The 64,701-nt window shown below is 38.3% G+C and overlaps 1 protein-coding gene across 4 annotated transcripts; it reads left to right on the top strand.

Moving 5' to 3' along the window:
- Positions 1–26,283: 26,283 nt before the first annotated feature.
- On the top strand, positions 26,284–62,683 carry pspc1 (paraspeckle component 1). Of its 4 annotated transcripts, none has more exons than XM_027156195.2 (9): positions 26,284–26,788; positions 29,549–29,850; positions 29,956–30,051; positions 30,168–30,364; positions 30,453–30,537; positions 30,718–30,823; positions 43,825–43,882; positions 44,584–44,729; positions 46,209–49,120. In XM_027156195.2, exons 1-9 carry the CDS (start codon positions 26,420–26,422, stop codon positions 46,416–46,418), a joined length of 1,569 nt encoding a protein of 522 aa, XP_027011996.1. In that variant the 5' UTR covers positions 26,284–26,419; the 3' UTR covers positions 46,419–49,120. The 4 variants fall into 4 exon arrangements, 3 of the variants coding, with proteins under 3 accessions (XP_027011996.1, XP_027011995.1, XP_027011997.1); XM_027156194.2 differs by having other exon boundaries at positions 43,825–43,924; XR_007138452.1 differs by lacking the exon at positions 43,825–43,882 and having other exon boundaries at positions 26,285–26,788; positions 46,209–46,347.
- Positions 62,684–64,701: the final 2,018 nt, after the last annotated feature.

The raw sequence follows: 64,701 nt of genomic DNA, 5'->3' as shown, positions 1-64,701 counted from the left end.
GACCTAGTGGTTAGCATGTTGGCCTTGTACCTCTGGGGATGGGGGTTTATTTCCTGCTTATCTTTTTTTAAGCTTTCATGTACTGGCTGTCTCAAGAAGTTTCACTGAATAAGGCCTATATTCATAGAGAATAATATTATAGTAAGTTATTCTCCCAAAACTGAAGCCGGTGTTAGATCTTTATGAAAAAATCATATTTTTTTTCCAATTGTTCAAGACTTTGTGAAAGTACTTTGTATATACAGTCTTATGCAAAAGTTTAGGAACCCCTGACAATTTCCATGATACTCATTTCTAAATATTTGGTTGTTTGGATCAGCAATTTCATTTTAATGTATCAAACTTCTGAAGGACACTAAAGTAATATTTCAGTAGTGAAATGAGGTTTATTGGATTAACAGAAAATGCGCAATATGCTTCAAAATTAAATTAGACAGGTGCATAAATTTGGGCACCCCAACAGAAAAATCACATCAATATTTAGTAGAGCCTCCTTTAGCAGAAATAACAGCCTCTAGACGATTCCTATAGCCTGTAATGAGTGTCTGGATTCTGGATGAATGTATTTTGGACCATTCCTCCATACAAAACATCTCCAGTTCAGTTAGGTTTGATGGTTGCCGAGCACGGACAGCCCGCTTCAAATCACCCCACAGATGTACAATGATATTCAGGTCTGGGGACTGGGATGGCCGTTCCAGCACATTGTACTTGTTCCTCTGCATAAATGCCCAAGTCGATTTTGAGCAGTGTTTTGGGTCGTTCTCTTGTTGAAGCCCCAGTGTAACTTCAACTTTGTGACTGATTCCTCAACATCATTCTTAAGAATCTGCTGATATTGAGTGGAATCCATGCGACCCTCATCTTTAACCAGATTCCCAGTACTGGCACTGGCCACACAGCCCCACAGCATAATGGAACCCCTAAGTACTGTAGTTACAGGTATACTGTAAGTGCTAAGTAGTTACAGGTATTCAAATCAACAAAATGGCAAGTGTGCCCAAATTTATGCACCTGTTTAATTTTGTTTTGAAGCATATTGTGCATTTTCTGTTAATGCAATAAACCTCATTTCACTACTGAAATATTACTTTAGTGTCCTTCAGTTCTTTCATAGATCAAAATGAAATTGCTGATCCAAACACCCAAATATTTATAAATGAATATCATGGAAATTGTCAGGGGTTCCTAAACTCCAATATTTTGAAATATTTTTGTTCCCTATTCTGACATTCTCTGTTGTGGAGGACAGACCTTTTGTATCTCTAAATGGCTGTGAATTTATTCCTCCATCATTCTAAGAAGCTTTTGGCTGCCATGGTGATTCAGCATAATGTAGGAAAGCAAATCACAGGCAGTTATAAAGATCCAAGGCAGGCTACTGTAGCAGCATACAACCTAATGTTCAGGCAGGATGGCCAATGGGAAGGCATTGGTCCTGTGAACCAAAGCTCGCAGATTCAATCACACCAGAAGGGTGGGGGTTCAATCACCAGATCTGCCAAGCAGTTCTTGTTAAATGGTTACATTTTGAAGGCTCCCTTAACTTTTTTCTTTCAGGGCTGCCATATCTGTCTCTAGCATTCTATCAAGCTGGGATTCATTCTTTCATTCATTTCCTACTGCTTATCCGAACTAGGGGAGCCTGTGCCTATCTCAGGTGTCTTTGGGCATCAAGGCAAGATACACCCTGGACGGAGTCCCAACCCATCGCAGGGCACACACACGCTCTCATTCACTCACACACTACGGACAATTTTCCAGAGATGCAAATAAACCTACCATGCATGTCTTTTGAGCGGGGGAGGAAACCGGAGTACCCGGAGGAAACCCCCGAGGCACGGGGAGAACATGCAAACTCCACACACACAAGGCGGAGGTGGGAATCGAACCCCCAACCCTGGAGGTGTGAGGCAAACGTGCTAACTACTAAGCCACCGTGCTCCCCCTCAAGCTGGGATATGCAAAATTAATATGACAAACAAATGTTTTAACTTCTTATGCTCTATATAATCAATGATAAGGCAGCTGACATCATACCAAAGCCTATTGTAAGATACTAACCACTGCATACCAGGAACACAACCATAAGACCTGCCGTTTTGGAGATACTTTAATCCAGTCATCTAGCCATCACAATTTGGCCCTTGACCGTTGTTCCTGCTTTCACCACATTGACTTCTAAAACTGAATGCTTCCATCCTTCTTAACATAACTCACTCTTTGACATGCACCAGAGTAACGAGATAATCAAAATTATTCAGCGCACAAATCAGATGTTTATTGGTTTATCAGTGTATAGATTAATACTGATAATACTATCGTTCCTATCTAGAAAATGTCAGATGGTATATTATTTATAGATTTGTTTCAAACAACTTCTAAAACAGTCTTTGTGAGTCTTTGTGTTTAATTTGGTGGCAGAAAATATTTATAGTATACACAGACATGATTGAAAAATTGCCAGTAATTTGGAACAAAGGGTAATTGTGCAATTAAGTTGGACATAAACATTGTCGCACTGAGTAGCACTGAGTTGTTTCCCAGACAGCATTAATTACATACCCTCAAGTAATAAACACCCAGCAGCACTTGTCCTTGTTTGGCCTTGTGATGCCTGAACATTATAATAAGAACTGTGTTTCCCCAATGCCAGTTATAATTTTCACACAAGGACAGCAATACAATGTTATCAGTGGAGTCACATTGTGTTTTGCTTCTAAGTAGTTGCATTCATATGGTAATCGGCACTCCTTTGGCATAATCTACTGCACTCTTGCCATTTCAGAAAGTTAGAGACATTAGTCTATCTTTTAGCAACTGGAGCTTGAGTTTTCAATTAGCATCAATAGAAATGCAGGACTACTGTACCAGCATGCGGAAGAGCTTCTAAAATGAATCCTGTATAGATGAGAACATCTTTTTTTTTTTAATTGAATGGCCTTAGTATTTTCCCCAACCCCCTCAAATCATATTTGATAAGTACAACAGAGACTTTGTAGAATAATCTATGTTAGACATTTTTTTGTTGGCAAATTATTATTATTGAAGTCGTAGATTTAAACACCCATATTTAAACAGCAGGTTTTTGTGGCAGTAAAAGATGAAAGATAAATGATTCCAGAACTTTTCCAACGTGTTCCTTATCTTATCATACAACTGTTATCAATGAATTTATACTATTCATTCATTATCTTCCGCTTATCCGAACTTCTCGGGTCATGGGGAGCCTGTGCCTATCTCAGGCGTCATCGGGCAGGATACACCCTGGACGGAGTGCCAACCCATCCCAAGGCACATACACACTCTCATTCACTCACACACACACACACACACACACTACGGACAATTTTCCAGAGATGCCAATCAACCTACCATGCATGTCTTTGGACCGGGGGAGGAAACTGGAGTACCCGGAGGAAACCCCCGAGGCACGGGGAGAACATGCAAACTCCACACACACAAGGTGGAGGCGGGAATCGAACCCCCAACTCTGGAGGTGTGAGGCAAACGTGCTAACCACTAAGCCACCGTGCCCCCCTTTATAAGACATTATTTTGATGCCAAATTATTATTACTGAAGTCGTAGATTTAAACACCCCTACTTTGACACCCCTATGTTCCTTATGTTATTATACAACTGTTATTAATGAATTTATCCTAATTAACCCAAAATAAAGATCGGCAGTTTCTCTAAGATTTTCATCAAATCCATTGGGTTTGGTCCAGAATTGAATAGCACCCCAATCTTTTCTTAAATGTGCAGTGTTTTATTAAATGGATATCTATGGAATATCTATTTACATTTAGATTACTCTTTTTAATGGTAGTCTATGGTCAGTAATTACATCAAATCAGGGACATAATCATATACATTTCAATTTAATGAAGCTTAAGTGAAGACCATTATATAAAACCATAGTGGTATCTTATGGTAAGACTAATCCTCCAGTTGCTTTGCATTTTTCCGATGTTCTGTCAGATGACTATAAAAAGCACATGGACCAAGATTTCAATGCAAATCCTTACAGTTTGTATTCGTTTCTCACTGCATTCTTTTAAACTCTGAGCTGTAACCTATATGGATAAACTTTATGTGAATGACCTTGCCTTGTTTTTTTTCCCTAGCAAAAGACTCACCATGTTTATTGATAAAGTTTTAATCACTTCGATTTATCTGCCCTTGAAGTAATTTTGTTAAAATTCTGGACTATTAAAGAATTTGTATTAGTTCTTTAATAAGGCTTGTGTCTTGGATCCATTTTCTTTCTTTCTTTTTTTTGTTACAGAAGGTTTCCCCTAACACCAGTGGAAATGCATGACCCATTCACATCTCAGAGTCAGCTACTGTGCAACCATGAAAAACGTCTGTTCCTCTCGCTTTAACTAAAAAAATGTGATGCTTGTCCAAGAAAATGTGAGGAATTTCTTATGCATTTTACAATACTTTAATACAGTTCTACCCAAACTCTGCAAAAGATTTTTGAGACTTATTTGACTTTCTGGAATCTGTGCAGAGATGTGTGTGATCAACTAATTCAATGAACTTAGCAATAGCATAGGCAACCTGCTTGGGACTCGTTAAACCAGTGCTAGTCACCAGCCGATGCCCATTTGTTTCCATACAGAAACTGAACCACTGGAAATTGCTTATGGCAGGAAATTATATGGATGAGACTGTGGCACAGGTTTTTATTGCCCACCAACTGTACCAACTATGATCCACCTGTGGATGTACAGGCTACAGAGAAAGAGGTCAGCCTCATTGTGGTGGTCCTGAATCCCAAGCGAAATCTCAGACTGTGTAACTTTTTCAGTCTCAAGGGTATTGCAGGAAGCCCAGGTCCCAGAAACCAAAATCAAAACAGACATCAACACCTCAAATGGCCACTAACAGTACCAGGTTCTACCTTTTACCAATTCCACTTCCACTCATAGACATTGTCCTACAGCTCCGCCGGCAGTTTGCTTACCTGCGTAATGTTTCGATACTCACCAACACCTAGTAAGAAAACATCCACCACCTCGGTGAGGTTCTGAGCAAGATCCAGAAAGCCAGGTTGATGGCTATCCCATGGAAGTGTCTCCTGGGTATGACCAAGACACAACAACTGGGGTACCACAGGCGGTAAGGACTGCTAAAATGACAAAAAAGACAAGTGAACGTGTACCCATGCCCCAATACAGGCAATAACTTCCAACATGTGAAATAATATGAGCTCAATAAGTCTAATCATTCTGAATCATTATGGGCCACATTCTAAAAAGGATCCCATTTTAAAAGTACATCTGCATTACTATCTTTTTATGTACAGAACACGAATATTTCTTCCCTCATCTTCTCGAGGACAAATAGTCCCAGTTCCCTTTTCACCCATAATAGTGTGAGGTTAATCTCTTCATCTTGGCCTAAATTTCATGCAAATTGGGTTGCGAACCTTTGATGATTGCAGTGTCTGCTCAGATAGGTACTGTAAGCTTGGAAAACACACACACACCTCCACCTAAACTCAGTCAGTGTTAGAAACTGAGGCTTAGATAACTCAATAAAGGCCTTGCTATAGCACATAGACTGTATTACCCTGCTAAAGGTTAATCTAGGTCATCCAACACAGCTATCCATTTAATACTTTGCTTTCATCCATTTATCTTTGCTCTTCTCATAAAACATAAACGATATATAATTCTAAGACAATGCAATGGAATATATATCCCAATAGCAATCTTGATTTTTCCAGCCTAGAATCTTGAATCTCTTTTGTATGTGTTCTGGTAAAGAGTTTTTTAATATGCATCTATTAAACTAAAATGATTGGCTTTCTACCGTGGTGTAGTCTAGATTTTTGTAGTGAGTATACTGTGGAACACACCCCTACATGTAATTTAGAGCATTATTAAAGACTGCTTATGTGTTATCAACATTCCAATTTATTATAAGCAACAAAAGACAGTCAGCTGATAAAACCTGTGCTCCAGGTCCCATATTCACATAATATATAAGGCTAAATGTAGCTCTTAAAGGTATAAAGTTCACCCAAAAATTTAAATTTGTGTTATTTCCTCACCCTCAATTTGTTCCAAAACTGTATGAGTTTCTTTCTTCTGTTTAACACAAAAGATGATATTTTGAAAAATGACACAATTTTCATTTTTGGGTGAACTTTATACCTTTAAGAGCTACATTTAGCCTTAACTGTTATATGAATATGGGACCTGGAGCACAGGTTTTATGAGCTGTCAATTTTCAATGTACATTTAAGAGTGAACAATAAACATTTGTTCGGTTCTATAACCAACACTCTTTCATTGCAGAATATTATGAACTGAATGAACTGGTAGTTTACAAAGCTTTCCAAATGCATTTGTACTCGGGCTGTGGGTGAAATGTCACCCGACGCTGCTGTAGCTTTAGGCGCAAGCTTCCGAAAACACAAAGAGTTTAGTTTGAGTCTGCTTTCGTTTCATATCTTCTTTTACATTAGTTAGTTAATTTCAAATTTGTGCCAAAAAACACCGCCAAGCAACTGATTTTCCTCCTTGGTAGGTGACATCAGATCAGGTCACAGGCCACGGAAGCCCCAATTGTCCAAAAACGTTAGTGATTCGCAATCACAACCACAGTCTGTGTTCACAACACAGATGGGGTGAATTTATGAATGAAAGTTCTGTCACAAAACGATATTGTTACGTATCCTCACGCTTTTTAAGTGGGTATACGGAAATCCTTGGCCTTTCCTAGTGGGTATATGGCGTATACCTGCGTATCACGTAGACTACACCACTGGCATTCTATCTTAAGTGGAATACAGCGACATTTCATGGCAACTGTTTCAACCGTCATAACCTAATATTTGGAGAGAACAAAAAAAAGTTGCAATATTTCAATAATAAAGATAAAGAAATACTTCTGGTGTATCAACAAATGATTATTATTAGCAGTAGTTCATTGAAACAACTCTGCAGGAAGTTATGTTCATTTAGAAGAAAGTACCACACCAAGTTAGAGAAAATTGTTTCCTTTGATAAAGGAAAAATCACAGACAGTGGTTAGGTGAACTGAATTCCTAATGTGTTGTGATATACGGACTCTCCATTGGACATAATTTTATCAGACCATAAGTCGATATGTTATAATGCATTGGAGCTTAAACTCAATTGAAATAATTTTGATAATAATATAATATAATTTTGTCTCATGTGTAACTACATACACTCAATCAATGATCCACAGACTTTGATATGAACCATTCTGACATTCTTTGACATTTGCCTTAATATATTATGATTTTTTTTTTTAATCTTTTTAAAACACTTTTAATAAACTCTTGTAACCTCCTGCAAGGAACAAAACTTAAGCATGAATATGTGAATTGTGAAATAGATTGTAAATCACGCGCAAAGGCACATTAACGCCACAATATAAACACTTGACCATGCATTAGCAAGCGGATACGAATGGAACAGGTGCCACTTAGCTGTCTCTCTACTGATTAGTCTCTAATTACAGATCTCTCTCTCTCTCTCTCTCTCTCTCTCTCTCTCAGTCTCTCTCTCAGTCTCTCTCTCTCTCTCTCTCTCTCTCTCTCTCTCTCTCTCTCTCTATTTAAAAGACTTTTCTGTCTCACCACTCATGCTTTGCTTCATTATGAGGACTTTACTGATACCCTGCTTTGATTTTTTTTGGATATAGGAATCCCTCTTGCTTTTATTTCCTAACATTAATATACTGTAAATATGATAAAGCCAATAATAATGGTGCAAATATCCATACTATAATATGCAAATATTCATGCAATTATTCAATATTCAAAACAGCAGTTGGTAGTTTTCAGCAAACTTTACTCTTTTTTCTTACTTGATGAGATTAGAGCACTTGAAAGTCTCCCCAGTACATCTTGTATCATCACTTATGGGCTCCTTGACTCACTTACAGTACACAGATGTAACCACAGCAGGAGACACACTGGACTAAAAGGATTTTAGTGGTCTTCATTCCATTCTGTTAGTAGACACTTTGTGCCTTTTGCAATTCACTGTTTCACAACACACATGGCCAGAAAAGGTGAGTTCTGTATTTCAAAAGAATGGAAACATTTATTATCAGCACACATACATTAGAGCATAGTGGAAATATTTTCTTTGTGTATCTGAAATGAGATGTTTGGGGTCAGAATGCAGAGGCACCTATGATACAGCGCCTCTGGAGCAGGGGCAACTAGGGCTTGAACCCCAATCTTCCGATCAACAACCCAGAGCCTTAAGCACTTGAGCCACCACTGCCCTATGTATATGTACAGTATAGGTCAGTATAGGTGATATATATATATATATGAAATCTACTGTGGTATTAGGACTATAGCATGTGTATATCTGTATATATATATGTATGCTTAGGCATATACACATGCTATAGTCCTAATACCACTCTAGATTTCATATATGTATCACCACCCCATCTGGCAAGTGTGGCAGCGGTTGCCTTGGCAACAGTCCTCTTTGCTGAAACCAGACAAGGGTTTTAAACTCAGTGAAAGGTCTAGCATTTTGATTGCACTACTCTGTCTGTTCATGCATGTGCCGTTTCGCACTGCACATGCCAGTCATCTTCTTTCTCCTCATCCCTCGCATTATGTTGAAGGTTACTGTCGAATTATTGTTTTTTATCTTTCATATTAGATTAGGATTCGTTCCCAGTCAACAGTCAATCCATTCCCTTTACGAACAACATAATTATTCTGATTTCTTTTTCTTTTGACTCATGACAAACTCACATGTTTTTAAATGAATTCACAGGCTTCATTATATTTAACTTAATTGAAGGGGAGGATTTGGCAGGCACTGAATGCCTACAGAGAGCAACGAACACTCTGGTTGTCTCACACCTTTTGGAAAATGGAATGACATTTGGGTCATCATGATTACATAGCTAATTAAAAATATATTTGGTCAATGTAAAAAAACAACAGTTTCTATAGCGGTGGTACTGTTCATTGTGGCTCAATCAGTTCAAGTAACAGTGGCGGATATTTCTAGTCTTGCTTATGCAATGCCAACTATTATATAAATGTTGGCACATTTTAAATAAAATTGAAAACAAATTTTCACACAATTTGTTCTATTTAAAGAGTTTACATGGTCCAAATCATGGCGATACTGCTGAACATTTGTACTGTTTATGTTTTAAGGTTTGATGAACATTTCTAACTCAACATATAATAGGCTAATTATATCATTTTAGAAGAAACAACAGAAAAAAATATGCACGCACATAAAGTTTCCTAAGGTTCACACGCCCGATATTCCAACTTGTGATTTATTCAGTTGTATTAAGTTGTCAGCTTTCCATGTCAGTGTGTGGGGGAGTGTTGTTGGTTTGTGTCTCTGTGTGTTTCTGTGTCTGTGTAGGTGGTTTTATCCCTAATTCGAGAATGGCAGTGTATTTAGCAGTACCCCCTACGTGCCTCCCACATGTCAATCTTTTCAGCCTAATTCATTGAGGTAATTTGACAGCCATCTCTAGCGTGTTCAGCTTTTAATGAGCATGCTCAGAATAACAGCATAAAAAGGCATTTTAGTGGCTACCCAAAAAAAATGTTATATGCAAGTTTTTTGTAGAATTCATGCTTATCCCAGTATCTAAATTATATGGTCTACCAACAAGGGTATCATATTCCATATTTTGGTATATATTCATCTTTGTATCTCAAATTCAGATGCAGATGTATTTCTATACTTTCAAAAGAGTATGTAAGACTTCTCTTGTCACTTATATTTTCACCAAAACGCAAAATTTTTAGCAGTAACATATTCAAACCATTCAAGTCTAAGAATTATTGGAACATAACCATGTAATAAAATATCTAATCACTTGTTTCATACTGTCATGACAATGTATGCAATATAACTTCATGTACATGACTTTAAGCATGACATCACTTATTGTTAATAGCAACAACACACTTCACTCTTCTGAGAGTTTGGCAGCATATAATCAGCTAAGACATGTTTTTGCATTGGTTCCTAAATCCATAAGTAAATCATGATGTAGTTTATACAATCACGTTAAAATGTATTTTAAACATATGTACATGGATTAAAAAAATTGCACTGAAGGTACAGGATTCCATTTTGTGCCCTAAACTCTTATGACAGCTTATAAGCCTGTGCCCCACTTTAAGTCAAAGCAAGTGGAATTGAGTCATGTTCCACCAAATCTGCTGCCAGATTTCAGCTGTCCAGCAGGTTTAAGGTGTGGAAATGCAAACATAAGACCCCAGGGAAACTGGTTCTGGCTTTCCATTCATCTGACTGAGGCACATAGGCCACATTCTGTTTCCTAACCATCATATTATGTAATCCAGCATTAATACCTGTGTTAAAATCAAATATCCGAATCGGAAAATCCACTGTCGCAACCCCGGACAGCAGAAGGACAACAACAACATCGTCTTTACTTAATAGAAAGTTTATTAGCTAGTGGTTTTCTGTTTTTAATTTTTTTTAATGACTATAGTTAACAAATAAGTACTGTAAGTAAAAGTTAAAGGGTTCAACTTTTTCTAATAAAACTAAACAAAATTCTAATCAAGTGCTATATTGAAGTACAGTGGTACCCCGCTTATCGACCGGCTTGGACATCGACCCTTTCGCTTAGCGAACAGTTTTTCGATCGCATTTTGCGCACACTGAACGGCCAAATCCTCGCTTATCGACCTCGACCCATGTAGCACGAGGGGAAGGATCTTCCCAGTCTTGCCTCAGCCTTCGTGGAGAGAGCATCTATCGTAAATTAAACTTCGGTTTGTGAACAATATTAGTGTTATTTAGTGGTCAATATAACAATTTAGTGTGTGTATATTGTACATACAATACTTTGTTTAAAGTGTAAAGTCTCCTGGCCGTGAGGGCTCATCCTCCTCCAACTAACACCACCACTCAGCCTCCTCCCTCCCACTCCATCAAGCCATCATGAGACTTAACGAGTAAGTACAGTACAGTACAATCATTTTTATTGGTTGCTTTTGTAAAGTTTTTAATTTATACTTTTTACTGTATTATATACAATATTATTTATGTACCTGTATTATTTTTATTTTTTATTATTTAGTATTAATACTGCTAAAAACAGGGCAAAAATTGTTAATTATTCGGTATCGGTGGAGGTCGGGAACGGATTCATTGGGTATCCATTATTCCTTATGGGGTAATTACATTCACTCTTCGACCTTTTCGCATTTCGAATTGGTTTTAAGGAACGGATTAAGGTCGATAAGCGGGGTACCGCTGTAATACAATCAATTGCAATTTGAAAAGTTAATTTTTTCTCCAAAGTGATGAAAAAAGAGACAACATTCTGTTCACATTTGTTACATCTAAAGTTTGACACTAGTACTTTGCTTCTGGGTTTTATTCTTGACCTTTTGGTACAAAACCTTACTTACCTTAAAGGTATGAGCTCTGCGACCGTAATTGTTTTGACTAACACACATTTTGACAATTTCTACGGAAGCAAAGAATGTAAAACCTTTGGGCTACTGTCAGAGAAAAAGGCCTGATGCATGTGCAGGAAAAAGCAGTTTATTAAAACAGGTAAACAGCTCCAAATCTTTCAGCAAAAGTCAGAGTCCAAACACAGGCAAAGGTCAGGTGATCAACAAACAGTGGCAACAGGGCTAGGCAACAACACAAAAGTCAGGAAACAGAGCTAAGAGAAGCATACACAAACAAACTGTTGTAGAATTGAGTGTATTCTTTGCGGTGAATGAAATGAAACAGTGACTGTGAGTGCATGGTGATCAGGAACAGGATTGTGTGTGGGTGTGAATGATGGTGAGTATGAACGTGGAAGTGTGTGAGTGTCGAAGTCTGGTGTGGACATGTCGTAGGCAGCAGTGCATGTGTGGAAATGATGTTGATTGACTGACAGCTATACACAATATGAAAACATTCTCCTTTTTGAATAAGGCCATGGATCAAATAGTTTTTTACATATTGATTTTATTCAAATAGTGTAGTAGTAAATGAAGCAATGGTTGAATTGTCTTGGTACACGTGACATACAAAGCATTCTAAGTAATGTTTGATATGTTGATATACATTGAATGGTTAGGGTTAGGGTTAGGGTTAGGGCAGGACTTTCACATAAGTTGTATGCAAACAGTTCCAACTATATGACAGGGTACTCAGATATGGAATTTTGCACCAGGAGATAAAATACTCATTTTATTACCCACCTTGAGCTCTAAATTATTCAGAAACTGGAAAGATAACTTTGAGGTCACATGTTGAGTCAGAGAAGTTCACTATGAGGTCTGGCGTATACCGTAGATAGAGGCGATGCGATTCAAATAGACCCGTCTCCCTAAATCATGTAGAGAGGCAGTTTCTGTGGAAGGAGCTGGAAGGAGCTGGGACTGGAAGTGAATCTAAAAAAAATGTGGTCCGATTTACCCTTGTGTGGAGACCACTTCCCAATATCTCAGAGAACACAGGTTACCAGGTTGTAGAGGGAATTTTCGGTTGTGTTTTCACCTGTTTTCTGTCTGGTTGCACTCACCTCATAGAACATGATATTGAGACTCCTCCAAATAATTATCAACCATCACACACACCCTGAAACAGGAGTTTGAAAAGTCTTTATATACTCGAGTGAGGCAAAAGACACAAAAAATTGACTTTTTTTTTCTATTTTTTCCATCGAGTGCTTAAAATACATTTAGAAGTGCTAGTAGAAAAAAATAAAGTGAGCCTGAAGCTGCGTCAAACTTTATTCAAGTCTATACTACTTTATATTTTACTGTTGTTAAGGTCAATTCATCTAGCCATTGTTTACAAACCTTTATCCATGAACAGGTGTTTCATATTACAGATACTTTATCTAAATACAGATACTTTAATACACATACACTCACCACCGACTTTATTAAGAACTTTACTAGGACTTTAGGTGTGACGAATTGAAATATGTATTCAAAAGGACACATGATTCTGTAAAAGAATGGAAGGTTAAATATGCATAAAAATTGAAAGTATATAATTTAGTTTAATCGGTGATCAATTAGTTGGGCACATTGTGATTACCCTGTCTTTATAAATGTGCCACGTTGCCTTGTGCAGCATGGAATCTATTGTTGTCTTGTACTGTCTTTAGTCCGTGTCATGTTTAGTGTTCTTTTGTTATTAAACCCTGTTTTCACTATCCTGCGTTTGGGTCTGGTTTATCCCGCGATCGTGATACAGATGTTATTATGAAAACGATTGAGTCTTGGTTAAATTGTTTACAAGTGTATTCATTCAGATATGTGTGAGTACTGAGCACCATTTTAGGCAGAATGGTGCGAGGCCACATGCTGAGCAATTAGTACTAAGTACATAGTACAGTATGTAGGTTCTTAATTGAAGGTAAGTTTTGTTTATTTAATGCTACTTGCTTTATTCACTGAAAAAGTGTAAATATATTGAGGCAATGTAACAGTGAAAATTAAAGTCATATTTGAGGCAGTTATGTGCTTCTAGATGGAATATTTACTTAGAGTATTCACACGTTAAGAATTGATTGTACTAGATTATATCTATGTGTCTTATGCAATGAAGAAAAGGCCAATGTTGCTGTTTTTGGAAGTCTGTTTATTGTTAACTGATGCAAAGGAAGATTCCACAAAGTTTGAGGTGGAGAAACATCGTAGATTGTGGTTAATTAACCTTCTTCCACTTTTCAGGGGTATAACATACAGTAGGAACCAGACCATTCATGCAGATATCTGTCTGCCAGGAAGGATGTAGTAACTCCAATCATCTCCCTTTACAAGTGTGGTGAGCAGAAAAGAATCTCAATATGCACAAAAGTTGTGAGGTGTAAGGGCTACAAGAGCAGAAGGTGACACAGGGGGTTCCACTCCTGTCATCCGAGAAGAGGAATCTGAAGCAATCACAGGCACAGGCTCACCCTAACTGAACAGGTAAAGAAAAAATAATCACCTGGTCTTAATCAAATACTGTATAGTAGAACACAAGACACACGAGAACCCTGATACAGTCATATTGAAATATCATTTTTCAGTACTTTTATATTATAGACAATGATATATGGACCTCACAGCATAATAGAACTCTCTTGTTTAATGTGAAGACCATCAGTGATAGAAATTCCTTAAGTCCACTTGCATTAACCTGTTGAATAACCTTGACTTTTTGGTAAAGCCTTTGAGACATGATGCCAAACTTTACAGACAGATGGCATTTTATGACATTTCTGGCAGCAGGTGTACCTGAAGGAATCCTATTATGAAATAGAAATGTTTTCTGTTTCTCATTTTCACTCATTTCTTTCTCTCTCTCTCTCTCTCTCTCTCTCTCTCTCTCTCTCTCTCTCTCTCTCTCTCTCTCTCTCTCTCTCTCTCTCTCTCTCTCACTCTCTCTCTCTCTGTGTTTGTGTGTGTGTGTGTGTGTGTCATAGAGATGTACAAAGTGAACTATGCTTTAAAGAAAAGGCCAGAATATATAGTTCACTCCACCCACACAAACTACTGTATTTCTCTTACTATTTCTGCTCTAATTCTCATAATGTTTACTTGAACACAGGACAATTGCTCAATAGATATTAAACCATATTCCTCATTGTAATATCCATCATAATGTAAACACTATCGACTACCATAACATTTAACTTGACTTGTATCACAATTATACATCAACCTCATGGATAGCTAGCTTTATACCTGTTGTCCATGGTTAAGGCATTGGACTACTGATTGTATGGTTGTAAATTTGAATCCCTGTACTCTCAATATGCCCCTGCTGGGCCCTTGAGCAAGGCCCTCAATTGTGTAAATAATAAATTGTTTTGGATAAAGGTATCTGTCAAAAGCTGTAAATGTATATGTATAAAAAAGATATGTCATGCTAGAAACTTTTCCACCCACAGTGTGAAAATATATTAAAATGTATAGAAAGTGAAAACCAATCACAAGTAAAAAAAATCAATTTTTTTTACAGAAAAATATATGACAAAAGACCTATCATAACCAAGTTGCAGACGTGTACACACCCTAGAAAATATTACTTAACCCTTGTATGTTGTTTGTATTTTTGTTACTCAGCCAGTGATCGTGGGTCTGTTTGACCCGCTGCATTTTACGGTTTTTAATTCAACACAATCAAAAATTTTACGTTAACATACTCCACAGATGTTTACTTCATCCCAATTACAAGCAATATAAACAGCATATATGGTTAATATTTGCCCTTTACCTTTATTACATCACATTTTTTAATTAATGTGCTACTCGTTTTTTTAAATGTAATAAAAAAAAGATCAAATTTAATCAAGTTTTGTGTGGGGAAAAAATCAACAAATTTACAAGGAAGCAACATTTTTCAAAACTATTGATGTTTATGAATATGGGTCCCACAGACCTGAACAACATACAAGGGTTAAACCACTCAGTCTTTTGGGGTTAGAGTCTATCAGTGTGGCACATCTTGACATGGCTATATTTTCCCACTCTTTCATGCAAAAACATTCTAGAGCTATCAGATTATAAGGGCACCTCCTGTGCACAGCTGTTTCAGGTCACAACACCGATTTTTAATTAGATTCATGACAGGGCTCTGGCTATCATTCAAAACATAGATCTTCTTTTGTTACCTTAGTTGATTTGGATGTACTGTAAGTTTTTGGTCATTGTTATGCTGACGTTCCTATTTACCTTCAGTGTGTGCATTACAATAGACTGGGATATGTAGCTAATCATGATTCCCTTCTCCTTGATAAAGCCCTGAGTGATGATAAACATAGTGCTTCGACATCCAAGCTACACCATTGCTTTTGTATTCCAATGCGAGTTTTTTTTTTACAAAACATGCCTTTTGGAATAATTATATCTTAAAGAATTGGACTCAGCAGACTTTAACACAATTTGGCCACATGGTTGAGGTGAATTATTTGAGAGGCCGGATGTGAGAGAAAGGGCTTCCCTTTAGCCATCCTACCCCACAGTCCAGACATGTGAAGAATATGAGAGATTGTTGTCACATGCAGAGAGTAATCAGTACTTGTCAGATTTTTCTGCAGCTCCATTAATGTTGCTGTAGGTCTCTTACTAGCCTCCTGGGTAGGTCATTTCCTTTTTAAAAATTTTGTTGGGACGTCTTGTTTTTGGTGATGTCACTGTAGTGCGCCATTTCTCTTTTTGTTAAGGGTCTATAGATTGTTCCCTGGTACATCTAATGTTTTGGAAATTCTTTATATCTTTCTCCTGATCAATACCCTTCAACGAATGAGATACCATGTGTGTTTGTAAGCTCTTTCCAGACCATGGTTTCAACAGTCAGATGAAATCAGATGATCTATATTTAGAGTTAATCCAAATCATTTCATTGGTGACAGCTGTGTGACATTTGAACATGAAATTGAATGTGATAACAAAACCCTGGTATTTTAACAGGGGTGTGTAAACTTTTTATATCTATTGTCCTCACTCATTCAAATACACTATTCAACAACTAGCAGAGATTTCTTTCTCCTGCCTCTTGAAACATAATGTAACTGAAAATAAAATTTGCTCCAATGCAAAAGCCTGGAGTATTTTTCACTTTTTCTATGTAGCATTTTCATACCAGAAATGCTCATTCTTCATTTTCACATAAAAGTTTCTATTGAAAAATGTCACATTAACTTTGGCTACCACACGACATCTTCCCTTTTACACTGCATATTAATTCATCTACTGCTGTCTATTATGCAGTCTGAACCTTTTCACTCTCTGTGTTATTGGATGATTAGTGAATTAGATGAATAGCAAAAGAATAGCAAATAATTATGAATGGAAAAAAAATTGCATTATTCAAGAAAGGTAGACTAAGTATATGTATCTTTGTTTACTGTCCATAATCTCTTTGTCGAAAGTTTAACAAGACTGTATTAACATTTTTTTTTGCTTGATGCCCCAAATTTCACAACTTCCTCAACAGCTTACAGCTTATTAAATACTAAATGGATTCATAACACCAGGGCTTTCACTTATCAACCGTGCAACACTTCTGACTGTGTGTATGCAAGAAACTTTAGGTAACTTGTGGAGCTTCTGTATCACATACTGGATATCATCAGCATAATTGATTTACTCACTTAACTGATTTGAGTACAGGGGAGCATGGTGGCTTAGTGGTATCACGTTCGCCTCACACCTCCAGGGTTGGGGGTTCGATCCCTGCCTCCGCCTTGTGTGTATGGAGTTTGCATGTTCTCCCCGTGCCTCGGGGGTTTCCTCCAGGTACTCCGGTTTTCTCCCCCGGTCCAAAGACATGCATGGTAGGTTGATTGGCATCTCTGGAAAACTGTCCGTAGTGTGTGTGTGTGTGAATGAGTGTGTGTGTGTGCCCTGTGATGGGTTGGAACTCCTTCCAGGGTGTATCTTGCCTTGATGCCCGAAGACGCCTGAGATAGGCACAGGCTCCCCTGACCCGAGAAGTTCGGATAAGTGGTAGAAATGAATGAATGAATGAATGATTTGAGTACTCAAGATGCAGATAGATATGAAACATAAAAGTAAAATTGCATAAAACTGACATCCAAAGATGGGTAACACCTTACAATATTGTTCACTAACTAAAAAGAATCAAGTAGCAACTAATGAGTAGTTCTCTGTTAACACCTAAGTCAATAAACATGAACTACTAATGAATATTGGGCAATTCCATAAATAATTGTAAATTAATAGTTTAGTCAATGATTATCTGGAACCGTTTTGTAAAGTGATGTGAATATGTTAACTGATTACATGCATGTGAACAAAATAGCACTGACAGAATGGTTCGATATTTTATTACTTCTTTTGTCTCCAAGCTGTGTCCTAATCCTCCAACACTTATACACTAAACACTGACAAAAGCCAAGGTAAATAAAGCACAACAAGGAAGCTGTACAACCATATTTACTTTATTATCCTTTTTATTAACATTGCAACTCTACTTTATACCACAGCACAGAGCAAACATTCACTCACCACAAAGTAATGCTCAGTGTATATTTGCCTGCCATTCGTTGTCTTTCATTGCTCACATTATTCTGGTTTTGACCTTGGCTGTTAATAGTTTTTACAAGTTTCGTGTAGTTCATGTTGCTTGTTGATCACCTAAACATCTGCCTGGTGTTGATTTTGCTCTTACCTAAAATTAGGAATTAAGTTAATGAATCTCATCTGCACCAATATCTGTTTTTGTCACCTGGCAGTTGCTTTGGTTGGGGTTGTCCTCAGCCTCCTTTAGTTAAAGAGGTGCTATTCTCTTTTAGACTTTTGCATCATGGGGGGGGGGGGGGGGGATGGTGTTAGACAGTGGTAAAAGTTACACATTGCTTCAAGCCAAGTGGGGCATGGTGGCTTAGTGGTTAGCACATTCGTTCGATTCCCGCCTCCGCCTTGTGTGTGGAGTTTGCCACGGGGGTTTCCTCTGGGTACTTTGGTTTCCTCCCTGGTTTATTGGCATCTCTGGAAAATTGCCCGTAGTGTGCGAGTGTGTGTGTGCCCTGCGATGGGTTGGCACTCCATCCAGGGTGTATCCTGCCTTGATGCCCGATGACGCCTGAGATAGGCACAGGCTCCCCGTGACCCGAGTAGTTCGAATAAGCGGTAGTGAATGAATGAATGCTTCAAGCCATCAAATAAGAGTATCTAAAAAAAAAAACTAATTTCATTGTGCAGGTATAAAGAACAAAAAAGTAGGAGAAAATAATTACTCAAATGACACAGTCCAGGCAAGCATTGTCTGAGCCTAGTAGAATTGTGACTAAGCATGATGCTGCCAAGAAGCTCCAACTGGGTCATGGCTGGATATTCCATGATCCAAAACATCCACACAAAATGGTTCAATGACCACAGAATAAAATGTTTGACTTATATTCCAAGTCTTTTGACATAAACGTTACTGAAAAACTGTGGAGTGAATTGAAGAGAGTCTGGAGACATTTTTTAATAAAAAGAAATCAACAGATTCCTTGACCTGTGTTCTATAATCTCATCGAAGGATTATAGAACAAGACAGTTACTGTATGTTGCAATGAAAGCTGTACAAAGTGCTAAATGCAGGGGTGATGTGTAGATATATATGTGTTAAACTATATTTTTGTGAGCATGAACTTAATTCAAATAAAGGTAAGATGGGCAGCACAGTGGCACGGCAGACAGTGGACAGGGTCCCAGTTTAATCTAAAGCTTGGTTTAGTGACTGTGTTCATGTAGATTTTCTCCACCTTCTTCAGTTTCCAAAATCATTCCAGTAAGTAGACTGGTGGTTTTAACTGACCCAAGAATAAAGATGTGTATAAATCCGTGTGTGCAGAATTTTTGATCATCAGGGCTGGGTAATGATTAGTAGTCGTTAGTAGGTAGTGAATAATACTTTTTTTTATTATTATTAACAGGACCCTTCTAGTAAATATAAGCAAAGCTATCTCAAATAAATCTATATTTTATGAATTCACCTTTCGAAGCACCTGTGGCAGGTTATTGTTTAGGCATTTTATGTCATATGCGCTATTGCTGCTCTCTGCTGGAAGTGTTCTAAAAAATGAGATGTCTCATTAAGGACGGTATGTTTCTGTATGTTTCTCAAGAAACTAGAAACTTCAGTATGTAAGTAAGGCAAAATTTGTCCAAAAATAGATTAAAATGCTTAGAAGAGTATTATCTTGCAGTTTTTAAAGACATAACATTCAGTCATATGGACAAAAGTTTGTAGACAATGCTTTTACTACATCCCATGCCAGATTTAGTCCCCACTTTGCTACTATAATAATTACACTTTTAGGAAGGTTTTATGAGATTTGTCCACAAGAGTATATGTGAAGTCAGACGTCAACGAACACTGTATTGAACTCAATACAACTCTCTAGCTGTCACACTGTCTAGATGTCACAGCTTCTGATATTGCTCCAAATACTGTAGCTACTACTAAAACAAGCTTCAGTCCCACCATCATTCCCACATTCTAGCCTTCATTTAGCTTACTTTATACTTAACACTTTACAGTATTAGGAATACCTGTACGCCTGCACATTCAAGCAGTTATCTAATTATTAAATCATGTACCACCAGTGCAATGCAGATAAATCATACAGACACAGGTAAAGTGCTTCAAGTAATCTTAACATGAGACATCGGAACAAGAAAAATTGTGATGCCCGTGGTGTAGATGTTGGTGCCAGTGACATAGCGGTCAGCGATAATGTTTTGACACAACACCTCAGATACAAGAGAAGTGCAAAAAAAAGTGAGTGGCATTTGTGTACATGTGCACCATTGAGAGAGGGCAGAGGAAAACTGGCCCAAGCTGACAGGGATGCACAGGATCTCAAAGAACCAGTCACCACCGTCATGGTGAGAACAAAGCATCTTTGAGTGCAAATATTTAGGTGGACAAGCCAGAAACAGCAGAGGATCAAATTGAGCTTCTATCTAGGCTCTAATCCCAAAACTGAAGATTACAAGGAATGGGAAACATTTTTGCCTGATCCAACGTATTCTGATTTCCAGTGCATCATACAGTACAGAGAGTTCATCCATAAACCCCAGATAAGAGGTGGCGGTCCAATAGTGGCACACTATCACCCAAAGGGGCAAGTCGTGGCCTAATGGTTAGAGAGTCTGACTCGTAATCCTAAGGTTGTGGGTTCGAGTCTCAGGCCGGCCATGACTGAGGTGCCCTTGAGCAAGACACCAAACCCCCCAACTGCTCCCTGGTCGCCCCAGCATTAATGGCTGCCCATTGCTCTGAGTGTGTGTTCACGGTGTGTGTGTGTTCACTGCTGTGTGTGTGCACTTTGGATGGGTTAAATGCAGAGAACGAATTCTGAGTATGGGTCACCGTACTTAGCCGTAAGTAACGTCACTTTCGTCAAAGGAGAAATAATTGAATGCTTCAACCAATCCACATATTACCATACGAGAGATCGTATGGATCTCTCAGTGGCCACAGTCTACCCATCATAGCATTTAATACAATGTTATTTGTATAGTTATTTTATTAACAATGGACATTGTCTAAAAGCAGCTCTACCTACTGTAATATAAAAAATATAAAACATACATTTCAAGGTTTTATATTAGACTTATATGCAAATTTATTTATATCTTTCCTAAATGAGCAAGCCTGAGTTAACCACGGCAGGGAAAAACTACCTTGAGAAAATTTTAAAGAACCAGATTCAAAAGGGAACCCATCCTCACTTGGGTGAAGTATACAGTAGTATACAGTTCACTGTAGGGAATAAAGTAGTATACAGTAATTTGACTTCTGAACAACTCAAATATTAGTAACAACTAAGTTCCATATAGATTTAATATGAACTCCATTGCAAAGCCCTCAAGTGTTCAATGAATCATATGTATAATGTTATTTTGTGTATGTTTAAGAGATTGTAATTGTTACTCTTTGAAGGTCTGAAATCTCAAGGGAAACAGAATCCAACTGGTGCTGGCTGGCTAAATGCCAGGTGAAAACTAATGATGAAACTAATCCCATGCCTTCTGAGGATGTTTCCCAAGGGATAGCATATACAGTGTAATGAAAAAAGCAGAAGTCCTAAAACTGATCCTTGTGGCACCACCTACTTCACTTGGCATTAGACTGAATAGTTCATTTAAATATAAATAATATATTAGGATCCAAACCATCCTAGTGCCTTTCCCTAAATACCTGTGTAATTGTGTAATGCAGCACCAATATCAAGTAAAACTACTGTATGTAAGGAACGGCCCGACGTGGGTTGTGAGGGTTCCATATGCGGGTGTTAATAGCAACAAATCAAAAACAGCAGATAAAAGCCAGCTCAAATTCAGGCAGGTTGTAAAACACAAAGATGCAATAAATGGCTATAATAAATAAATAAAAATAAATAAAATAAAATGTGTTTAAAAAAGAGTGAAAAGTCAGTACAAAATTAAAATAGCAATCGAACAAATGGCATGGTACACTCAAAAAGACAATACTTTGTGAAGTTCATGGCATGTGCATGGCTTATGATGCTAAAAACCTCATAAGAGTCCTTTCAACCTAGAAGTGTATAAAACTCAGGCGATAGTTCCATCTGGTGGGGAAGAGGGGAATTGTCACTAGAGTAGTTACATAATCCCACCTGCTGGATGTTCAGGGTGGCTATGATGGAATTCCTCAGTGAGGTAGGGGTCTAAAATGTCTTTGGCCATAACCCTCTAAATTTATGAGGTACTGGAAATACCTTCACCTTCTCCAATGTCCACTGGAGGAGGGGGTTCTGATGCAGCACTGTAGTTGGTGGGTTGGGAATGGGTGAGTTTAATAAGTGAGGTGTGAAATGCCTTAGAGATCCAATACGGAGGTGGTAGCCGCAGACAGTAGGTGACCAGGTTGATCTAATGGATGTTTTTTTGCATGGTAATTTATTGTTGTGGAAGAGGATGCCGTCGCCATTTGGCCTGTAGAGCTGCTGTTGAAAGGCCATCTGCAGTCAAATGTGCATTTCCTGGCTATGTTTGAACCTGTCGTTCAATGCTGGCACAAGGGTGTGAGCTTTCTGGATAAAAAGGGTGGAGGAAATTTGGCCATACTCTGCCCACACCAGGAATTTGCTTCACCACTGCTGTTTGCTGTGGCGGTATGTCTAAGTGACGCGACATATGGCTAAGTATGGTGACCCATACTCAGAATTCGTTCTCTGCATTTAACCCATCCAAAGTGCACACACACAGCAGTGAACACACACCCGGAGCAGTGGGCAGCCATTTATGCTGCTGCGCCCGGGGAGCAGTTGGGGGGGGTTTGGTGCCTTGCTCAAGGGCACCTCAGTCGTGGCTGGCCTGAGACTGAGACTTGAACCCACAACCTGAGGGTTAGGAGTCAAACTTTCTAACCATTAGGCCACGATTTCCCGCCATAAGAAGCCTCCAACCTCCTGGTTGAGACGTTCCAAGATGTTCAAGCAAACCCCGGTTATTCCTGTTTCGGGTTTTTGCTTCACGACTGTTTTCTGCCTGCCCTGACCTATTGCCTGTTGTTCTGACAACGTTTTTGCCTTACCTTTGCTGTCCTGTTTGCCGGTACTGAACTCTGCCTGTTGTTTATGGGATTGTCTATTAAAGCTGCAAATGGATCCTCAGCCTTATGACTCGTCATTACAAATATAAAGATTAATAGAATACAAAATTCAGGATTAATATTATATATACTTAAATGTGTATGTATTTATCCCCAGTGACCAAGTCTGAGGTGACTCATGCAGCAGTGGCAAGGAAAAACTCCCTTAGACGGTAAAAGAAGAAACCTTGAGAGGAACCAGACTCCATGGGGAACCCATCCTCATACTGTATATAGTAGTATTGTAATTGTGACTCCAGATATGACTTTCTAGTCAGATGCTGTATAGCCTCCTGGAGATGTTGTCTGACAATAGTTCTTGGAAAAGCCTAGGACGCTCCCAGAATACATTCCAGTCATCAACAAAGCAGTTTCTATTTGGGACACCATGACTAAACTTATATTTAAAGCAAATAATCTACTGAACCTCTCAATTCCTCATTGGTACGTGGAAAGTGGTCCTGACATGATGATGCTTTGTCATGGGTGTTGTGCTGTGTACCCTCAACCAAGTCCCTCATTAGTATCTCTGTCTGCTTCAGCCTAGTGTCATTCATGCCAGCATGGAGGACAACAGCTCCAGTGTTCTCGTTCAGAATCATGAGTGCCTGTGCAGCAACATCAAGAACAAGGGCAATCAGCAAGTGCACACCTTACTCTTAGCACCTCATTTCTCCTTGTGAAGGGGGCAAAGTAGTTACGAGTGGAGCTCTCAAAGATCTGTGGCAAACGTCTATATCTACTCCAACTATGTCACACAACACTAGTTGTCCAAAACTGTTTTTTTTACTAGAAAGATAGTGGCATGGTAGTGAAAGCAAATTGGTTGGAAATGTCACTCTTGCCTGTCTTCAAAACTTGAGAGCCATGCAGAAACTGGAACATCTAGCTCAAAAGGAGGCTCTATACCATCAACTCACCTCACCATACTAATTAAACTCAGGCGAACTCAATCTCAGGATGCACCTGGGAAGAGGAAGTGCAGATGGTTTTTGGGAAGGTGAGTCTGGCACAGCCATGCTTGTAGGCTGTGGTGAGCTGTGGGAAAATTAATCTGTGAATGTGATACTAATACAGTATCACACACAAAAAAAAACAGGCTTATTATTATTACACTTTTGGCTAGTTTAAAATATTTAAACAAAAAAAACTTTAGGTAGACTAATGTTTCTTCTTTTCTCAGTCATTTCTCACAAGTTTCTTAAGAGTGGTGTGCATTTTTTATTTGCAGCCAGCATACAGCTGCATTATACTCCCATTATAGACCGAACCTGACAACCATCTTAAAGGACATAGAGGTTCATTAATATGATACTTACAGGAGATTAGCATCACTCTTTTAGCGATAGATTTTTGAAACCCTAAATAAAACCAGATTTCTACCAAATTTCTGTACGAACATAATTGTACATTGTATATTGCTCCATATGGCTCACATAGATCGAGTGATGTGTACAAGGCAGCATAGCTTTTCTGGTTCTTCAAAAAAAAAAAAATGTAAATATCATATCATGAACACTATTTTTCATTTTTTAAAAAGTCCATTCAACATTGTTATTAAAATCTTGGAATATTATATTTGCATTAAAATGACACAGTGCATAAAGAACCCCATTTTGACTCAAAGAGACACTGCATCCCAAGTTGGCGATAACCTAGATGGCTTCCCTGTCTGAGTAAAGCAGTGTGGGAGTGGAGTCTAGCACCACTTGTAAACGGAAGGCAGGCTTTTGAAGAAGCAGTTGGCCATTTCATGAATGTGCATACAAGTGAATGTGATAAGAGATGCTTTTTTGCAGTAGAAAATGTTAAGCAAAGAAAGCAAGTGATGCTGACTAGAGCAATTCAATGTGATAAATGTGTGTGTGTGCACCTGTGTGTGTGTGTGTGTGTGTGTGTGTGTGTGTGTGTGTGTGTGTGTGTGTGTGTGTGTGTGTGTGTGTGTGTGTGTGTGTGTGCACCTGTGTGTTATAATTATTTTAATTGATTTTACAAATCCACGTATGATAAAAAGAAATAGACCCATGCTTTTTTATATAACATATATTTTATATAACTAATATTCTGTTAAAGCACGTTTTGCTTTAATGCAGCATAGTCATTTTGGGAAAGAGTCTACAATCTCAGCACACTCAACTCCTGTAGCCAGATCTCTTCTTATCATATCACATAAAAATATCATATCATATCATTTCTATGATACCCATATCATAGAAATCTGGGCTCTGTTTGTGCCATTCCAAAACACTGATAATCTTCTTCTGAAGCCATTACTTATATTTGAGCTGTTATTATTCTGGTATATATACAGTAAATTTATAAGTAAGTCTGTAAATAGGTACAGTTTGTAAAGCTAGTTGGATATGTAACTGTGGTTGAATGAATCCCTTATAGCTGCCAAGGGGTAGTTTGTAACATAGATATGACCTTGTGTGCAATGATTCTCTAGAATAGGAACCCTGTCACTTATACAGGATACAGTTGCACATGTAACTAGTATTTTATTTTACACCTTATAACAATCAGGGGTTTGTTCCACGTGCCTATGGAAAAAAAATGACTGATGAGAAAGATTCTTATAGATAACTGTCACACACACACAACTAAAAGAAAGGGATAAGGTTAACCTCGTCAAATCTGGTGAATGTGCACCCTGAAAAGTAGCACCCTCCCAGATAAGGTGCTGGAGCAGGAGATGCTTTTCAAAGAGTGATTGTTCACAGTAAGGGCTAGGAATCAGGTAATTTAAGGATTAGATGGCTTTGTCCATGCATTTCATCAGGTTTTTTAAAATTATAATTATCATTATCTTTTCTATTTAACTAATTATCATTATTTGGGTTAATTTAATTGATTTTTTTTAACAAAATGAAAATAACCGTGTACTGAATGCATCAAAAAAATATTATTGCCCGGAATATGATCCACAGAGACCTGGCTCAGTAATAAATAAATAAATGAGTGAATTAATTAATTAATTAATACATGAATGAATAAATAAATACATTAGTGAATAAATGAATAAATGAATAAATGAATGAATGAATGAATGAATGAATGAATGAATGAATGTCTTGTTAATGGGGCATACAGACATGTTATGCACGTTTCCTGTAGATGGCGCCAAAGTTTGAAACCGCAGCTTTTTGAACACCGGAAATGTAAGTGGTTTGAAAGTCTGCGCAAGCGCACTGGAGACCAGTTTGCCTGTTGCCATTGTAACGCTAGCTGGAGACGAGAGACAGATTATTTATTGTGTTGTGGTCAGTCGTAAGGGTAGTTTTATTTATCCCGATAGTCTGCAGTCGATATGGCGAACCGAAACCTTAAGCACGTAAACATTCAGAACAGTTCTCCATCTCCGAAGCCTCCGAATCGCAGCACGGAGTCTCCGTCCGCGGAGCGCGTGCAGAAGATGGAGGCAGCGACGCCATCGCCTCAAGTCACGAGCCCTCAACCTGAGGCAGAAGGCAGCAGCACCGAGCCTCGGGAAATGACATTAGACCTGAAGAGCTTCAGGAAACCGGGAGAGAAAACATTCACACAAAGGTGCAGACTGTTTATAGGCAACCTTCCTACTGACATCACGGAAGAAGACTTCAGGAAGCTGTTCGCTAAATATGGCGAAGCTAATGAAGTATTTATCAACCGAGACCGAGGATTCGGATTCATTCGACTGGTGAGCCGAATTGTCACTGACTCTGAGCCGACTCTGTTTGGACATCTAAATGCTATAGTATAATCTGCCTGAACACATAGATTAGACTGCATACTGTGTTAATTTATAAACACACACCTTTATACAGAGTGACTTACAATTTATTTCACTTTACACAACTGAGAAATTGATGGTTAAGGACCTTGTTGTTCAGGTGCCCAGTTTAGTGGACATGGGATTCGAACCCATGACGTTCTGATCAGTAGTCCCTTAACCTCTAGGGTAAAAATCCAGGGCAAAAGGGACAGTCTGGACGGGGTAAGGGTGGGGGGTGTATATCGAACCCATGCCCTTCTGATCATTAGTCCAACACCTTAAAGCCAGGGCAAAAGGGACAGTCTGGAGGGGTGGAAGTAGAAGTGGGGGGGAGAAGGAAAAAAAAAAGCAGGGGAGGGGTATCGAACCTGTGACCTTCTGATTAGTAGCCCAACACCTTAAAGCCAGGGCAAAAAGGTCAAAAAACAGCCTGGAGGGGGGTAAAGAAGGAAAAAACGGGGGGGGGGGGGGATAGAACCCATGACCTTCTGATCAGTAGTCCAAAACCTTAAAGCCACCTTAACCACTAGACTAAAGCCAGGGCAAAAGGGATTAACAGGAGGGAGGGGGGGTGAGAAGAAGGGGGAGGGGTATCGAACCCATAACCTTCTTACAATAACTGACCACTAGGCTATCACATCCCACAAGATTTGCATTCAAACTTTAATACAAACCTATATCACTAATAACACCAGCCATTTATTGTTAAGTCCATTAAAGCATTATTAATCTTTAGAGATCTCATATTAATATATCTTAAATATAATATCATAAGAATATTAATACACAACACGTGTAGTAGTGTTTTAGTCGATATACCACACCCACAAATCTACATTTCATCTCATTTCCAATCTTTTCTTCTTTAATTATTTTATATTTCTCTAACATTCGTTTATAACGAGCTTGAATTGATTTGGCTAGAAATAAATAACAAAAACAAAGTTGTCTTCTATGTTTTTTTATTCATATATCGTGAATAATCACACGTTTATAAGAAGTTCTTCAGCTGTAGATGAGTGAATAAGTCTATAAACATTTGTGTCCTGCTTTATAGTCATTTCTTATTATTTATTGGGTTTTGGAATTAAAAATGAAAGAGCTTTGTTAAACCTTTGCAAAATGCAAGATCTAATTCAAGTCTCAAATATGATTATTGCAATGTTTTTCTCCGGCTGCCAAAGTTGGAGTTAAAGGCAGGGTCTCCGTTGTTTGAGAAATGCTTCAGAAAACTGCGTTGGGCTGCCAAACAAAACAAAGATCAAAACAAACGTGTAGCCAATGAGCAGAAAGGGCCGTGTCTTGTCAATATGGGCGGAGAGAGTGTTCAGTGCGCATGTGTGACGTTAGCAGAAAGCGGTTTTAACATTGATATGGTGGATAAAAAAAAAAGAAAGCAAAGAAATGCTTATGATAGGGCAAGAAGTAGGAACTGTGTTAATATAGCATCAGCTTTCCAGCGCTGGAGAGAACTGAACGTCTTCCGCGTGAAACCTTTCACGGTACAACACACAGTACTACAAAAACACATTTGTATTACCATAGTATTACTCATTGGGTTTGTTTATTTATAAAAATATACCCTCTGTCAGCTGCTCCAACAGGTTCCGCCATAATACTTGTCTGGGTTATACTTGGGTTATACTTGTCTGGTGTATGTGTGGGGCGGAGCTATCAAAACAGGGGTGGGACCTATTTGGGTTGGGGCGTGTTTGTTTTGGTGATTTCAAATGTCAACATTGGTTTTCAAACAACGGAGACCCCACCTTTAACATACACCTATAACTGTTGGTAACTCAAACTCGATACCTGCTCTAAAGGCACACAACAAACCCATGTAACAGTAAATAGATAAACTCTTCTAAACAAGCATTTATTTCAATGGAAGCTTTATTTCTAAATGTTTAACAAGTATAAAATTTTATAAGAGAAAAGTTACTTGTGTTATTAACATCACCTAATATGGCAACGTCAATAAAATGCCAAACAGAAAATCAACACAAGATTATTCACAATTTATTCTACTGAATATTCATGTAGTAAATAAATGGAGTCACAAAGTCAAACTGTGAACCACCGAATGCATCCAAGCTGAAAACCTGCATTTCAGCAGCACGATTTTGCTTTTGATCGAAGAAAACAGCTAGTATTAATACAGGCAAATGCTCAAAGTAAATTTGTACATCGGGAATCTGTACATCACTGTACTTTGTACTTTGATGTTGAGCTGTACGCAGTTGGCATGAATGAGCATATCCACAACTTCTTTTCCATCAGCTTTTCCTGGTTGGTCTTTCTCTTTCTCTCTTATTTATTAGTATTTACATGTAAATATATATATATACAGTTTTATGTTAAGTATTTGTGTGAGCATTGTTTGTGCAACCCCGACACGTTGTTGTGTACACGCAGTGTTTAAAAATAAAGGTTTGTTATCCACAGAGCATCCAGTTTTATGGAATTATATATCATCTGCTGCTCTTCTTGTAATGTATATGAAAAGATCAGATGAGGGGTTTAGGAAGTGAGGCATCTAAAATGGTTTTCTTCCAGAATAAATGAGAACACTGCCAATCTGAACAAATCGAGCTGACGTGTTGTGAGGTTGTTTGTGAAAAAAGGCCCACCAGTCTGTCATGTATATTTATCTTAAGGTTGTTTTTTTCTTTGCTTTGCTTTTTAAAGGAATCGAGGACACTAGCAGAGATTGCCAAAGCAGAGTTGGATGGCACAGTGCTGAGGAACAGGCCAATTCGCATCCGGTTTGCCACACATGGAGCTGCTCTCACGGTTCGAAACCTTTCACCAGTTGTTACCAATGAACTCCTGGAGCAGGCATTTTCACAGTTTGGGCCAGTTGAAAGGGCAGTTGTGGTGGTAGATGATCGTGGCAGACCCACAGGTAAAGGCATTGTGGAGTTTGCCAATAAGCCTGCTGCACGAAAGGCTCTTGACCGTTGTGCTGAAGGAGCCCTTTTACTTACCACGTAAGTCCTTTTTATTTCAGTAACCCGTTTTTAATACATCATGTGGTGGAGTCCATAATAGCACTCAGACTTTAACCTTTCTCTTTTTCTGGTTTGTCCTTTCAGGTCTCCGAGGCCAGTTATTGTTGAACCAACAGAACAGTGTGACGAAGAAGATGGCCTTTCAGAAAAACTATTGCAGAAGTCAGCACAATATCACAAGTATGTTGCAGAAAGCATGACACAAAATGTTTGTCGTACATCTAGCTTTAATCTATGGTGCAAATGGCAACAAATATGGGACTTCTCATTACTACAAACCCTTTCCTGCCCTATAGGGAAAGGGAGCAGCCTCCACGCTTTGCCCAGCCAGGCACCTTTGAGTTTGAGTACTCCTCGCGGTGGAAGGCACTTGATGAGATGGAGAAACAGCAGCGCGAGCAGGTGAAAAGGAATATCCAAGAGGCCAAGGAGAAACTGGAAGCTGAGATGGAGACAGCGAAACACGAGCACCAGCTGATGATGATGAGACAAGGTACAGCTACAGTTCAGCTTTGGCTCTTACCTTTTAAATCAGTCTTGCAAAATATCACCGTGATCATTTTGGTGACTTTTTACACCAGATCTAATGCGCCGTCAAGAAGAGTTGCGTCGACTGGAAGAACTGAGAAACCAGGAGCTGCATAAGCGCAAACAGATGGCGATGAGGTACACGTCAGTGTTCCTGATAACAAACAAAATTTATTATCAAGTTACAGCAGTCTTCAGAGTTCGTCAAACCTTTAATGAAGTTGTTACCTAACCCTGTCTAAACCTAACCCGGTACTGGTTAATTCCGGTTCATCATGATTATCCTGAGTAATTTTGGAATTCCATTTGGATTTTTAGGCATGAGGAAGAAAGACGGAGACACGAGGAGGAAATGATGCGCCACAGAGACCAGGACGATATGAGACGTCAGCCTGATGCCTTTAAACCTGGTTTTATGGATAGCGTGAGTACCAATCATGCTCCATTTCCAAAAACTAATGGTGTTCAGAGACCTGACACACGTGGTCACTATTGTTTGGCAGTTTTAGATCCTAAGGACTGATGCCAACTAAACATAAAACCCAAACTGCATGAATTAAAGTTATCAATGGAATATATTTGAGTGCATTGAAACAGCTCGATGCTACAGCCAACGTACGTAAGAGGCTAACCGTGCAAACATCATATAGAATATTAAAACTACTGTGTACTCCACGGTCCTCTTTATACGGGGTAGCGTTGTATTAAAATGTACAGAATTTGAGTAAACCAGGCCTTAACGTTTATATTACGATCCTTATAATTCCTGGCTGGTTATCTTGAATTACACTTTCAAAGTTTGTCCTGGTACAAGAAGATTATTTTCTAGCAGAAGCAATAAGAATATTAACTAGCACCACAGTGTTGCTGCTTTCAACACGATCATGTTTTAAACACTGGGGCCTTTCTTGTAAAAAAAAGGGGGGGGGGGTGTTTTACAAAAACTTGCCACACATTTATTCTACTTGTTTAGACAATCTAGTCACAATCTAGTCTAAAATGTACTTAAGTATTTGTTACTGTTTATGACCTCCCAGTAGTCCAGTTAGATGCATGTTATTCACTTCAAACCCATATTAGCTTATATGTAGCTTATTACTGCCTACAGTAACATATTTTTCAACATACATCACATATATGTGTCATTTCTAATATTTTAGAATTGTAATGAATGATTTCTCACTATGAAATAACACATTTGGTCTTGTGCAATAACCTGAACCTTATATAATATTTCTCTCTGCATTTTCCTCTGTGGGCTTCATCAGCCTTTTTTGAAATATTATTAAAGCAGTAAAAAAAAAAAAACATGTATATTTAAAATGTTTTGGTCAACATTTTCCTAGTGTACATGGTTAAGGAGCTTTATGATATCAGACAAAACATGCTAGTAATACACCACATAGGTCTTGCGTTATTACGGTAGCACTTGTTTCTTTTGTGTTAATGTACTTTTCACATTTAGAGAAATGGGTGTACGGCTGCCAACTTTTCTGTGTCAGGAAAAGTTTTATACGCTGCAACAGTTTAACACAACAAATGAAACTGCATTCACCAAAAAGTGTGCACCATTTAATGTCACCATTCTTGTCGCTTGCCTGTACACGCTTTCAGGACAAGGTGCTGGAGTAGTTTCTGGTAGTTTCTATATTTTTAAACGTCATATATTTAAATTACAATAGAAATGAATATTTAAGTGTTAAATTAAGGTATTAATTTAACTTTACTGTGTTTGCATGTAGCAGGTTTGTAGGCGCTGGGTATAAGAGAATGTTGATGAATATTTACTTCAAATATTTACCTTAAACTACGGACTGAAATGGGACATTTCTGTTTGTTTGCCACTGGCCTGTGTTGTATACACAGGAGACATTGGCTTTTGAGCTGCACAATTTTTCTTAACATTACTATTATGTAATATAGTCTGATTACTACTCTTACAAATTTTGTATAGACCTTCGAGCTGATGATATTCAGACCTGCCGAAGATTACTGAACGCAGGTCGTTCGCATTTTCCCCAAGCATTTGTCTGTAACTCTCTTAAAAACTAAACGTGTTTTTACAATGGGTAACTTGTGTGCTACCATTGCCTGGGCACTATATACAATATACGACGTAATGTTTTTTAACCATTATAACCTCCTGTCTCTATATTTGCTTTACGTGAGCATTTATATGAAATATCTTTGACATGTTGCCAGTCATTGCTGGACATCTGGATGAACGTAACTGTATCGTGCTTGTCTTTAGTAGTAGTATTGTGTAACCGCATGTTTATTTCAGCCTTTCAGATGTCCAAACTTAAGTGGTCAGTGAGTGTATATTGGTCCACATGAATTATACTTGTACATATTTAATTATAAATCATTCTACTTTATTAGAATTAGTTATATCTATGTCTGATAAACGACAGTGTATATAGAGTCTGAACACTCCTGGTTTTGTAATGTAAAGTCAGAAATCAATATACAGTTTTTAGAATTTCTTTCCATATATATATATAAATATGATCTTGAACACATAAAAGATAAAGACGAATGCATAAATATTATCTGGGGCATCAGCCATGGACATTCTTTCCTAATACATTTTGGTAGGATTCTTTGCATTTACATTTTTCATTCATAGCATTTGGCAAAAAAAAAAAAAAAAGTGTTGTGTTTATTAAAACACGTCCTCCTGCTAGTTCACTAGATCGGGGACTACAAGTAAAATTAGTCTAAAAAACTCGTTGAGGAGGTTGGTACATAATGAAAACAAATCAATTTTTTTGTTAAATAACAAAGTGCTCATTTAAGTGCTTTTTAAAGAGCTGAGTCTTTAGCCAGCAATTCAGCATTTTGGGCAGTCAGAGGAAGTTCCTTCTACCACTTAGGTGCAAGGAAAGGGACTTGATGCCATCCTTGTACCTTGAGAGACGGTGGGTTCAGCTGCTAGAGGTTCTAGAGGCTCGTAGGAAGCATGGTGCCGAGTTGGGTATGACAAAGTATTAAATCTGATGAAGGTAGTGCATAGAGAATAGCAATGAGCGAGTGTGGGAGAACTTGGTGAACACAAGTAGTGCACCTTAGGTGTAAATGCCCTCCGAAACGGTTTCGAGACGGATATAAATCCGATGGTTCAAACCCCTTCAGGAGGTGGTCTGGGACACATTTGAGATGAAACTGGACAGGTGTAAATGCATGTGGTTGTTCATACATCAGCGCTATACTCCTCCCAAATGGAAGTATGTCACTCGCAGGTGACTCGCAAGTCGTGCATCGCACCAGAAACAATTATGTTTTCCCACCAGCGCTGGCTCCAATCTTTCACCCAGGGGTCTCGTTTGGTCTAAAAATGCACTGCTGCCACCAGCGAAAATGCAGCAATCAGTAAATGCTGTTTTTTTGTAGCAACCGCATACACTAAAGCGTGTTCCATTTCAATTACCCCGGAAATGAGGTAAAATATATTTGCATTCGCCAAGACGCATTTATGTGGCCTGATGTAAATGGAACAGTTTTAACAAATCAGATAGCTATCGGATCAGAGACAACACATGAAGTGACCAGGTGTAAAAAGGCCCTTTGGATATGCTGCAAAGGGTTGGGTTGGGTATAGTGCACTACAGTAATCACCGGTAATCCAGCCTCCTCCAAGCAAACTATCGCCAGGCTTGTCATGAATCATGAGCTTCACAGAGTGCACCAGAGTGTATTGTTATTGAGTCTGTCAAAGGATGCTGAAAGGTCAAGGACGATTAGTCCTGCTGAAGGTATTGTCCTTAAGGGCAGATTATATGGACCGTGGTAAAAGGTAGACAGCACGGTCAAGGATTTTTAAAAGAAATGGTAAAAATGATCATGGTCTTGTTGTCACACAAACTGCTTAGAAATGAGAATTTGGAAAGGGACAAATGGTGTGTGAAGATGTGATAGTTCTCTCAAACTGCTTGAAATGACATGATACAGCAAATAACCAGTTGTCTGCCAGTCCAGGTGCTGTTTAAGCATGCTTTGTAATTATGGAAGACACAGGGCAGAGGAGGAGGTCCATGGGTGAAGAGAGTAAAGCATGGAAACTGTTGGGGCAAATTCAAACAGTAAAGACGAAAAGGACTGTGGGTTATTGTGGGATATTGAAAGCAATGGAAGAAGGAGCAAGAGTGTGAAGAAGTTGCTGACATGATTTATCTTGATTTCTGACTTTACACATCACAAAAACCTGAAATTCAGTATCTAGATTTTTTGTACCCACAGTTCTTACGTTTAGCTTCTTTACAGGTGCAGGGATGGATTAATAATGCTGATCGTTTTTAGGGCTTAGCATATCTGTTCTAAATTTCATTGTGGAACAGAGAAGAGCCAAGAAGTATGTTAAAGGAGGAAGCGCACTGCTTCTAGTGCATGATGCTTTTGTTGGAAAAAGAAATACAGCCAAAAGAAAGGATAGTCAATTAGTTACAAATAATTTACGAACATAATTAGTTGTATGATTATGGGACCCAATCATTGAGGAAATTTTACCAGTATAGCAAGAACCAGTTTGATTATAATGAACAGATAATACTGGTCGGTTTTGGTCCATACGGTCAACCGAGGTTTAAGTTGTTTACATGCATAGCATAGTTTATCAAGCCCTTTTAGTTATAAATCACTTTTCCCTTTTCTTGTTAAACAGTAGAAATAAGCTCCGTCCACTAGGGAGCAGCTCAGGGCCAGCACACACCTTCCAGTCATAATAGCTTCTGTGTCTGCTTCCATTGAGCTTAAGGTGGGTTTTTGGGGAGGAAATGATGTGTATATTGAGATTTTCCCAGAAACATCTCATTCCCCCATATCCCCCCGCTGTTCATGTAGGTGTTGCCTCACTTACGCATTTCAGGGTAGTTATTTATTTTTATATATATATATTTTGGTTGCCAGTGACTATTACAAATCTGTTTTTCATTTTTCATAATTTTTTTGCAGCACAGTGTAAATACGTGTGATACTTTTTCATTTGCTAAAAGGGGGGTGGTTACAGGTTTCCAATTACTTTTTTAGTTTGAGTTTCTTTAAAAAAAAAAAAAAGTGTAGCTATTCTTTCTAAAAGATGAGAGACTATTTCTATCAAGCATGAAATGAATCAAACCATATTAGATTCACAGACACATGGTCCTGCAAACCCTGTACGGTAACGGTGTGTGTGTCTAGTCATTTTATGGAGCCACACACCTTGAATTACAAACTGATGATACATGTTCTTGTCAGGTACACTGTGCCTGTATTTATCTATCTATCTATTTATCTAACTGTCTGTCTGTCTGTCTATCAGAGGCATCATTTTTTTCTTCTTTAAAGCATATTACTTTTTCAAGGTCTTCTGTTCTTTGCTACTGTGTTTGTTCGAACATGAAATGAGATTTTATACGTTAAACTATTTCAATTGTTTAGTTCATTGTGAACGAAAGGCATTCGGTATCGATTTCATTTATCGATACTTTTACTTCCAGGGAACACGGCTCTCGAAAACGTGTCGTTTTCTGTTTTAGTGTGTTCGACATGTTTCACAACACTGTATGAACATAAACATTTTATCTGCATCCAGAGTTATTGACACCCTTAAAGAGATTGAAGAAAAATAGGAAGTATATATTATATTACACATACAGCATTTTCCGCACTATAAGGCGCACCTAAAAGCCTTAAATTTTCTCAAAAATAGGCCGTGCGCCTTGTGTGCACCGAGTCCCAAAAATCTGTAAAAATGTTGTGTGACTTTAGTAAGCGCACCGCTAGATTGACTTTCGGACCATTTCCCGCTGACACAGGGACGTAATACATACACTACGTACGCTGGCAGCGAAAAAAACCAATCAGAGAACATTACGTAATACGTACAACTACTAGGTATAACTACCGGTATGTTGCGAAACAACATTTGTTTCTTCCTAATCATTATGCGCTCCACACTCCAGTCCAGTAGCTGGCGGTAAATGCACCTTAAGTTGGTTTGCCATCCGCCAATAAAAATCAGATGCTTACGAGGCACAATACAAACTACAGACTATTAGTTACACGGTTGTAAATGGGAATAGAGCAGCTGCGAAAAAATTCAACATCAATGAATCTATGGTTCGAAAGTGGAGGAAGCAAGAAAATGTACTGCGCCAAGTTAAGAAGACACAGTAGATGAGGACTTTGATGGATTTGTGGGAGAAGATTGATTTAAGAAATAATGTGTGTGTATTGTTAAATAGTAGAATAAAGTTCAACTAAACTCACTGTTTTGCTTCTGTTACCTTTTTTTTGTAGACCGTATGTTTTAGCATGCGCCTTAGAATACGGTGCGCCTTATGTATGGGTTAAGTACAGAAATAGAGCCCGTAATTGAGACTGCGCCTTATGGTGCGGAAAATACTGTACAAACACGGAAACCACTTTTTGCTTTATCTCTAATGAAAAAAAAAAAAGAACAAAAAAAACATACTTGTCAATGATAACGGCTAGTGGTCCAGGGCAAGACTAAGGTTAAAGGAAGACTTATAATATGTGACATGAAAAATCAAGCAAAAAAAAAATCGACTTCTAAGAAAGTGTTTGTTTTTAATTAATTATTTTTTTGTCAAAACTACTTTGTGTACATTAGCAACAATATAGCAAGCTTAGGTTAGATATATGAGCGACAACGCTAAGGATTGAACGTGGGGAAGTACAAGCTGCAATCTCTCCTTAAACACTGCAATGTTTCAAGTAATTCAGAAGTGGTTGCATAAAGGAAAATCCCTTTACAAGCATCTCGAGCATCTGAGCTTCCAGTGCTGGAAAATATTGTGTTGCTCTCCATAAAGGAGGCTTCACGCAGTATTAATACTGGATCTGTTGGTCATTTTGAAATGCTTGCCAGGCATATTTTCACTGCAGTTATTTTTGAGGTAATATTGTGTTCAAGTGTATACTCTACAAGTGTATATGATCCAATGGGCTCTTTTTTTTTTTTTTTTTTTTTTTTGCATATTATGCATTTTGTTAAGGGTGGCAATAATTCTATACCTGACCGTACCTGGTGTATGATTATAAAAATATGAAGTGCGCTGTGAAGTGTTTGAGTGATGACGTGCAATGCGATAATTCTTCTGTACCCTACTGGTTGATTTAAGGTGACTGTGGTTATCAAATTCAGAACATCTCATGATCTCAAAGGTCCAGCACTTCAGTGTATGCAAAACTTGTTCCAGCACGTTGGAACAACTCTGTCTAAAGAATGAAGCTATACAATCCACATTTTCCTGCTGAAAAGTTTTAAGGTTTTTACAGTAGACCTTGAAATAGACTGGCATTTGAAATCTTAAAACAAGGTAAAAATATTTTTAATAATTTGTTTGTTTGTTCATAAATAATGTGCTGACTATTTTTTCTTCTTAAATTCCCCAAGAAGCAGAAGATCTGCAGGGACCTCTCTCTTTCTCTCTCTCTCTCTCTCTCTCTCTGCTCTCTCTTTATGTATCTCTCTCTGTTTATCTCTCTCTCTCTCTGTCTCTCTATCTCTCTCTATCTCTCTGCGCTCTCCCTTTCTCTGCTCTCACTCGAGCTCTCTCTCTCTCTGCTCTGTGTGTGTGTGTGTGTGTGTGTGTGAGAGAGAGAGAGAGAGAGAGAGAGAGAGAGAGAGAGAGAGAGAGAGAGAGTCTGTGTTGTGAATGCATTGTCCAAGGTGTGTGTGTTTTTAAGACACCAACTGCAGATAAAACTATACCAATATTTGAGTTTAGAAATGGAATCTTTCAACTTTTTTTAATGTACAATACTTAATCATTTATATGTAAAATGAATAGAAAGTGAGCGGCCACATACTTTTGGCTATAATGTATAGAAAGTAAACTGCTAGTGCAGGTGTGCGTGTACCTCTTCTGTTTGTTTTGTTTTTGTTTGTTATTGATTCATCTGTTTGTTCACTCAGACAGCTGCTTAACTGTAATGTTCTGTTATTTCTTCTTTGTTTTGTTGTGCATTAACTTTACATAGAATTGTGGGATGCAGCAACTCTGGGCACATTGGGAGTGTCTTAATCTCTACAAAAGGCAGAAGACCAGCAGTCTCTCTCTATCTCTCTCTCTCACACAGTCTCTTTCTCTATCTCTCTCTCTCACACAGTCTCTTTCTCTCTCTCTCTCTCACACACACTCTCTTTCTCTCTCTCTCTCTCTCTCTCTCTCTCTCTCTCTCTCTCTCTCTCTCTCTGCTCCCTCTCTCTCTCTCTGCGCCTTCTTTCTCTCTCTCTCTATTTTGCTCCCTCTCTCACAAACCATATACAATCGTATGCAAAAGTTTAGGAACCCCTGACGATTTCCAATATTTTCATTTAGAAATATTTGGGTGTTTGGATCAGCAATTTCATTTTGATCTATCAAATAACTGAAGGACACTAAAGTAATATTTCAGTAGTGAAATGAGGTTTATTGGATTAACAGAAAATGCACAATATGCATCAAAACAAAAGTAGACAGGTGCATAATTTAGGCTCCCTTGCAATTTTGTTGATTTGAATACCTGTAACTACTTAGCACCACAAGCACAGTTCTTGTTAAGGCCAGAAGTGGCAGGCCACGTAAAATATTGGAGAGGCGAAGGATGGTGAGAACGGTCAAAAACAGCCCACAGACCACCTCCAAAGACCTACAACATCAACTTGCTGCAGATGGTGTCAATGTGCATCGTTCAACAATTCAGAGCACTTTGCACAAGGTGAAGCTGTACGGGAGAGTGATGCGAAAGAAGCCTTTTCTGCACACACGCCACAAACGGAGTCGCTTGAGGTATGTAAACGCACATTTGGACAAGCCAGTTTCATTTTGGAATAAGGTGCTGTGGAGTGATGAAACAAAGATTGAGTTATTTGGTCATAACAAGAGTCGTTATGCATGGCAGCAAAAGAACACAGCATTCCAAGAAAAACACTTCTACTCACAGTAAAATCTGGTGGGCCTGTGTGGCCAGTGCCGGTACTGGGAGCCTGGTTAAAGATGAGGGTCACATGGATTCCACTCAATATCAGCAGATTCTTCAGATTGTTGTTGAGAAATCAACAAAAGTTGAAGTTACGCCGGGGCTCGATATTTCAACAAGACAACGACCCAAAACACTGCTCAAAATCTACTCAGGAACAAGTACAATGTTCTGTAATGGCCATCCCAGTCCCCAGACCTGAATATCATTGAACACCTGTGGGGTGATTTTGAAGCAGGCTGTCCGTGCTCGGCAACCATCAAACCTAACTATCTGATCTCCATGGACCATGGACACTCAACTGTTCTTTTCCTTGCATGTTGCTAATGTGACACGCTCATGTCGGTTTCTTCTCTACAGCATTACATCGATTCGGCCATTTTTGTCCACACAGGCTGCTTGTTCAGTTTTTTTGTCATTTCAAAACAGGACTACTGCAACACACTGCTGGCAGGTCTACCTATGAACGCAATTCGTCCTCTGCAAATGATCCAAAATGCAGAGTTGTGCTTGCAAATGCTTGTTTTCAACCTGCCTAAGTTCTCACATACCACCCCGCTGCTGCGATCCCTTCACTGGCTTCCGGTAGCTGCACACATCACGCTGGCGTACAAAGCCAAAAACGGACCAGCTCTCTCTTAACCTCAAAGCCCTCATCACTCCTCGCACTGCACCCCGCACCCTCCGATCTACCAGCACTGCTCGACTGGTTCCACCATTTCTCAGGGTAAGAGGCAAGTATATAACAAGACTCTGTTTCTGTTCTGGCACCAAGGTGGTGGAATGAACTTCCCCTAGGGGTCCAGACAGCTGAGTCACTGGCTATTTTCAAACGGCGGTTGAAGACCTACTTATTCACTTCAACTAGCACTTCTTTCCCTATCTTTTGCATTTATTTAAAAAAAAAACCTTTGAAACTTTTTCATCTTTGAACAATTTTTTAAACTCATGGTATCTTAAGTATGTAACCTGGTGAACCAGCATTAATGTATACAATGATAGAGATTTAAGCACTTATGTACGTCGCTCTGGATAAGGGCGTCTGCCAAATGCTTCAAACGTAACTGACCTGGAGATGTTTTGTATGGAGGAATGGTCCAAATTACATTCATCCAGAATCCAGACACTCATTACAGGCTATAGGAAGACTCTAGAGGCTGTTATTTCTGCTAAAGGAGGCTCTACTAAATATTGATGTGATTTTTTTTTTTTTTCTGTTGGGGTGCCCAAATTTATGCACCTGTCTAATTTAATTTTGAAGCATATTGCGCATTTTCTGTTAATCCAATAAACCTCATTTTACTACTGAAATATTACTTTAGTTTCCCTCAGTTGTTTGATACATCAAAATGAAATTGCTGATCCAAACACACAAATATTTATAATTGGAAAATCTTGGAAATTGTCAGGGGTTCCTAAACTTTTGCATCGACTGGACTTCATGATTTTATTTTATTTTTTTTTATTTTATAATCTGCTTTTATAAAAAATAGTCTACATCGGTCAATAATATAAATAATACGTTTTTATATAAACATGTATATATTTGTTTCAAGGGATGAGGAGTGTGTTTGACCAAGATAGTGGTTTAATTTTAAAGAGAATCAAATGTATTATGTGACTGAATTTTATGATATGCAACCTACATGAGGGGAGTCTTTTGCACACCATTTGTTTATTTTTTTTTCTTTAATTCTGTTTTTAATTTGTGCGCGAGTGGGGGGGGCTGCGAGTGTTTGAGGGACTTTTTCTACGAGTGTTTGGACTTTTTGTGCTGGTGTTTGAGGAAATTTTTGTGTGTGGTTTTGAGGGACTGTGTGTGTGTGCTTGAGGGCCTTTGTGTGTATTTGAGGGCCTTTTTGTGTGTGTTTGAGGGCCTTTTTGTGTGTGTGTGTGTGTGTGTGTGTGTGTGTTTGAGGGCCTTTTTGTGTGTGTGTGTGTGTGTGTGTGTGTGTGTGTGTGTGTGTGTTTGACGGCCTGTGTGTGTGTGTTTGACGGCCTGTGTGTGTGTGTTTGACGGCCTGTGTGTGTGTGTTTGACGGCCTGTGTGTGTGTGTTTGAGGGCCTTTGTGTGTGTGTGTGTTTGAGGGCCTTTTTGTGTGTGTGTTTGAGGGCCTTTTTGTGTGTGTTTGAGGGTTGTGTGTGTGTGTGTGTGTTTGAGGGCCTTTTTGTATTTGTGTGTTTTGAGGGCCTTTTTGTATTTGTGTGTTTTGAGGGACTTTTTGTGTGTGTGTTTTGAGGGACTTTTTGTGTGTGTGTTTTGAGGGACTGTGTGTTTTGAGGGACTGTGTGTTTTGAGGGACTGTGTGTTTTGAGGGACTGTGTGTGTTTGAGGGACTGTGTGTGTGTGTGTTTGAGGGACTGTGTGTGTGTGTGTGTTTGAGGGACTGTGTGTGTGTTTGAGGGACTGTGTGTGTGTTTGAGGGACTGTGTGTGTGTTTGAGTGACTGTGTGTGTTTGAGGGACTGTGTGTGTTTGAGGGACTGTGTGTGTTTGAGGGACTGTGTGTGTGTTTGAGGGACTGTGTGTGTGTTTGAGGGACTGTGTGTGTGTTTGAGGGACTGTGTGTGTGTTTGAGGGACTGTGTGTGTGTTTGAGGGACTGTGTGTGTGTGTTTGAGGGACTGTGTGTGTGTGTGTGTTTGAGGGACTGTGTGTGTGTGTGTGTGTTTGAGGGACTGTGTGTGTGTTTGAGGGACTGTGTGTGTGTGTTTGAGGGACTGTGTGTGTGTGTGTGTTTGAGGGACTGTGTGTGTGTGTGTTTGAGGGACTGTGTGTGTGTGTGTGTTTGAGGGACTGTGTGTGTGTGTGTGTGTTTGAGGGACTGGTTGTGGGTGTGTGTGTGTGTGTGTGTGGTGTGTGTTTGAGTGGACTGTGTGGGGTGGTGTGTCGTGTGTGTGTTTGAGTGACTGTGTGTGTGGTGTGTGTGTGGTGTGTTTTTGAGGGGACTGGTGTGTGTGTGTTTGTGTGGTGTGTGTGTTTTGAGGGACTGTGTTGTGTGTGTGTGGTGTGTCGTGTGATGTGTGTTTGTGTGTGTGTGTGAGGACTGTGTGTGTGTGTGTGTGTGGTGTGTGTGTGTGTGTGTGTTTGTGGGACTGTGTGTGTGTGTGTGTGTGTGTGTGTGTGTGTGTGTGTGTGTGTGTTTGAGGGACTGTGTGTGTGTGTGTGTGTGTGTTTGAGGGACTGTGTGTGTGTGTGTGTGTGTGTGTGTGTTTGAGGGACTGTGTGTGTGTGTGTGTGTGTGTGTGTTTGAGGGACTGTGTGTGTGTGTGTGTTTGAGGGACTGTGTGTGTGTGTGAGGGACTGTGTATGTGTGTGAGGGACTGTGTGTGTGCGCGTGTGTTTGAGGGACTGTGTGTGTGTGTTTGAGGGACTGTGTGCGTGTGTTGTGTTTTATTATTGTATTACTTAGTAATTATTGAACGCACAATAGAAACATTACATTAATAACATCTAAAATTAATAATATGAACTTTATTAATGCTACATTCTACTGTTTTTTGATTTCACAATGTTCTCTAGTCATTTTCTTAGTTCTGTAGAGTTTTTACAGTGTGTGTGTGTGTGTGTGTGTGTGTGTGTGTGTGTGTGTGTGTGTGTGTGTGTGTATATACACACACCACATACAACTGAATGTAGTTTGTAAAATGGTTGACATTTAATTTAAATATGTAACACAAAGAATGTCTGCAGTCCTGTGCTTGGAACTGAAGGAACTGAACAGATCAAACTTTAATAAAGTTCTGTGTAAATGTTTGCGTAGACCAAACTAAAACTAAACAGCTTTAAAAAATAAATAAAGTTTTGAAATGCTGATTTTATTTGTATGTGCATGAGACTGTTGATAAATTTCAATCGGGTTTGGTGATCCTCTCTAAACGCCATAAAAGGCAAAGATCACATGACTGAAATGGCAAAAAAGACTTTCTCAGAGACTGAAGTAAAAGTTGTTTTGACGCACATTTCTAGCTACATCTAGTTCCCAAATTACATTAGAAGCTAAATTAGATTAAGTGAGAGGAACAGAAAAGGGGTAGACATCGAGACGGAAAAAAGTAAAATATTTTCTATTGTTCTCTGATATCCGTGGACTCCATATGGAACCTAGGAAACTTGTTACTTTATTAAAATGTTACACAGCATTAAAAGAAAACGCAATGGAATAAGGAACTTTCTTAACTGAATAACTGGTCTTATATGACTTCATTTATAAATTAGTTTTCTTACTTTCCCTTTTTCATATTTGCTATTCTTTTGTCAATAGCTTCTACTGTGTCTGTAAACAATTTACAATAAATCTGTTTGTATCCAGTTTGATAAACAAGGCTCAATAATGTCAAAACCCCTTCATTTCCAAGGATAATGTTTTTTAGCCTACTAAAGCGTATTAAAACCTAAACTTCCACAAATGATCTTTTATTAACCCGAAGCTTACGGTTTCATAACTTTTCTTCACTTTCAGAGAGAACAGGATATGAGAATGAGTGAAATGGGTGCCCGTGGAGCCGTTAATATGGGAGGTATGGTCAAAAATCTCAGCCCAAGCTTGAACCAAATGTGTGGTTAGTCCTATATATATATATCACTTTTACTTACTGTGTTAAAAACCTAGTTTTGTACAACCCTTGCTGTACATGCAGTCATACTGTGACCTGTGATCTGAGGAGTGCTCGTCTATAAGTGTGTTGCAGTTGCATGAATGTGAAATCTTACCCTTTTTAACATTAAATACTTGACTTGACCCAGACATTTCCCAGTCTGGGAAATCGTAAATATTTTTAAATAATTCCATGCAGTTGACATATACGTTACATATAGTTTATGTTTTTGGCCATTTATCTTTTTGTGGCACCAGACCAGCATTTCTTGACCATTTACTAATGGGTAGTTTTTGTGCATTATGGACTTGGTCTACTGGTTCTTTGTTTCTTTCTTTGTTTCTTTCTTTCTTCCACTTTTACACAAACAGATTTTTTTTTTTATGTCAAATACTAAAACTTTTTCTCCCTTTTTTTTATTTTTTGAACTTCTGGAAGTTCAGGAATAGGATGTACTTTTGTTGAAGAGCAAGTTAGATATAGAAATGTCATATAGCATCTGTTTTCATTTTAGTGGAACATGGTACTGCACATCAAAAATAGCCTGCATTGCTCAGATTAGTACCAAGGTGGGTGATGGACAGTTGTCTTAGTTAATATTGGTCATGCATTGTCTTGTGTAGATTCTTTTAATCCTGCCACTGCTGTTAGCGGTAACCAGGGCCCTGCTCAAATGATGGGCATGGGCATGTCAGGCCGGGGTGGAGCCATGGGGCCAGAGGGATCATCAAATATGGGGACACCCCTCATTCAGGATAACGGAAATATGGTAACGTATCAGTGCTATTGCTTGCTACTTACTGTTTTGTGAAATGACATCCTTATCTAAAACTAACGGCATATTCAGCTGTCTACAATCACATGCTGTAAAAGGCATTCATGTAAAACAGCACGGTATCAAATAATGTAATTAGTTACCGTGTAACATACAAAAGCAGAAATGAAACAAAATGTATGCAAATAAATGAAAAGAACTAGGATAGTTTTAAATCAGTCATTTAATCAAAGTTTATTATACAATCTTTATAAACTGAAAAAAAAATCTTACCAAGTTTATATTACTGCCAACTCCATATTGGCACCCTTAGTAAGAAGGAGTGGGGGAAAAAAATTACAGATACGTATACAAATAGATGAAAAGAGAAAAGTACTGTATGTTGTTGTTCAAACTCAATGGCTATAAAAACAAGCTACTTACCTGAAATTTTCAGTAACCAAATCTTAAATACTACAGTATTCATCAAACTTGGCATCAGCATGATGTCTGGAGACAACTTCCAATAATCATGAAATTGCACCAATAACATTAATGCTATTCAGTGCTGTAAGTGCCTCCAGTGAGTTCACACATTGTTACTGCTAAAAGATAAAAATTCTCAGATATAAATTGCTAAACATAAATGTATCCGCATATTCCAATCTTTGTAGTGGTGCACTCTATTAATTCACTTGCCACTATTTCTTTAGTTGCTGCACTTAAAAATTCAGACATGCAATACAAATGTGTCATAAGCCTTGAAGTTCTTACACGGCTTTCGGTGTATCTGACAGGGACCTAGTACTGGTATTTAGTCACACTGTTTTCCATCTCTCTCTCTCTCTCTCTCTCTCTCTCTCTCTCTCTCTCTCTCTCTCTCTCTCTCTTGCTGTGGAAAGCACATTTACAAAATTTTAGCTACATTCAAAGTTGATTAGATTTGTCTTTGCAACAAATAGGATACTGTAAGCCTCAGTAAAATTGTACAGTTTATGTTGTTATTCTATTGCAATTATTTGTTCTATAGTGACTTTCATTTTCTGTGGTCATCCAACATTCCAGAAAAGTAACAATTTCTTTTTAATTCATCCGAGACGTTTTTTATTCTTTTGGGGTGGTTAAATTCTGGGGTGTTGTGACGCATTATTTTGCTCTTTTTTCAATTTTCTGGCATGTTCTTGACCTTTACATTGTATGCATTGGTATTTGTTATCTGATCATTTTACCAGTTAAAAGCGTATTTGCAGTTTTGTCTCATACATTCCTCATTTCTATGCACACTAATTTGTATTTGTCTCTTTTTTGTTGGTACCTGGACGGGGCTGCTTTTCATCATGTCAACTTGGGGGATTTCTACGTTGTGACAATCGAAACATTCACATAAATTTTTCCGATATTCTTTGGACTTTGTAACAACGTCGGTTGATTCATGATGGATTTTCTTTCACATAAAACCACACATATTCTTCTCTCTATTCTGTCATACTGTAGCGTAATGAAAGATTTCCTCAGGGAGCACCTGCTCAAATGGGTTCTTCCATGGGTATTCGACCAAGTGTTGATTCCCCCCAGCAACAACAGTCGCCTGTGCATGGTGCTGCAGGACCTGTGCCTCCTATGGGTGGTCCAGGTGGATTTGGGCGAGGAGATCCTGTTGGGGGGAAATTTGATGGGCCAAATAACAAGCGCCGTAGATACTAGGCTTTTTTTCTTTTCTTTTATTTTTTTTTCTCTCATCATACTGAGTTCTAGTCGTTTGAGCCAGACCACCTACACTCTTGTTTATGGGATGTTGTCCATTTTTATGTCCTTTTCAGTGACGCTGCTCTCAGGCAACCGTTAGTGTTGACCTTTGTCGCAAGTGTGCGAATCACTTTTGATCATGAATTGAAAACAGCTCTGTTTGGAGACTGATATTGCCTTAACTGTGCATATGCTGTAGAGCAGTCAGATTTTTGTAACAGGGAGCATTTGAAAGGTAGCAATGCTTCTGCTTAGTACTTTTCTTACCTTTTTTTTTTGTTTTGTTTTTGCTTGTTATACGATCAGCCAAAGCTCGGTGAAATTTATTAAATGTGCTCAATGACCATATTTGTGCTGCACTACTACGTAGGTGCACTTTTGCTTATTTTTACAGTTTACCTGATCATGTGGGACTGTATAAATTGTGACACAATTCTGTGCAGTTGATTTTTTTTTAATTTATTTTTTTCACCCTACTCAGAACTCCGACAAGACATGTTGGAACAGAGAGCGGTACAATGATACATATACCTCTGTTTTTGGTTTTCTGCTTACTGTGCAGTGTGAGTGGTAAAATCTGTATTGATCAGAAACCAAGAAATGGGTACAGTCACAAAATGCTCATTTCCGGTATTATTACTTTTCTGTGACAGCAAAGCAAAAAAAACCCTATATACTAATTAACAGTGTCTTGTATACAGCATGTTCTAAACAGAAACTTGTGCCCTTTTTCAACCAAGAGGTTCTAAGATTTTATTGCATATAACATCTTTAAATCCCAAGTCATTAGATAAATGCTTTAGTGTAGCTTTTTTGGCAAGAGCATGTTGCTTGGGACATTTTATTTGTACAACATCTGATTTACAGTGATTGTTTTTAGATTATTTTGCTATATGGATAGCAATACTAGTGTATGTAATGTAGAATGTGCATGCTTTTAGCAGTCATTTTTGTTTTAGCGAATATTATGAATATGTCGGGTTATTTTCCTTTTCCTTAAATGGTAGTTCTTGAATAAAAATACTTAAAAAGTTAGCTTTGTGCGTTTGTGCCTTTTAAACGTTACAAAAAATGTAGTTCATAAGTGTTCTCATTTTCCAACATGGTGTTAAGCACTTTCTGTCAAAAAAAAAAGAAGAAGAAGAAATTAATACTTTGAAGAGAGTTCAAAACCAATTCATGTAATGCATGGCTGAAGTAATGCAATTTTTACCGGATTGGTGTCGCATGGCTCAGCTCGGCAAATTGCTAATAATCCTCTCTGTTATCGCTACCACCACGCAAGCTGTTATAATAAAAGAACCCATTCTGAATTTGGTTCACTTTCTTGAATGGGTACAATGAGAGCCAGGACATACATTTTTTTAGTTGTTATATTTATTTCTCAGTTGTTTTGTTTTGTTTGTGTATATAATCACTTATATTGGTAACAATGAATAGATAGTGTTTTTGTTTTTTTATTTTCTTTTTGTTTGGCTGTCTGATATACGAACCATAAAAGGTTACTTAATACTAAACATACTACTGTGATATATTAATCAGATGTAAGGCATTGAAATATACATTTAATAATATTCTGGTAAAATGCCAGTATATTGATGCATGGATTTTCTTGATCCTGTATTCACTGATCAGCCATAACATTAAAACCATTGTCAGGAGAACTAAAGAATGTTAGCAGGACAAAACATAGCACATAAGAATCTGAGTGACGTTGACAAGGGCCGATGTTGCTGAGCTGAGCAATGTCAAGAAAGGTCTTGTCTTCCTGCTGGGAAGTTGTTGGTACCTACCAAATGTGGTCTATGTAATGACAGCTGGGACTAACGATTGGGTCATGGGCAGCTAAAGCTCATTGATGTGCCTGGGGAGCCAAGGCCAGTTCGTCTTTTCCGATCCCAGAGAATAGGTTTTGTAGCACAGGTTGCTGAAAAAGTTAATACTGGACAAGATCGAAATGTGTCAGAAAACTCACAGCATAGCATTGTGCTGCATATGTGGTTGGATTTCTGCAAACCTGTCAGAGTGCCCATGCTGACCCTTTGTCCAATGCAAAAGTGCCTTCAGTGGACACATGAGTATCACAACTTAATTATGGAGCAATAACAGAAGACGCTGGCCTAGTCTAATGAATTACATTTTCTCTTGCACAATGTGGACAGCCAAGTATGTGTGCCTCGCTTACGTGGGGAAATTGGGGAATTTGGTTCTTAGGATTCATGTGAATGTTACTTTGACAGGTACCACCTATTCTAAACAGAATTGCAGACCCAGTACTCTGCTTTATAACAGCAGACAGTGATCAGGATTGATTTGAAGAACATGACAAGAGTTTAAGGTGTGCACCTGGCCTCCAAATTCCCCAGATCTCAATTTGATTGATCATCCATGGGATGTGCTGACAAACGAGTCCATCTTGCAACTTAAAGGATCTGCTGGTTCGGTGTCTTGCTCAAGGGCACCTCAGTCGTGGTATTGCCGGCTAGAGACTCGAACTCTTTAACCATTAGGCTATGACTCTCTCTCCCCACCCCCCACCCCCCACCCCCCACCCCAAAGGAAGCATATGCAGGACTTGTCTGATATTATTTAAATGGTTTTAATGTTTTGGCTGATTAGTGTTCACTAAACCTCATCCAATATATACACTTTTAGTATATCCATTCTGTTATTTTCTGTTAATTGTGCCCATACATACAAACTTCTGAATTGAGCTTAAGACTGTACTTTGGTCTGAATTCTGAATACCAGTGTAAGTAGTTTTGATGTTAGGCCCTTAATGATCTATTAACTCAAAACTGAATATGACCCTTTGTTTGCTTCTTACCGTAGAATATAATGGGTCTGTATTCTCTTATCTAGTGCCCTCATCTATTGCATAGAGTCAAATCAAGAGTCGCCATTCAGCCATGGATACACATCTCCTATTTCTGTTTTTTTTTTTTTTTTAATGTCTGGTTAAGTAATGGCTGTGTGTTGGTGTCTGAGCAACGTTTACATGAAAGGCTGCTTAACTGTATGTTCATTAAATATCATTACCTTTGTTTCTGGGTGCAAACACTGCCATTAAAACATACTTGCTTTGTTTCAAACAAACTAGTTCATGTAGTATTTCACTACTTGTGCAAGCCACAAGCTGTTGAAGTCCGGAGAACATCTTTGGTAGAGACATGTGAAGGGAACTTGACAGATGTACTTGGTATTTTGAGCTGTCCTAAACCACATCAAAGTTTGTCGGAAGCCCAACCCGGCCTTTCTGTAAATTGCTACAGAAAGTTGTAGACTCAAATTTTCTCTCTCCACATGTGTATATTACAATAAATGGATCTGGTAATGAATGGATCAGTACATCAGTGTGTGCAAAAACAAATTGGTTCTACAAACTGGTGTGGAGTGGTCATGGTAACACGATTAGATCCAAACAAGGTGGGCTACAGATGGTGCCAAATGGAAAGGAAAGAACACTTACCCTGCCTCACCACGCAGCTGTTTTAGGAGCCAAAAGCAAGGGTTACACTTTAAAACTGTTGAATACATGCTCAGATGTTGAACACCAGTGAAAAGGTACATTGGGACTGAGCATCTGTGATGGGTATGACTATGGTGGAAAAATTCCTACAAAACCATAGTAAACCTGCCAAGCCAAAACAGGTTGCAGCTCCCAGGGTGTAGCAGGTTAAGGAAGTCAACTATGGCTGCTACTTTGGCATCTAGAGAATGAATCAAACCTCTAGAGAAACCTGTATAAAGGAATCTGTCACCTAAGTGAAGTCACACTTGGACAGATTCAGTGTAAGATGAGCCTTTTCAAACCTTGGATAATCTGCATGAGAGTTGGTACATGGTTGGGCAAATCAAGTACACTATAAGGTAATCTATAACAGGGGTAGTGTCGCGGAGTTAGGGGCGGGGGGTCGCGAGATGATTTCCAGAAACTTTATTTTTTTTTGGTTTTTATTTATTGTTTATTCTTTTATTTTTCTATGGTAAAAAGGTTGTATTGATGTGAGTATAAATTTAGGATAGTTAAAATAAACTGTAAATATAACTTTGTTTGCTCCGATTAATTACGACAGTTAAGAGACGGCATCAATCACAAATTTTTGGATCACTTTCATAAGTATTTCCCTGAAGGAGACGCTCCCTGACCAATATGACTGGATAAGGTCACCATTCAATGTAACCACAGCAAATCGTCTGGCGACAGATATGGAAGATTCGCTGATAGACCTTTCAACCGATCGAACCCTGAGGACGGCAAGACGCTGGATGAGTTCTGGGTCTCTGTCGCGCTGGAATATCCACAGTTGTCGAAAGCCGCGTTGGATGTACTCATGCAATTTGGCTCAACGTATTTATGCGAGAAGACATTCTCCGCGCTCACTTGCATTACGAATAAACACAGGTCATGGCTTAACGTGGAAGATGATCTGCGGATAGCATTCTCTAACATTGAACCTAGAGTGGACCTGCTTCGCACAGCGCCCATCCGTCACATGGGTTTTTTCTGAATACATTTACAATACAATTATACATGAAGTTATAATTGTTCCAAGGTGCCAGCCAACGCTGTACGCATGTTACAGGCAGCTTGTTCGTATTCTGTCTGTAAGCATTTCATAGTTATGGGATGTATTTGTTTTTGTCCATAATTTGTTAATAAAATAGCCTGGCTTAGATTGTGTTCCTTTTTGTTTTAGCTCCGTCAGTCTGTAACCAAATCGCAAATCCTCACAAGCTGTTGGAGGAAAACGAGAGGAGAAGGTGGGGCGGGGTGGGGGTCTGAGGGACGACGGGGGTTGCAGGTCGTCAGCAGTCTAATATTGGGGGTCGCGGTCTGAAAAGTTTGGGAACCCCTGATCTATAAGGTAATATGCTGGACAGTTAGGAACATTGCCCAACACTATACTGATGAGTCTTTTAAATGTGGCAAGTATTTATTTATTATTATTATTATTATTATTATTATTATTTTAAACCAAAGACTTAAATGTTGTAAATATCAAGGTAAGGTGCCATAGAGACTTGCCATATCTTTCTAAGGGGTCTAACAATTATTCATGCAAGGTACTGGACATGAATCAGAGGCGTTATCCTTTTTGTAATCAGTACAAAATCTGAGGCTTCCATATGTTAATGACACACTGACACTCTCTTCTTACACTCGGGTGTTTTTAATTACATGGTCTGTCTCACTCAACTATATTTAATTCAAAGTGTGTGTGTTGAAACCCTTGGGCGGCTCTGAAAACTGACTGGCATGGAGTTAGCATCACATGGCAAAGCAACCTGTTTAATATAAATGGATGATGGTATGAAGGGACAACAGCAGCCCACACCTGAAAACATTGGACGTGTAAAGAGCTACACCTTCAACCTGATTGATAGAACTTTTTTGTTTTCACTTGAGAGACAAGCAGTTAGCAGCAACGTGTTCAGGTTTATGGCAGGCAAAACACTTTCTAATTTCCTCAGATTGGGTAGGTATTCAACTGATTTGATTAGGTTTAGCTCTGCCTTCAGACGAGTGTTCTGCTCGAATCGTTTTTATTCTTGCTTGTGGGTTAAAAAAAACTCATCATTGAGTGCTGCTGCTTGAGACATTGTAAATGGTTAATTCATTAAAACGTACTCCAACACGGTCGGGGACAGAGTTTTAAAAGTCCTATAATAAAATCAGCTCTCTAACCAACTCATCAGTACCAGCTATCAAAGAGAACTACTTTCTCTCGCCCAACCTCGCCACGAAAGACGTTTCCATAAAATAAAATAAAAATACTGTCTATTATCCTCTGGTACAAGTTCATAATCCCTCAAAATTGCAGGTTTTACCACCTCATACTGAGGTCTATCATTGAGCAACTGAGTTGTCCATGCTTCCTGTGCCTTCCCAGCAGGCTTATATTGTACCTCTTTAAGCCAGTACAAAGTAGCAGCTGGTCTCTCAAATAGCACTAAAATAGGTTTCCATCCTACTCTCCAGAAATGGTGGAAAACAAAATACTTATCTATCAAAATTAGATGGGTACAACTCAGCTGATGCAATAGTCTGCACAGTGTGTGTGTGGTCGAAACCGATTTACCCTTTTACTTTCTAGCCCCATCTTTACAAATGGTCAGATAAACTAAGACCACCCATTTTTGGCCCTTTCTTTAGCCACCCTTTGAAGACAATCACATGCAGCCAGAAACAGTTCAACAAATACTTCTATATGAGTTTTCTATTTTTTTTTTTAATTTTATTAATTTTTTTTAAACATGGACTATAACCAGCAAATTATCCTTTCTACATATTTCAAGAGCATCACAGCTAGGAGTGTCAAGGACATTCTGGAAATCCGTGGTCATCCATATGTTTGTCATGGAGGACAAGTTCTTGCTCCAAAATCAAGGTCATCAAGTACACCTACCTTTTTAGCATCTGCTTTCATGCATTTCCAACAAATTCTTTCAGGATTTTGGTCCCTTTTAATTTGTCACGTGTCAGTAGTTGTTTGAGTGAATGAAATGACAAAGTAATGATGGATGCTAAAATATGCTGATGACTTACCTGTAAAAATTGTGACTTCAAACTGCGACAATACGAGAAGGTTTTGTATAACAACACAGAGATCTGAAATCTCTCTATTACCTTTGGCATTTATGACAAAGGTAGTCAAATGAGTTATTTTTATTGACTTTTTATTGTCTCTTGAATCTTATTTTTCTAAAAGGTTTACTTTAAGTTTTTTTAAGTTGTGATTCTCTTAACTGACGTATTTTAGTGTATAAATAAAGATGTTACCATGTTTTAGTAGATTGCTCATATCAGTTTGTCTAGATTAGGGGTCGGCAGCCACAAGTGACTCTTTCATCCCTCTGCTGCGGCTCACTCTAGATTTGGAAAATAAATATTTAATTTAAATTTATTTTATTTTAGTTAGTTAGTTGTTGTTTTTTTTTTAAATTTTTTTAAGTAATTCTAAATTCTAAGATTATGATGCTCGTGTTTAATTTTTTTGTCGCTCAAAATATGCGTCATAACTGCCGACTTGCGAAATCCGACACAGAAGCAGACGCATTTTCGGTCTGCTGCAGCCAGCAAGTTTAACAAAACGAAATAAAATTTCGTTTACTCGGTAGCAGTTCATTGATTTCATAAATGCAACACACTACAGTTTTTTCTATACTTTCCATAAAGGTAAAAACGATATATGCAGTGTTATCTTCATTTTAGATGTCAAAAAAGGGTTTCGTGGCTCCCTGTGTTTTTTTTTTTCTGTAAGAAACGGGTCCAAATGGCTTTTTGAGTGTTTAAGGTTGCCGACCCCTGGTCTAGATATATATACCTACCTGTCTAGAAAATATACCTCAGACAACTTAGCCATATCCCAAGCTTTACCTGTAGACCTTTGCGGCAATTGGGTAAACTTTATGGCCAAAAGATTGTGGACACCTGACCATCTCACCCCTATGTGCTTCTGATTATCCCATGCAAGATTTTATGATTACCCTTTTTATTATGTTTTGGAATGTTACTGCGGTGATTTGACATTTACAAGAGCATTAGTAAGGTCAGTCCTGTTGTGGAGTGCAGTTATACTTAAAGTTCATCCAGTGAAGGTGTTTGGTCAGTTTGAGGTCGGGGCTCTGGGCAGGACACTTCGGTTATTCTTCTCCACAATTGGCAAACCATGTCTTCATGTCCCTCGCTTTGTGCACAGGGACACGGTCATGCTGGAAAATGTTTGGTTCTTTTGGTTCAAGTTAAGAGGTATTGCTTACAGTATAAAAAGGCAAACTATATGCATATCCAAGTTTGTTTGGGCAACAGTTTGGGAAAGGCCTTTATGGATAAAATGGTCAGATGTCCACAAAGCTTTTTGCTATGTAATGTATTATTAATATAGCAGTCAAAAGTTAATGAATATCAAAGCAATGTAACCTCACCTTAAGGTTAATATAACTAGACTGGGTATTCTAGTTTACCTCGCTGTCTAGTGGCTTAAGTGTATGTGATTATACAGTGGGCATGTTGAGCTATGAAATGCTAATAGCCCTATTCAAAGGGCCCAGAATGCTCAGTGGATGGTTGAGAGTTCAGATCCCAAGCTATCACTGATCCTTAACTCTCTACTGCTAAGTTGTATAAAGTAGATAAATGTAAGTTGCTCAGGATAAAAGTATTTGCCAAATTCTGTTGATGTAAATGTTGATATCTATCGCAGACATTGCTACAGTTAACCTTAATTGTATTGTCTCGCCATAAATCAGAGGTCCTTTCAGATAAGGGATCATCCAGGTCAAGGTGGGAAATATTTTAAAATGCCCGAAGGTCCATTCTATGATGTACAAACAAGCCTCAAAGTACAGGCTATTAATTCTTAGCATTTTTACAACACATGCAGCAGACAGCTATACATGTTCTAGCAGCACCAGTATACTTATGTTTTGTTTTGTTTTTATTTGTGATACAATTAATAATATGTATGGCTTATGGTTCAAATGATTGGTAATTTTACACACATTTATTCAGAATTTTCATATCCTGTGGTGGTTGTCTGTGGACCCAAACTGGGTTACTTGATACTGATATACTGGGTAGAATATTGAATTGTTAAGGCACTGCAAAGAGTCACTTAGTCATGCATGTGTGTGTATATATACACACATACAACCTGATAAGATTCTTAAGGTTTGATTTAGTCATACACCTGAATATTTTTTAGATTAAAGTGTATGACTAAACATTTCTTTAATATTAAGACAAAGAAACGGTCAACTTGTAATAGTCATACATTATTAAAAATAATCAGGTCAGTTTTATTTTATCTATTCATTTATTTTTTAATTGCATCTGCTCGACAAGCCGCACGGTTCACTGGAATTTTAATGCTGATTTGTGTGGAAACCTTTGACAGCAATACGACCTATACGCAGTCTCCCCACCTCTCTCGCTTCCTTTTCCTTCTCTCTCTGCAATGAAGGCATTTGGGCTTTGAGATCACAAGGTGAGTATACACAAAAGATCTGATTTGCAGCGAGATTTATTCACGTGTTATACAACATCTAGATGTGTGACATTAGTTTGAATCCACCCAGCTTTCAAGCAATCAAAAATATTGGATCATGTGTGCCTCGTTTGACAGTTTAACCAAAGACCTGTCAGTCTGAGAGAAGCAAGCCATTTTGAAGCTGAAAAAAGAGGGGGAATGTACTAGGCTCAGGAAAGGAAAGCAGCAGTAGTTGATGACATTGTCATTGTTGGGATTTTCTTCACAGCACTGTCAGTGATGAGCCACAGATGTTTTGGAAATGAACCACAAATTAACCTTTACCAATATGATGGAAAGGTCAAAGTGTGAAGAAAGATACAATCTGCTTATTATCCAAAATATATGAGCTCACTCATGAAGCATGTTGAAGGAAGTGCCGTGACTTGAACTTTATTATTTGGCACAATCCATATTGCAAAATAAAATAAAATGCTGTAATTTATAAAAGACGAGACTCGATCCCTAGGAAAGCATTTAACCTAGCATTTAGAAATTCTGACTTTAGCTTGCAAAAAGGGCACAGCAGTCTGTGGCCAGCAGCTAAGACAGCAATAATGCCTGTCCTGGCTCGACCCCTACAAAAAAACTCACCCTGTTGTCATTCACTTTAAGACCTAGCCCATTCTAGGTATCTGTAGACTCATGCATACAGAATAGGGCAGATTTAGGCTTTTCTTCTGTTGTGGTATGTTGCCCCTGTGACTCGGAGGTTGGCATCATGTGTCTTTAAGGAGGCATTTTCTAACCCCACCCTCCTCAGTTGCTAGACATCCAACCAAGCAATGCACTGAGTTTATTATACCTTAAATTTCCCAGTGAAGACTTGTAAATGATCGTTCCTTTTAATGTTCGTTTGGAATTTCTAAATCACAGCTTCAGATGTATAATGTAGCTACATTTGAGCCAAACAGTTTACTAGTTTATAACACTACTAATTTCATTGTGACTATAAGGAATGAAGTCAAATCAACATTTGTTTTTGCACTTAAAGGGTATTCTTTTCAAATCAGTTCCAATTTTCAAGCAAATATTTACAGCCTACTGAGTGTTTAGCGCTAGGTTCTGGTATGTTTGCGTATGTAAACACCTTTGCATTCCTTTGAACACTGTCTTTAAAAGGACGAGGGACATGTAAGCGCTTGTCGTCATCGCCCCACCCCCACCCCACAAGCATTTTGGTTTTCATTGATTCAACAATTATTACTGATACACTCTCATTCATCTAATTGTATATGGATGAGACAGTGTATCAGGATTACAGCTTTCACTTCCTAATATCGTCTACTAGATATCGGACCTGGAACATGTCACAATTGTTAGTGAACAAAATTACTTTTCTTCTTTCAGAATGCTCTTCCAGTCTTGTACCAGATCATATTTTAGCTAGTGTTTGCTTCAGGGGCTTCACCCTTCAGTCTCCTTTTCAGGAGTTGGTTACAGTCTGTTGATTCACTTGGTCTTAAACCATCTGCTTTTTCCCCTGATGAAGTCTTTTATGTGTTTTATGTCATTGTTTTGCTGCATTATGAAGTTCCTATCAAATAGACAAAATAAACTCTTTCTGCATATGCAATCATGAGCTTTATCACCAATAAAGATTTGTGAACCAGTTCCAGAAGCAGCCATACTGTATAAATCCAAGCTTGTACTGTATGTTTGGGATACTGAGTATATGGTGATAAAAATGCAAATACAGGAGCTGGACAGCAAAACTGAAGCCTTTGGCCTCCTTTTGCAGCTAATACAGCATCATTAGTCTTGACGGATACAAATCCTGCACAGTGGACACAGGGTTTTTCAGCCATTTCTCTTGTCGAATAGTGGCCATGTCACTATTAGGTTCTGTTCATCAAACCATTCTGTCACCACTGTGTATGAGGGCATTATTATCTTAATACGCAGCACCACCTTCAGGGTACAATATATGAACCACTGGGTGCACATGGTCCTCCAGAATGGTTTGGTAAACTTTGGATACTTTGCCTTTCGAAAACACCACAAAGAATTTCTGTCCTGGTCACAGTTGTACAAGCAAGACACTCGTCAACAATTTTTCCTCTTTTAAGCTCTTATGGGTATTTGCAACTCCAGTGGGCATGTCTCCCATTGGGTTGGGTGGGTTGTAGTATAGCTGTACTGGTTCTATTTCAACTTCAGACTCTGCTCATACTTATGGAATGTAAAATCAGTCAAGATTGGACACCAGGCCATGTGTATATATACAGTAGATGTGTCATCTCCACCATTTTCTTGGCCATTGTAAAAAAAAAAAAAAAAATCAGGGAATTCTGACAGCTGAAATTCTGATCTTTTTTCATGTCATGGCATCAAGGTATATAAAACACAAAATAATTGACCTTGCATTTCTAATTTTTTGGAGGATACTGTATTTCCACATTTTTGTAATGGTACAGCAAAATATATACTAATGGACCAATCCTTGATATGCGTTTTTTCATTTAAAGAACCTGCGAAATGGGAAAGTGATCAATCTTAATTGAATCGGGAAAGGTCGACTTGTCAAAAAAAGAAAATCTTTCGAAATCGAACACTAATCTCTGCGTTTTCAAGTTTACGTTTTCACTTGCACTTGTTAATGTTCACCATTTCCAATTGGGATGTTTACACAACACAAAGGTAAGCATCAACTTATGGTAGGTCCTGAAATGCCTTTAACGGTCATTTGATCATAATTGTCAGTTGTCATTTGGGACCCATTTGATGATCTAGTCCTTAAACTAAACTCTTCTTTATCAGCACACTAAGATCCATTTTAACCTAGTCACTGATTTTTTGGGAAAACTAGAGACAAAACATTGGGTTTTGATTAAAACAGATGTTTTCTGGGGCTAATAATCGGCTTGCTTGGCTGAAACAAAAATGGCATAAATCTGCAATGTATGATGAAGTGGCTGGTGAACAAGCCGAGTGATGCAGTGAAACATCAGTGTGGTTTTAATAAATTTAAGTACTCTTGAAAAGCTGCTCAACTGAACAAATTAGTGGACCAGATCTAACTTTTATAGTTCACTATATCCAAATTTTTTAAGATTTCAGAAATCCAGGCATTTAAGAGCTTTTGGTTGCTCACTTGAACATTAATTGGGAGCACCTGGAGCTGGAAAAGGAATTTAGAGGCAGTACCTTATTGCCTGTGATACCACGAAAAATTCCAAGCAACTCTGCCAACTTTAATTTTTCCACACCGTTTTGTGTAAACTCGACTTGTGTGTTAAAAATCCCAGGAGCTCAGCAGTTTCCAAATACTTAGTCAGCCTGCCTGGCCACAACAAAAACAGCATAAATTAGTGATTTATGATGAAGTAGGTGGTGAAAGTATGTCTGTGACAAATACGTTTCTTTTTTTTTCTTCTTCTTTCTATTGGTGTGTTCTGAATGTTTGGAAAGATAATTAAGAGACATTGTGATTAGCTTGTGATTTAATACTGCTTCACCCATTCCAGCTGATTTACAAAGATACAACTGATTAACACAGCATGAATATGGTACAATATCAAAATGTTGGCTGCATTTAGAAATATCATGCCTGCCACTTTGGGATTACAATAACCTTTACTTGTCCGTTCATGTAACGGTTTTCAATCAAAGATAAAACAGCAGGTTCAGACGTTAAAGGTGGGGTCTACGATTTTTGAAAGCCAATGTTGACATTTGAAATCGCCAAAACAAACACGCCCCTATCCCAAATGGGTCCCACCCCTGTATTGATAGCTCCGCCCACACATACGTAACCCAGGCTACTAATGGAAAGAAATGTGTCTATCATAGCTGAAGGGAAGAACAATACGATTGCAGATAAACAAACAAGCAAAAATGACACACAAGCATAATCATGCAAAGGACGCCATATATTAGTTCTATAAAACAAAGCAAAACCAACGTTACTCACCTAACGAGAAGGAAAAAAGCAACCTCGGTGTCCCATCACAGGCCTTCCTGCTCCTTCAGTTCTCTCCAGCGCTGGAAACCTGATCCTATATTAACATGGTTCCTACTTCTTGCCTTATCGTAAGCCTTTTTTCGCTTTTCGTTTTTATCTTCCATGTCAATGTTTTAACCGCTTTCTGCTAATGTCACACATGCGCACTGAACACTCTCTCCGCTGCATATTGACAAGACACGCCCCTTTCTGCTCATTGGCTACACATTTTTGTTTTGTTTGTCGGCCTGAATCAAAAAAAAAAAAAAAATGTACTACTGCATGCAGGATTAATTAGTAAGGTTAAATGTATTCGGTCTTTTTTTCACAGCTCCTGTTAATTCATATTACCATTCATTCCTTTTGGCAGGTCAGTTACTTTCATCAGCGATAATATTAAAACAGAAAATTAGAGGGTTATTTTTTCTGCTATTATTAAGTAATACTGCTCAAGCAAGAATACTACTATACTGAATATTTGCATGGCTGAATATTTGCATGGCAGTTATACTGGTATTCAGTATAACTGCATGATAGTGAGTGTGTTATTGCTTGTACACATCAGTTCTGGAAACAATGAATCTTGATAAATGACTTTTCAGAAACAATACTGCCAAATGTTCTGTTCCTGCTTCGTTAGCAGAACTAGATCATGAAGAAGCCATACACAGTTTATAACATGTTGACTAGCTTGCGAGCTCACGTTGAATTCTACATTCTCATTAAAGGTGCGTCTGTTTAAAAAATCAGTGTCCGTTGTATCAATATAACCTTTTAGCCATTTTCAATTAGGAAGTGGTATTTTATTTACGCAGTGAAACGTCAGTGTGGTTTTAATAAAATTAAGTAGTCCTGGAAAGCCTTTTAAACAGTTTGGAAGACTTCAGAAATTGATGCAATCCCAATTAAAAGCTTTTGCTTGGACAATTGTCATTATTATATGTTAATTGGAAGCACACAGAGATGTAAAAGGACTTTAGAGGCAGTGATATCATGAGAAATTCGTAGCAACTTTGCCAACTCAATTTCAGTAAAAAAAAGTATTTAGGAGGATTATTTGTGAATACTGAGCAACACCTCAAGACTTTAGCCAGAAAATGTGTTCACTCCTGCGTCTTTCTACCAGATAGAGATCCTCCGGAGTTGGAGAGTGAACGTTTTGCAGTGACCATCACAAATCTCTGACATGAACTTATGGACTAAACTGAAAAAGCAATGATTACACAAACCTTTCTAAGTTACACCAGTGCTGTCAGCCACATATATTTTATATATATTTTGTCTTAAATATCTTTCATGCCTACTGCACAGGATCCCAACTGTAGTCCTGTAGTGCCTCTTGTCATTATTACTCTATATAGCTTAGCATCTAATAGAGTGCCCTCCAGAAGTATTGGCACCTTTTTTTGATCTTATTAAAATAAATACACATTTTTCCATTGGTTTTAACAAAAATATCTCCAATATTTTGAACTAATATAATTATCTCAGAAACATATGCCAGGATTATTGACATTTTAAGTAACAGTAATGCACGCATACACACCTAGACCATAAAACATCTATCATCTTGTATGCTCCTGTAAAGAGTCGCATTGTTCTTCTAGGAAACCTTGGGGAAAATCCATGTGGATTTTACTTTGACACGTACAACCTAACTAAATGTTGCTGCAGACCAAGTACACTTCTTCATGGTTATGCATTCATTGTTCATAATGCATCTTTCCACACCGCAGTTTGGTTCAGGAATGGCTTTAAGAATCTGACAAAAGTGTTTACTTTTGCCTCCAAATGACCCTGATCCCAATCTGATCTAACACCTGTCGGAAGTGCTGGGCAAACACATCCAATCCACGAAGACTCCACCGGACTTAAAGCACCTGCTTCTACTGTTTTAGTGCCAGATACTACAGCACACTTCAGAGGTCTTGTGGAGTTCGTTCCTTAATAGGTCAGAGCTGTTCTGGTGGCACAAAGGAGGAACTACACAATATTAGCAGATGGTTTTAATGTTATGGCTGATTGGCGTATACATCTTTTCTTTTCTTTTTTTTTGCACTTGCGCTAATCAGTAAAAATAGTGTTTTAATGCAATACGATACATGTTGAAAAATTGGAGGGAATTTCACATGCACATAATTTAAAGAGCTCCAAAAACTTCTGCATGGAGGATCGATTCAAGATCCATCTACAATTGTCCCAAATCTTTTTAGACATTGCAGGAAGAAACCCTGTGCTATCATACTATACAAGAGCATTGTGACATCATAACTTTTAATAATCTTGAAACAATCGTTTAAGTAATCCTGTAACTGTAAAAATGTTTCTGTATGTTTGAGCTTTTAAAATGTCACTTATAGTATGCTATTCATTTTATATACATCGTCTATCTGTTTATTAATTCTAAGTTCTGGAGCCTACTCAGTTGCATTTGCACAGCATTATTGCTGGCCTTTTATCAAGTACAGTAGACTCTGTACAGTATATATTGGCTGGTTTAAAATAATCATTGTTGTTTTCTTTTCACCTAGATTGATGCAGACCTGTACATGGTTTGGTAGAGCTCTGAAGATGCTTACAAGGTGAAACAATATGCAACCATATCTCTCCCTCTCTCGCTGTATAACTCTATCTCTATATATCTAACTTCACACACAAAAACCATGAGGTAAGTCGTATTCCACTTGTTCATAATTTACCGTATAAAAATAAAGGGTCATTTTGCATGGCTAGTTAAGATGTCCTTTAACTCAGCGGTGTCCAATCTTATCTGGAAAGGGCCGGTGTGTGTGTGGGTGCAAGTTTTCATTCCAACCAAGCCAGAAGCCACACCAAAGTTTACTAAAAGCCATGAACAACTGATTAAACGGGTGGAATCAGATGTGGCTTCTGCTTGGTTGGAATGAAAACCTGCACCCACACCGGCCCTTTGCAGATAAGATTGGACACCGCTGCATTAACTAATTTGATATCCACTAGGTGGTGCCATAGAAGTAAGGACAAATCTCCCTTAAACAGGCAAGTAACAGTAAAGTTAGTTGTAGTTTAGTAATAATGAATGTTGAGATTCATCCTGAGATGTTTCTGCTCAGTTTAAAAGTAATGCCGCTCAGTTTGAGTAATGACCGAATCTGAATGTTATTTTATACAGCAAATGCTGCTAAGTCATTTTTCTATTCAGTTTATTGTTGTCTGTACACCAAAGAGATGGAGATATTTTAGCAAAATAAAAGCAAATGGCAAAATCAGTTGTCTTTGTTTGTGTGTGTTTTGCTTTCCCTCTAAAGAACTCTGGAGCTTTGTTTTGTGTGAGGTTTTTTTTTTTTTTTTTGCTTATTTTTGTAAATGGGCTTAAATGAGGACTGTTGATTGACACATGTCTCCAGGTAAACACACAATGTACAGATACTGAACTTTGTAAACCCTATTAGACAATGAACCGAAGTAACGCGTCAAAGGATCTTCCGATAAGAAGTATAAAGTATGTTGGCTTTAGATGAGCTGATGATCCTCTCACTCAGTCATTCTGGGTCGTCAGGATGTGGAACTGAGAGATTAAAAATAGACAAACTTGAATGAAGTCGAATGACACATCTGTTTGAAGTCTGAATGTAAATGTGGAAGTGCCACTGAATTTTATTAAAAGGCTCTGACTTACTCGCTATGTGGAAACAATAACATTTGTACAGCATATTCAAACACTCCAAGCCTTTGTTTAAAATTCGTTAAGTGAGTCTGAAGTTGTTTCTTCAAATAAGTCGAGACGAACGGTGCTACAGATGTTCATGCGAATTATTTATCGGCTTTCAAATGTTCTAGTCACTTATCACGCGAGAATCAACACAGCTTTTTAAGCATCGGAAGGTTATAACTTCTAAATCAAAGTATATTAATCACCATAACTCCATTATAAGTGCCAGTGAATGTGACTAGATATCAACTGTGCTGTTTTAAGCTAAGAAAATTAATTTAAGATGTCATACAAAGGCATTGCATTTGAAAGACACGGATTTGCTAGAAAAGAAATAGAATTTCTTCAGTGTAGGCAAATAATCTGCTTACTAATAGGCAACGTAATGGTTCAAAAGAACTTGAGCTCAAACTAATGTTCCTGAGTAACGTTGCAGATAATGTAGAACATTGTGGAAACTAAAGATTTTTGCAGTGCTTTATGGGTAATAATAACAATTCATTTTTATGACTAATTCATGTTTAGCAGTTCTGGGGTTTTTTTTGGTGTTGTTTTTTTGTATCTACAAGTGTTTGAAATGTTTCCCCTGTGTTGTATTTTTTTTCTCCCTGAGGGACAGACCACAGAACCCTTTAGAGCAAAGATTGTCAAACTCTTTGCGGAACAAGGAGCCATTTAACTGTGAAATAAATTCCACTGACCTTCTCTTTTCAGTTAGTTTATGAATAGAGTTCAACTGTTTGAATGTCAGGTTTATTATTTAAATATGTGAAATAAATTGCTAGAGCCAGAGGTTTTTTTTTATTCTTGAACTTGATGTCCGAACACAACAGGTCCTGGTTGAATCTATTGTATTTGTTATTGCAGTATGAATTAAACCCATTTTATGTAAATGGACTGTCACTTGGGTTTAAAACTAAGAATTCAATCATCAGTTTAAGGGTTGACTTATTAACTACTGAAACAAAATAAAACCTGTCTAACTTTCTTATAAGAACTTCGACTACACAATAAGGTGTACACTGTAGCTCAGTTATACTGTATAAGTAGTCATTCTGGTGATATTTCATACATACTTATTGAACATCCTATTCTAGAGTTTGCCCTTTTTTTGCCCTTGCTTTGCTGCTGTGATTCAGACTTTACATTATACTTCAGAATCTGGTTGTAGGTATTTATACCCTTTCAGCCACAAGAGCATTAGCGAAGTCAGGCTTTCCAATTAATCACACTGCTGTTCAGTGGTTGAGGTCATTGTCCTGTGCAGGACACTCAACTTCTTCCACATGTTTAATCATGTCCTTTATGGACCTCAGTTTATGTAGCAGGGCATTGTCATGCTGGAACAGGGTTTGGGATAACCTTCTTAATTCATTTGCAGTGAAATTTGTTGCAAGAGTTTGGAGGAAGATCCACATGTGAGTGTGATGTTAAGGTCTACAGTTACTTTTGTCCTTATAGAGTTTATTTCACTTTATAATGTATCTAATCATTAATGCTCATTTTGCTGGATACATAGGCCATTTAGATTTTTCTTAAACATGTTATCATTCAAAGTGGAATTGAGGTCAGTGT

Source organism: Tachysurus fulvidraco, chromosome 18, assembly GCF_022655615.1.
Source record: "Tachysurus fulvidraco isolate hzauxx_2018 chromosome 18, HZAU_PFXX_2.0, whole genome shotgun sequence".
NCBI lineage: Eukaryota > Metazoa > Chordata > Actinopteri > Siluriformes > Bagridae > Tachysurus > Tachysurus fulvidraco.
The sequence above is the reverse complement of the archived record's forward strand: the minus strand, read 5'-3'. Positions and strand labels throughout refer to the sequence as shown.

Excerpts from the sequence above, each read along its gene's own strand:
- pspc1 (XM_027156194.2), top strand. The coding sequence starts at position 26,420 with ATGGCGAACCGAAACCTTAAGCACGTAAACATTCAGAACAGTTCTCCA. Across the intron at positions 29,851-29,955 it reads GGAGCCCTTTTACTTACCAC|GTCTCCGAGGCCAGTTATTG; the intron begins GTAAGTCCTTTT and ends TTGTCCTTTCAG. Across the intron at positions 30,365-30,452 it reads GCTGATGATGATGAGACAAG|ATCTAATGCGCCGTCAAGAA; the intron begins GTACAGCTACAG and ends TTTTTACACCAG.